Source organism: Neovison vison, chromosome 3 (genome assembly GCF_020171115.1).
Source record: "Neovison vison isolate M4711 chromosome 3, ASM_NN_V1, whole genome shotgun sequence".
Lineage (NCBI taxonomy): Eukaryota > Metazoa > Chordata > Mammalia > Carnivora > Mustelidae > Neogale > Neogale vison.
In genome coordinates, this window is record NC_058093.1 from 227467640 (window position 1) to 227539728 (window position 72089).

A 72089-nucleotide genomic window follows, 5' to 3' on the forward strand; every position below is an offset into this window, starting at 1 on the left:
AAAACATACCACATATAACATATAGCATAATTAGTTCTCAACATATAGCAAATGTCAAATCACTATGTTGTACATATGAAACTGATAAAACATGGTATGTCAATTATACCTCAAAAAAATGCCTTTTTAGATGTCAAATTACACGGTCATCTTAGGTAGGATCAGACCACCTGGGTTAAATTCCAGTATTTCCATTAAGAGTTTTGCAGTACATGGCTCAGTTTCATCACATAAAATGAGATTCAGAATAGAAGTATTTCTCACTATCTAAATTATTTTAATCCAAATTCAAAAACATACCACATAGTAAAATATATCAGGAGGAATTCATAGGATTGTGTGAGGGGATGGGGAGACATAGATATTTAAGGTCCATATATAAGCTAAGTAGACTAACGACCTGAAGCAAGTGTTCTATAATGTGGTAGCTTCTTACCTCTGTTTTTCCATCTGTAAAATGGCAACGGCATCCTACATTTTAAGCACCTATCTGGGGTTCAGCAAATGGTTAGGGCTATTATCTTAATCTTAGGATACAGCTCCTTCTGGGATGGAAGGCATAAAGTGGTCTAGAGATACATAGTATCATCGAGGGTTCGCTTAACAGGTCTCTTCCATCCTGTCCTCTTCCTTTGGAAGGAAACATCAATTCTGACACATGACATCTGTCCCATGTGAGCAATGCAGAGCCAGAAGAACGTGAGATGACTCAAGGCCCACCTGCCACGGGTTGATGGATGGCAAACCAGTGAACTGCTGAGACTGGCTCAGACACCCATCTGCCGCATGCCGGGAAAGAAGCTGGGGCTTCTAGCGCAGCCATTGATGTCTGTCCGGGCATCTGATATCTCAGCTAAATTTAGACTGGCAATCAATAGAGACCTCTCTGAAGGCCTCATTTTCACAGGTTCTTACTTAACTCACCAGCATGTCACTTTGCAGTGGTGAAACCTACATTCAGGGCTGCTGTCCCTGTTCCTAAGCAATTGCCTGAAGTTCCCCAGTTCTACCTTTACTGCCCCTTCCCCAGTCTTTAATCACCTATAGTGAGGAAACCATTTTATTGATGGCCACTTTCCCCAAGGTGGGGTCACAGATACCAAATCACACAAAGATGGAAAATCTCCATAGAACCAGATCGCTTTAAAAGTCTGATGCAGTGGGTGCCTAGTTGGCTCAGTGGGTTAGCGCCTGCCTTCAGCTCAGGTCATGATCCCAGAGTCCTGGGACTGAGCCCCATGTGGGGCTCCCTGCTCAGTGCAGAGTCTACTTCTCTCTCTCTTTTCACCATTTCCCCCCTAGTGTCCTCTCTCAAATAAATAAAATTAAAAAAAAAAACTATAAAAGTCCGATGCACTCAATTTACAGATCAAGAAATTGAGATTCAGTAAGAGAAGAGACTTGCCCAATGTAATATGCAAAGTATTCTAGCATTAAAATGGGTTGGGGGCAGGATGCTAGAGTCCGATTACCTGGCTTCAGCTGTTACTTCCACCACATTCAAGTTACTTTGACTCTCTGTACCTCAGTTTTCTGAGCTATAAAATGGGACTGATCACAGCACCTACCTCCTTTACTGGGGTGAGTATTAAATGAGACAGTGCACATAAATCCACTAGCACAGTTTCCTAGGGTTTAGAATTCACATTAGATATGGTTGCTTTTTATTATTTTTAATGTTGATGGAGCTGGTATAGAATTCCACATCTCTTAGTAAAAAAACAAAACAAGAACAACAACAAAAAAAACTGAACTTGTTAGAATCTGGGTGCATCCTCATAAAAAAGGAACTTTGAAGGTTTTAGATTTTTTAGTGTTTCTCCTTTATAGCACTTAATGTTCTCAAGGTTAATAAACTTGACCGGTATTTCTTTTTTCTAAGATTTATTTATTTATTTTAGAGACAGCGCATGTAAGCAGGGGAAGGGGCAGATGGAGAGGGAGAAACAGACTCCCCGCTAAGCTGGATTGGAGGCTCCATCCCAGGACCCCATGATCATGACCTGTGCTGAAACCAAGAATGGGATGCTTAACCAACTGAGCCACCTAGGCGCCCCTTAACCAGTATTTCTTAAACTGTATTCCTCAAAAGAGTGGTTTTCTTCAAAGCTAGGAGTTCCTCAAAATTCCTAGTTTGGTGGTCATATAAGTTTAAGAAATACTGGACCTTCAGTTTCCTCCTCCCCTGGAGATTCATAATGCATATGAACATATGAAAGATCTAAGAAGTCCTGCAGGAAAGAAGTTCAAATGATGTTATTTAAACTATTATTTCCCAAATGTACTTGATCATAAAATCCTTCTGAATATCCCCACTAACACTTGCTATCCCACAAATTCTTCAGGAATTGCAAAATTCTGAATTAGATCAAAGCTTCTTGGGGTTCCTGGGTGGCTCAGGTCATGATCTCAGGGTCCTGGGATCGAGCCCCACATCGGGCTCTCTGCTCAGCGGGGAGCCTCCTTCCCCCTCTCTCTGTCTGTGCCTGCCTCTCTGCCTACTTGTGATCTCTGTCAAATAAATAAATAAAATCTTTTAAAAAAATAAGGAAGAAAATAAAAACTTTTTTTAAAGTTTCTTTTTTTATAAGATTTTTTTTAATTTGACAGACAGAGATACCAAGTAGGCAGAGAGGCAGGCAGAGAGAGAGAGAGGGAAGCAGGCTCTCCGCTGAGCAGAGAGCCAGATGCGGGACTCGATCTTAGGACCCTGAGATCATCACCTGAGTTGAAGGCAGAGGCTTAACCCACTGAGCCACCCAGGCGCCCTCCACTCCCAAAAGTTTCTTAAAGTCTCCCACTCAAAATCAGAAGCCCAAACCATAACACCTGACATTCCATAGCTTCCTAGCTCAAAACAAAACCAAAATTAAACCAAAAAAAAAAAAAAAAAGAAGAAGAAGAAGAAAAACCAACTTTCTAGCAAACAACCTATACTAGACAATTTCTCGTAAGCCTAAGACTCCCTCAGGGCACTGAGTCTTGACGATGATGTTTATAGAACCTTGCTAAGCCATCCTTTAGCCACAGCTGATTGGACCAGAGGTGGACACCTGACTGAGGAGGAACCAATCAGATCCTCTCCAGAGAGAGTCTCATGTCAGGAAAGTTAAAGACCCCCAACTCCTACTGCTAGAGAACCAGCAGCTATTCTAATAGCTTCTTTCCCCACTCACCCCTTAGAGTCGTAAGTATGATGACCAGCGTCTCCAGCCTGCATTCTACTCCTCTCTTCCCACAATTAATTTGAGTCTTGTTGGCCCTGATTGGCCCCATGTAGGCCACTACACTTCTGGAGCCAAGACTAACAAAACCCATCTGAATTTCACAGGACCTAGAATAAAGAAGGAGGAGTTTCCCACAGGTTCTGCAACCAGAAGACAAGGGGAATAAGTGATGAGCAGACAATTAAAAAAAAAAAAGAGGTTCCCCATACACAGGGCTACATTATGACTTTTAAATGTCTTAGGCACTTTTGTGTTCATGAATTCCTTCCTCCAAAAAATATATAGATTTGAAACCATATTTTATGACTGTGTTGGCATAAAGACAGATATAACCCTGGCTGTATGATACTTGTGTTTTTCGTCTGACTTTAAAATAAATTAAAACATTTTTGTGGGTGCTCAGTACTGCACCTACTGTGTCAATGGATGAATCAGCCCTGACCACACCTGCTCTCAGAAGAAACCAGTTTCAGCAGAAATTGTGCCCATGGATGAGCAAGCATTCATCCTGTGTCTGCCTTTCATACCATCCTCCAAGCTCAACCTGAGCTCATGAGGAGAGGCAGTAAAATTTTACTGAAAAACCAACCTGGAGAAAAGGGGAGCCAAGGAAATGATGGGCTTCCTCATCAGTATAATCTTCCTGCTAAAAGGTTTATCTGCCACAGTGCCTTAATCTGCTTCCAAAGTTCACATTCATTAACTGCCAGGTCTCAGAAAGGGGCGGACAGCTCCCTTCACAAATCTCTCACTTGCCATAACTGACATTGTTATACTCATGGCTATTACTTTTAGGATTACATGAAGTCAGTGACCTTTTACTTTCTTCCCCCAAAGTTTGAAGAGAGATGAACCAAGAGGATATTTTCATGGAAAGGAAACCAAAGAATGGAACAAGGTGGAGAAACCCTAAGTGATCTGGAATCAGAAGTCCTGAAAGGGATTTTCTGAGGTTGCTGGAATATCTCTGTCCCTAATTAATTTACCCTAAAGTATTCTGAGCAGCATGATGTGGTGCATGCATTCCTCTCTGATATCCACTTGCTTAATGCTCATGGGTTTTGCCATATTTGTGTATCAACTGTAATATGGTCAAGCTTTTCTTTAAACCAACTCAGTTTTCCCCACATAACTTCATTGTGAACAATACCATATAAGAGACCAAAAGTTTGATGAACCAGTTATATTGCTCCTGATATATTTCATTAAATAATGACTAGTCAAATAAAAAATACTTGTAGATGTACCTTCTAAGACCTTCATAAGTACCCCCAATGACATGTATATGCCTGGTAGGATACCTGTCCTTAATTAGCCTTTAACAAGTCACTTACCAGGGCACCTGGTGCTTCAGTCAGTTAAGTGTCTGCCCTCCGCCTGGGGTGTGATGTTGGAGTTCCAGGATTGAGCCCCACGTCGGGCTCCCTGCTCAGCAGGGAGTCTGCTTCTCCTTCTCCCGTTGCTTGTGCTCTTGCTCACTCATTCTCTCAAATAAATAAATAAAATCTTAAAAGGAAAGAAAAAAGAAAAAAACCCATAAATCACTTACCCACTCTGACCTTCAGTTTCCAGGCCCAGCTGACCTCTAGAGGTCTATGACTCTGCAGTTCCAGAGAGGGGTTTAGGAAGCTGAATTTTGCGTGATTGTGTTCCATCCCCCCCACCCCCACCTTTACTAGCTTTTATTTTTTTTTGACTATTAATCTTAAAATGAGGAAAAACCTATATAATCTTAGAAAATAAAACATATCTCACTTAGGAGAGTGGAGCAAGATGGTGGAGCAGTAGGAGACCTAAATACCACCGGGTCCCTGGAGTTCAGCTACAGAGTCATCAAAGCATTCTGAACACCTACAAACTGAACAGGAGATCAAAGAGAAGAAAAGCAGCAATTCTAGGAGCAGAAAAGTCTGCTCCTAGACCCACAGAACATTTGGAGAAGTGAATCCGAGTTGACGGGAAGGGAGACCCCAGGGGGAGGGGCTGGCTCCTAGAAAGTGCAAGAGCAGCAGAGAACAAAATCAGAACTTTTAGAGGTCTCCTCCACTGAGGGACGTCACTCCAGAGGCTAAGTTGTAGGGGGGCAGTGGAGACCTTGCAGGGACAGTGTGGTCTCAAGACCCACGGGACTCAGAAAGACCGGGGGTGCCTGAGTGTGGCAGAGGCCCCAGGTATTGGAGCGGGGAAGCCAGCTACAGAGATGGAGCTGAGGACCGGGCTCTCAGTTCGGGGTTACCGTAAACCGTGACCTAAGTCACAGTTGGGCCACTGATCTTCGAGCAGGGACCCCCATAAGTGGCAGATCTGGGGAAGCCCCCTCCTTCCTCCTCCAGGAGGAGCAGCACAGGAGCATGCTGCAGGAATCTGCTGGGTTTGGAGACTCCAAACAGGGCCGTGTGCCAGAGACAGAAATGCTCGGTCACAGGCCGGGTGAGCTCGGGGTGCAGCTGGAGACCAGGGAGATCAGAGGGACTGACTGCTTTCCTCTGAGGGTGCACTGCAGAGTGGGCCCCAATCTCTCAGCTCCTATGGGGCCTGAGAGGTCACCATTTTCATTCTCCACTAAAGCTCTACGGAAAGCTTTCAGGGAACAAAAGCTCCCGAGAACCTGAGTAGATTACTTAGCCTGGCCCCTGACAAGGGCAGTGTAATTCCAAATTCCACCTCCAGCAAAGACAATTAAGAATCATTGACAACAGGCTCCTCCCGCAGATCAGCAAGAACACCCAGCCAAGACCAAGTTCACTGATCAATGAGAACTGCAAAACTTCAGAGCTACAGGAATACAGCACATAGAATTTGTGGGGTTTTGCCCATGATTCTTCAGTCTTTCAAAGTTAAATTTTTTATTTTTTTCTTACTCTATTTTTAAATTTTTCCTCTTTCCTATTTTAAAGTTTATTACCTATTTTATCAATAACTTTTTATTTTTTTATAGACTTTATTTATTTATTTGACAGAGAGAGATGACAAGCAGGCAGAGAGGCAGGCAGAAAGAGAGGAGGAAGCAGGCTCCCTGCTGAGCAGAGAGCCCAATGCAGGGCTCGATCCCAGGATCCTGAGATCACGACCTGAGCCGAAGGCAGTGGCTTAACCCACTGAGCCACCCAGGTACCCCTTATCAATAACTTTTTAAAAAATAATTTTAAATTTTCACTGTTATAATCATATTCTATCCCTTCCTTCTATTTAACCTTATTTTTTGTATACATATAGGTTTTTATTTTTTTTTAATTTTGGGATACAGTTTCCTCTAATAGACCAGAATATACCTTAAATCCAGTACATGGCTTTGTTCTAGTCTCCAGCCTGATCACATTCTTTCCTCCTTTTTTTTCTTTTTTCAACCAACTTCTTATCAATTCCTTTTTAATTTTCATATTTACAGTCATATTCCATCTTTTCATTGTGTTTACCCTTATTTTTGTATATATATGTATATATATGTTTTCTTTCTTTAAAATAGTGGGAAGCAGTTTCTTCTAACAGACCAAAATACACCCAAAATCAAGTGTGTGGTTCTGTTCTATTCACCAGGCCAATATATATATATACATATATATATATAAATATTATATATAATACATAACCATAAAATCATATAATTAATTATATACCATAATATAATAATATAATTATATGATTATATGATATATATTATACATAAATAACATAATATATAATATACTTATAATAATTATATATATATCTAGATATATATCTTATTTCTATATATAGAAACAAAAAAGGTCTCAAGTACACAACCTAACCTTACACCTAAAGGAGCCAGAGAAAGAATAGCAAAGAAAGCCTAAACTCAGTAGGAGAAGAGAAATAATGAGGATCAGAGCAGAAATCAATGAAATAGAAACCAAAAGAACAGTAGAACAGATCAACAAAACTAGGAGCTAATTCCTTGAGAGATTTAATAAGACTGATAAACCCCTGGCCAGACTTATCAAAAAGAAAAGAGAAAGGACCCAAATTAATAAAATCATGAATGAAAGAGATCAGATTACAACCAACATCAAAGAAATATAAACAATTATAAGAACATATTATGAGCAACTCTACGCCAACAAATTTGACAATCTGGAAGAAATGGATGCATTTCTAGAGACATATAAACTACCACAACTGAACCAGGAAGAAATAGAAAACCTGAACAGACCCATAATCAGTAAGGAGATTGAAGCAGTCATCAAAAATTCCCAACAAACAAGAGCCCAGGGCCAGACGGCTTCCTGGGGGAATTCTACCAAACATTTAAAGAAGAATTAATACCTATTCCCGTGAAACAGTTCCAAAAAATAGAAATTGAAGGAAAACTTCCAAACTCATTTTATGAGGCCAGCATTACCTTGATCCCAAAACCAGACAAAGACCCGATCAAAAAGGAGAATTACAGACCAATATCCCTGATGAACATGGATGCAAAAATTCTCACCAAAATACTAGCCAATAGGATCCAACAGTACATTAAAAAGATTATTCACCACGACCAAGTGGGATTTATTCCTGGGCTACAAGAATGGTTCAACATCCACAAATCAATCAATGTGATACATTAATAAAAGAAAGAACAAGAACTATACAATCCTCTCAGTAGACTAAGAAAAAGCATTTGACAAAGTACAGCACCCTTTCTTGATCAAAACTCTTCACAGCATAGGGATGGAGGGTATATACCTCAAAATCATCAAAGTCATCTATGAAAAACTCACAGTGAATATCATTTTCAAAGGGGAAAAACTGAGAGTTTGTCCCCTAAGTTCAGGAACACAGCAGGGCTGTCCACTATCACCACTGCTATTCAACATAGTACTAGAAGTCCTAGCCTCAGCAATCAGGCAACAAAAAGAAATAAAAGGCATCTGAATCAGCAAAGAAGAACCCAAACTCTCAGTCTCTACATTTGATAGGATACTTTAAGTAGAAAACCCAAAAGACTCCACTCCAAAACTGCTACAGCTCATACAGGAATTCAGTAAATGGTCAGGATATAAAAATCAATGCACAGAAATCAGTTGCATTTCTATACACCAATAGAAAGATAGAAGGAAGAAAAATTAAGGAGTCAATCCCATTTATGATTGCACCCAAAGCCGTAAGATACCTAGGAATAAACCTAACCAAAGACACAAAGAATCTGTACTCAGAAAACTATAAAGTACTCATGAAAGAAACTGAGGAAGACACAAAGAAATGGAAAAACGTTCCATGCTCGTGGATTGGCAGAACAAATATTGTAAAAATGTTTATGCTACCTAAAGCAATCTATACATTTAATGCAATCCCTACAAAAATACCATCAACTTTTTTCAAAGAAATGGAACAAATAATCCTAAAATTTATATGGAACCAGAAAAGACCCCAAATAGCCAGAGGAATGTTGAAAAAGAAAACCAAAGTTGGCGGCATCACAATTCCAGAATTCAAGCTCCATTACAAACCTGTAATTATGAAGACATTATGGTACTGGCACAAAAACAGACACATAGATCAATGGCACAGAATAGGGAGCCCAGAAATGGACCCTCAACTCTGCAGTCAACTAGTTTTGGACAAATCAGGAAAGAATGTCCAGTGGAAAAAAAGACAGTCTCTTCAACAAATGGTGTTGCGAAAATTGGACAGCCACATGCACAAGAATGAAACTGGACCATTTCCTTACACCACACACAAAAATAGACTCAAAATGGGTGAAAGACCTCAGTGTGAGACAGGAATCCATCAAAATCCTTGAGGAGTACATAGGTAGCAACCTCTTCGACCTCAGTCGCAGCAACTTCTTCTTAGAAATATTTACCAAAGGCAAGGGAAGCAAGGGCAAAAATGAACTATTAGGACTTCATCAAGATCAAAAGCTTTTGCACAGCAAAGGAAACGGTCAACGAAACCAAGACAACTGACAGAATGGGAGAAGATATTTACAAATGACATATCAGATAAAGCACTAGTATACCAAATCTATAAAGAACTTATCAAACTCAACACCCAAAGAACAAAGAATCCAATCAAGAAATGGGCAGAAGACATGAACAGACATTTCTGCAAAGAAGACATCCAAATGGCCAATAGACACATGAAAAAGTCTTCAACATCACTTGGCACTAGGGAAATACAAATCAAAACCACAGTGAGATACCACCTCACACCACTCAGAATGGCTAAAATTAACCAGTCAGGAAATGACAGATGTTGGCAAGGATGAAAAGAAAGGGGAACCTTCCTACACTGTTGGTGGGAATGCAAGCTGGTGCAGCCACTCTGGAAAAGAGTATGGTAGGTCCTCAAAAAGTTGAAAATAGAGCTACCCTGTGACCCGGCAATGGCACTACTGGGTATTTACCCTAAAGATACAAATGTAGTGATCCAAAGGGGCACATGCACCCCAATGTTTATAGCAGCACTGTCCACAATAGCCAAACTATGGAAAGAGCCTAGAAATCCAACAACAAATGAATGGATAAAGAAGATTTGAAACATATAATATATACATATACCTACACACAACGGAATACTATGCAGCCATTAAAAAAGTGAAATCCTGCCATTTGCAATGAAATGCAAGGGTCATACAGGGTGTTATGCTTAGTGAAATTAGCCAACCAAAGAAAGACAACTATCATATGATCTCTCTGATATGAGGCATTTGAGAGGCTGGGCAGAGAGTTGTGGGGGTTGGGGAGGGAAAAAAATGAAACAAGATGGGACCGAGGAGGGAGACAAACCATAAGAGCCTCTTAATCTCAGGAAACAAACTAGGGTTGCTGGGGGATGGAGGGCAAGGGAGGGATAGGGTGACTGGGCTATGGACATTGGGTGGGGTATGTGGTATGGTGTGGTGAGTGCTGGGAATTGTGTAAGTCTGATGATTCACAGACCTGTACCCCTGAAGCAAATAATACTTTATGTGTTATTAAAAACATATATCTATTACTTATGAAAATAAAATATATTCCCAATCCATTTGATATTTGTTTCTTCAAATTTCTGTCCATCAAGTGCTTTCAGAACTTCAGAGGTTTTGTACATGCTGTTCTCTCTGGAAACAATGCTCTTCCTACAAGAGTTCATATCTACTCATGGTTCATATCTCAGCTCAAATGCACCTTGCTCAAGGAAGCCTTTCCAACCTATTACCACCATTCCCACTGTAAATTACACCCTCCAATCAAATGCTTTCATATTATTCTGTTTCTCCAGATGTAATCTTATTTAAATTTGGAGGATCATTTCATTAATGCCTGACCTCTTCCCTAGACTATACGTTTCATAAAACAGGATTTGATTTCCTTGCCACTGTTCCCAGAAATCTCTGTAGTGCCTGGCACAAGGTAGGCACCTGGTTTATTGAATGAACAACACTTCTGGGAGGGGATTGATTTTTAAATTTCATAGAAACTAACATCTCTTTTGGTAACTTGTTCTAGGGTGTCTCAACCTTTTCAGTTCCAAAATCATCCCTAATGTCTAGCCTTAAATTCCTCCTCCCTTGGCAGAGAAAACATTTTACAATAAGAGTTATACCTGAAAGCTGTAGTCTTTGTGGGGGCCAAGGAGAAATTACAAGCTTCCTCTCTGATGGAGCCCTGGGAATTTCCTCCCACTCCCCACCAAGGCGAAATCCAAACGTTCTTGATGCGTGTTAATTGCGAATGAAGCCTACCGTTACCTGGTTCAACGCAATTATCTACAAAGCTGGTCAAAAAGGCTCAGATGGAGGTGGTTTAAGCACAAAAAGGAAGGGAGAACATTATTTGAGTAGCAAGTAGGCAAGCAAAATCCATCATGGTTAATTATTTGCTCTTAATTGTCAGGAAATGAAGGACGGATGGAAGAGGGTTTAAATGGAATAATACTAAAAGTGTTCTTCTACCCAAATGCTGTAGCCAAATTTGCAAGTGAGACTTTTCATAATCCACGGGTTGTTAATTATCTAAACACGGGTCCCTTGGAGCTGCCTGAGTGAAGATTAATTAGTTTTTGAAATAATAGCTAAATTGATGCGGGGAAGGAGTTCAGACTCCAAAATAATGGCTGAAAATTAGCCATCCTATTTCTTCATTTCTCTTTGCCGGGTTCCTAGAGGACATTTATCTCTGCTGCTTCTGCAGAGAGGGCTCATTAATCACACAGGCAGATGGGCCTTCCCCAATTTGTGACGTGGAATGAAAAAGCAGCCCCACAAAGTGTACAGGAGAAGAAAAGCCGATGATTTTCTGCATGAACTTCTTTCCAAACTCAGTCATGGCCAGACACCTCCTCGTCAATAGGAGCAAGACAAGGCATAAACTCCAAAACCCGATTCTCCTCCCCTGGACTGGGAAAGGGTCTGTGGGCAGGTTTTCATGGGCCCACATGTCCAGTCCAAAGACTGGACTTCTGACTCAGAGAAGGACTTAGATAAACAGTTTTCTTCCTTTTTTTCCTATGTAAATAAGATTAAGGGTTTGGTTTTTTTTTTTTTTTTTTTTTTCTGTTTACTTACCACATTCTACCACAAAAAAGGAAGCAGGGTAAGTTTTCACTAAATTTGGAAGGTACATTTAGGGTTGATCCACTAAAAAATAGAGATGAGGGGCACCTGGATGGCTGAGTTGGTTAAGCGTCTGACTTTAGCTAAGGTCATGATCTTGGGGTCCTGGGATCGAGCTCTGCCTCAGGATCCCCGCTTAACGGGGTGTCTGCTTGTCCCTCTCCTCTGCCCTTCTCCAGTTCATGCTCTCTCTCTTGCTCTCTCTCAAATAAGTAAATAAAATCTTTAAAAGAAGAAAAAAAGAAGTCTTATGAGAAATCATGTGAAACACACCTGTAAATGGTCTCATTGGAGGATGAGGAGGCTGGGCCATTTATTCAACGATTTTCCTGCCTCGGTAGGTGAGGGTTTCGCCGAGGCTGTTAGATCTGACACTGTTCTCCCTGGTAGCAGAGGAAGCCCTGGGGCAAAAAAGGGAGATGCAGGTGGAAACTGTGGCCAGCTGAAGGTGAGTCCAGGCGGACCAAGGGGGATACACAGTGGGCCATTAAGAGTTGCCGCAGTAGCCTTGTCCCAGAGTAGGCGACACTGGGGTCCAAGAAGTTGGTGACTCTCCAGATATGCTAGATTACAAAGCTGTGGACAGAGAAAACACACAGTGGATTCAAAGACAAGCCCGTAAATGAGAGTTATAAGGGTAGACACTACAAAATAAAGCATGATAGCTTCCCACAGGAGCAACTCTACATACTTTAGAGAAAACGCGGAGAGATTTATTTAAGTATGAAAGGTTAGAGATTCCAACAACCAAGTCTAGGGGAAAACAGTTGATACAGGGTTTGTGTTACTGTCCAAAGAAATACCCCTTGTCCTGAATCATTATCTTCCAAAGCTGCTGGGCTTTCTTGTCTTTTCCCTTCTACCCTGGAACTTAGACCAAGGCAACTTTGTTACTCAGTTTATTAGCAAGATCTAGTATTGTCTTGGGTTTGGTTTTCCTAGGAAAAAAGGCAGAAAGGCAATGATTCAAGGAGTCTGAGGGGTAATCCCAGGAAAGTAGGCATCACTGGCTGAGTTCCCCAGAAAGTGGACTCTGAGATGGAGTTAGCAGGCAGGGTGTTTATTAGAGAATGCCCTTGGAATCTACACCTATAACAGGAAGGGGAAGGAAGCAGGGACGGGAAGCAGGAAGAGACGAGCCAGTAGGCAGGCCCAGCAACACCTGAGCCAACCCTACAGAGAGCTCTGAGGCTCAAATGATCCTTATGAGTGGTCCAAAACTTGGCTAGGATGACTAAGCCTTTATAACCTCAAACGAATCAGTCATTGATTGCGGGCTTTCCCAGAACCAGGTGTGTCCCTACACAAGGCAGCTGTCTGCAGCCAAATGATCTCTAAAGGGACCGACAGTTGAAGGTCATCTGCCAACAGCACTTCTGGCAGCTGGGGCAACAAGTCCTTCAATGAAGGGACATGTGCATGTTGTATCACAGCGTCCAATACAGGAGGGGGAGTGGAGTAAATGAGATAATGAAAGGAAAGAAGTCAATAAACAGTACTATTATTGAAGAGGTTACCACTGTGGGCAATCAGATCATTCCACCCAGGACAGCAAGAGAGCTGGGGTATTTCTCTACCAGCTCCCATCAGTCACTGGTTGAGAGCTAAGACTATGGAGCCTGGACACAAGCTCATGGGGCGCCAGCTACCAGAGAAAGCCAATATGCAGAGTCATTGTGCTGCCCTTTGGGAACCTTGGGCAGAGTAAGCATAAAACGGTATCACTAGCATACGGAGGGGCACCCAGAGTATCTGCTAAAGCACCAAACTGTTACCCAAGAATGATCCGAAAAGGGTTTTTCTACCATACAAGACAGCTCTGACCCCTCTTCTCAACCACCCAACTGTCACAGAACCATCCTTTTGCCAAACTCCAATTAGAGTGATCTCCCTAAAGTAAAAAATTAAACATGTCACTCCCTCTGCTTGAAAGCCCATCCTACTTCCCTCTCTGTTATAAGAAAAAGTCCAAATTTCTCCCTCTGGCTTAAAATGGCCCACCTCTAAAGCATGACCTTGCCTCACTCTACCTTCAACACCTACCCAGTTAGACTGCACTCATATCTGTCCCTCAAATTCATCACGTCCTCTTCCTTTCAGGTCTTTGCACATAGTGTTTCCCTTCCTTAAAATATTCTTCTTCACTTTTCCCCACTCCCATAGCTTCCTCAGGTCTCAGTCTAGTGATGCTTCTTCCAGGAAGCCTTCCTTCTACCACAGGCTGGGGAGATGCCTCCTCCTTACAGTCCCCTCCTTGCAATCCCAGCATGCTGAACTCCTCCATTGGTAGTATTTAGACACTGCATTGTATTTTGGGGTTGACATATCTGTCTTCCTCACTGGACAGAGCTTTGCAAGGGCAGAGACTATGACTTGCTCACCAGTATGTTATCAGTGCGCAGCACAAATGCTTGCCACAAGGTTGTTACTCAATAAACTGTGGGGGAATACTTGTGGAGCCGAATTTGCCACAAACCCACAATGCATGATGCCCTGTATTCTTCCCAGTTTGGTCCCATTCCAACAATCACTTTCTTGTTTTTTTGTTTGTTTGTTTATTTTTGAGAGAGGGAAAGAGAGCATGAGCAGGGGAGGGGCAGAGGAAGGGGGAGAGAGAGAGACCATCTTAAGCAGGCTCTGTGCTCAACACGGAGCACAACACAGGGCTCGATCTCACAACCCTGAGATTATGAGCTGAACCACAATTAAGAGTTGAATGCTTAGCCAACTGAGCCACCAAGGTGTCCCCCACGACCCCGGTAATCACTTTGAAGCAATATAAACAAACTCTTCACCAGGGAAGTCTTTGCTGTCTGATCTACCCTTCTGCCAATGGGATCATTATTTTTCATGCCTGGGTATTATGAGAAAACTGACATTTGGCCTCAGAAGAGGGAGGACACAGTGATTCAAGTAAGGAGAGGCTTTTACAACTTCCAATTATGGAAGTGAGGTGTGTGAAGGAATAGAAGTTCCTACGGAAGAGAACGGTTTGGTTAATCAAGGAGAAGTGCAGATTTAATGAGGACTCTGCCGTGGCCGAGGTGCAGACCTCATCTTTTACAGCCACTTGCAGCAAGAAAAAAGAAGACAATGAATCAGAAAGCCAGGATCATTTCCAAGCTGTGAAGATCCAGTCTGCACACTAACTGACCTCCAGAAGTGACATTGGAGTTTTAGAATCTGAATGCATCTAGATGTCCAAGCAATCAATAATCCCCAGGGAAGCTAATCGAGTTAACTGGGACCCAGCAGACATGGCCTGAAATTGTACAGAGCCTAAAAAAAGTCCATCCACAGGCCAGACATGGAATGGAAACTAAAAAATAAGGGCTTGGAGTTGGTACTACAATTCTGACAGTGGATGCTTCTTTTCCCAATAGACAATAAACTCCATGAGGACAGGAATTCTGTCCCTCCCTTTAGAGATGTAGCCTGAGTCTACTAAAGCATCAGATATGTAGCAAATATTCATCAAATTGCTGAAAGTGTGACTGAATAAATACTGAACGCTCTAATCCTTTCTCTTAAAATCTTGCAACATCTTATTGCTGCCAATTTCTCCAGTTTTGTGTCTCTCCATTCTCCACAATGCAACTGAGCCTCTAGCCAAGGCAAAAATGTGGAGGAGCCGAAGCTCTCATCCACTGATGGTGGAAATGTAAATTTGTACAAGTATTCTGAAAACCTATCTGGTGGTGTCTACTAATATTAAATATATACATACACGACAACCTAGAAATCCCATTCCTACGTATGTGTTTGGGAGAACTACACTCATATATTCACTAAAAGACATGTATAGAAAGGTTCATCACATCACTATTCACAATGGCCCCAAACTGGAAACTACTGAGGTGCCCATCAATGCTAGAATGGATAGAATGGATAAATATGTTGGGGTATGATCATACAGTGGAGTGTGGTAATGAGAATAAAGAAACTACAGGCAGCAATGTGGACGAATATGACAAATGTTGAGTGAAATAACCCAGACACAACAAGACTAGCGTAGGATTCAATATACATAAAGTTCAAAAACAAGCAAAATAATCTATTTAGTTAGAAGACATGGAGTAGACAGATAACCTTGGGGATGGTAGTGACCAAAACGGGTGATGGCTAATATTGACAAACATTTGCAATGATCCATCTCTTCACCCGGGTCACATGGGTATGTTCCGATCACGAACTCATTATGCTGCATGTGCTTATGATTTGTGCTTTTTGCTACATTTAGGTTATACTTAATTAATAAATTTTAATTTAAAAAAATAATTTCAGCCAATGACTTGCAAACCCAAATTCCTGTGTATTTAATGTATGTGAGCGACATGGGACAGAGGGCCAGGTATGAGGACAACAAGAGGTAGGGACTGAATGAGGAGGTAGTCAAGCTCCTCTAAAGACATTTAAATACAGATTTTGAAAAATATGTGCTCACCCAACCAAACATGACTGGTGGACCAATTCGGCCCATGTGTGACCAATTATCGGTCTCTTCAGGTCTGCCCATGCTCAACCACCAGAGTCTCCAAACACACCTGACAACACCTCTTTAAGCCATTGCCCTCACCGTGTCTTCTGCCACCTTCTCCCATGGCAAGGCCTTCCTCATCCTCCAAGTTCTAGCTAAAATATTTACCAGGTGGAAAGGCTTGCTGTCCCCTCCTCTCTCAGACACTAATAATCACTTTCTCCTTTGTGCTGCCATAAGATTATGTCTCCCCCACAAAGTATAAAGCTCCAAGAGGCCAAAGATTTGTTTTCCCAGCTTCACTGCCAGAACCTAGGACAGCACCTTGACCACGGTAAATGCTTAATCTCTATGTTGAAATATAGCAAGAGAAAAATAACTACTATAGCACTATAATTTTGTTCTTTATCCAGAAGGATGTAGTTATAAAGTCCATTCTCTTACACCGTACACAAAGATAAACTCAAAATGGATAAAAGACCTCAACGTGAGACAGGAATCCATCAGCATCCTAGAGGAGAAAATAGGCAGTAATCTCTTCGATATCAGCCACAGCAACTTCTTTCAAGATATGTCTCCTAAGGCAAAGGAAACAAAAGCCAAAATAAACTTCTGGGACTTCATCAAAATCAAAAGCTTCTGCACAGCAAAGGAAACAGTCAAGAAAACAAAGAGGCAACCCACGGAATGGGAGAAGATATTTGCAAATGATAGTACAGACAAAAGGTTGATATCCAGGATCTATAATGAACTCCTCAAACTCAACACACACAAAACAGACAATCATATCAAAAAATGGGCAGAAGATATGAACAGACACTTCCCCAGTGAAGACATACAAATGACTATCAGGCACATGAAAAAATGTTCATCATCACTAGCCCTCAGGGAGATTCAAATTAAAACTACATTGAGATATCACCTTACACCAGTTAGAATGGCCAAAATTAGCAAGACAGGAAAAGGGGATGTGGAGAAAGGGGAACCCTCTTACACTGTTGGTGGGAATGCAAGTTGGTGCAGCCTCTTTGGAGAACAGTGTGGACATTCCTCAAGAAATTAAAAATAGAACTTCCCTATGACCCTGCAACTGCACTACTGGGTATTTACCCCAAAGATACAGATGTAGTGAAAAGAAGGGCCATCTGTACCCCAATGTTTACAGCAGCAATGGCCACAGTCACCAAACTGTGGAAAGAACCAAGATGCCCTTCAACGGACGAATGGATAAGGAAGATGTGGTCCATATACACTATGGAGTATTATGCCTTCATCAGAAAGGATGAATACCCAACTTTTGTAGCAACATGGACGGGACTGAAAGAGATTATGCTGAGTGAAATAAGTCAAGCAGAGAGAGTCAATTATCATATGATTTCACTTATTTGTGGAGCATAACAAATAGCATGGAGGACATGGGGAGTTAGGAGAAGGGAGTTGGGGGAAATTGGAAGGGGAGGTGAACCATGAGAGACTATGGGCTCTGAAAAACAATCTGAGGGGTTTGAAGTGGTGGGGGGGTGGGAGGTTGGGGGAACCAGGTGGTGTGTATTAGAGATGGTACGGATTGCATGGAGCACTGGGTGTGGTACAAAAACAATGAATACTGTTATGCTGAAAATAAATAAAAAAATAATAAATAATAATAAAGTAAGTATGCATAGCACATCAGTTCCCCCATACAAAATCCAAAAGATGATAATAGTACCTTATTGGGATTTGGATGGTATATTCTAATCCCTATAGACTCCAAAGACAATAAAGATTTTGAAATTGTTTCTTATTCTGTTATAACACTCTGCTAAAGCCTACAAGCTACTCCAGTTCGTCCAAAGATTTCCCACCCCTCCCAAGGAATGATACCCCATGAGGAATTACTAATTTGGAAGCCTCCTCCTCCTTGGACCCTCATTCTCTACTTCCCTTCCCTCCCAGACCCTTAGCTTATTCAAGCCATTGCTCAAACTTCTTATGCTTAGTTTCCAGGGCAATTTTTCAGCTATTTGCATTCTCCTTTTGTTCCTCTGCTGGGTTGGAGATTGTGGCAGTGAGGAAGGGGCACAGATCCTTTGGGTGTACTCAGCCTGGCCTCCCTCACAGTGGATTATCAAAAAGTAATCAGATCTACCACACTGTCAAGATTAACATTCTCCATTATCCCATCCTCTAGTTATTATTATGCTCAAAGATATCCGTCTCCTTGGTATATGCCACAGGAAGATGGGAGTGGAGGGAGAAAAAATATGTTCCCTGCAGTCCGTTGTCGTAATAATCATCACACCGTGTTTTGACTAGATGTATATAATCTGCTTCCTTTAGGAGACTAACCCCCTGAGGGCATGAACTAGGTTTTATTTTTCTATACATCTATGTGTCCTCAGGGCACTCACAGAGGGATGGAGTTGGGTGCCATATGGTGATACGCTCCACTGGGTAGCTGTTGAAAGAAAAGTTGCTGCCACTGGCGAAAAAGGAGCATTTTAAACCAAATTCATGTTTGCCTCCAACAGATTGCATCTGTCCAAAGTTCTGTGCTTAGGCTGCTGAAGACAAAGGCACCAAGTGGGAGTATGGGCAACTGAAGGCTTGGACCATTCAGAATGATAGGTCTCCATATAGCTCTCTCACCTGGAAGCTTCGGGTGCCTACCCTGCCTTCAGTGTTGAGAATGCTGCATGCAGAGTAGAGGATTTAAGATTCTATAAATACATTCTCTGGACGGTAAGAACATCCACAGGCACCACTAGGTGCCAGGACCATAACATGGTGGAGATGGGGCGGAGGGGGCGCTGTGCGGAGATGCTTATTTAATTAAAAATAACTTTTTTCTTAATGCAAACATCATCTACGTGAATTGTGGAAGATTTCAAAAATACAGAGAAGCATAATTTTTTAAATGCATGTGATACAAGGACCTAGGAGTAACACCATAACTCCTTCCAGGCTTTTATATACCAATCCTGGTACTGGTCACAGAGATTGCTTGGCTATATCGTTTTTTGTGAATTCAACTCTGTTACACATGGTTTCTGCCAGGTGTAATCCTCTCCTCAGGGCCTCTTCCATGCCCACTGACATGTCCATGTCCCTTCAACATAGTGACTCTCATCTCTGGTGGACAGTATGCATTTCTGGCAGCTCATTCTCCAGTCTATGTCACATGAGCAGTGATGGCATAAACTCTGTGCCCTGCTCCTCTCTTCCCTTTGGACTATCAAAAGCCTATTTCATAAATCAAAAAAAATGTGTTATGTTCCTGCTATAACCACCCTAATTCTTGCCAGGGTGAGATAGACGCCTCTGACTAATTAAAAAAGCATACATACTAGGAAAAAGAGAAAATACTAAACACACACACACATTTCTGCATTTCATCAAATCCAAGATGCTAGCCATTATAAGAAACCATATTTAAAAATTTAATGGAAGCATAGCATACAGAGTAAAGTGTTTAGACATAAATGCAGAGCTCAATGAATAATCACAAAGCAAGCACCTGTGTGACTGCCAGCTGGGTCAAGAAGTAGAATGACGCCAGCCTTTCAGAGAACCCGGCAGTCCCTCCCCTGTTATGTTCCCTCTATTTTCTCAAAGGTAACAACTGCCTTAACTTATAACCCTATATCTTGCTTTTTCCTGTTTTTTTTTAACTTTATGTAGGTAGTATCATACATTATATATTCTTTTGTTTATGACTTCTATCAGTCGGCATTATATTTGCGACACTCATCCTTGAATCACCACTATTTTATGTAGCCCTAAGAAAGAAAAAACACCACCAATTAAACTAGGGCGCAAAGCTTTCTTATCACTTATAATTTTTATTTCATACGTACTTAAAGAGCTATTTTAGATTTATTTATTCAGACTTTTATCACATGTTATTCTTATGCACTATAAAAAAGGGAAAATATAAGCAAAAGAAATTTTTTATAGGGCATTTCTTTTTTTAAAAGATTTTATTTATTTATTTGACAGAGAGACAGAGATCACAAGTAGGCAGAGAGGCAGGCAGAGAGAGAGAGAGGGAAGCAGGTTCCCCACTGAGCAGAAAGCCCAATGAGGGACTCGATCCCAAGACCCTGAGATCATGACCTGAGCTGAAGGCAGAGGCCTAACCCACTGAGCCACTCAGGCACCCCTGGTAGGGCATTTCTAAAACTCTTGTGTGTTCAGAATCCAATTCTTCTGGGGGGTTTTGGGTGGTTCAATTGGCTAAGTGTCCAACTCTTGGTTTTGGCTCTGATTATGATCTCACTCCTGGGATCAAGCCCCACATCCAGTACCATGTTGAGTTTAAGACTCAGTGGGGAGTCTGCTTGAGGATTCTCTCCCTCTGCCCCTGCCCCAGCGCTTGCTCTCTCTCTCTCAAATAAATAAATAAATCTTTAAAAAAAAAAAAAGGATCCAGTTCTTCCGAATCACTTTCAACTCACAAAGATGTCCATTTCTTTTTTCACACAATGACATTCATCATACCACTACATTGGTGATATGGTTTTTCTTTAGGGTATCCCACTATTGTCTCCAGAGTTTTCCTCCAAGCTGATGACCCCAGCCTGCAAAGTTGGATGTTAGAAGTGTTTTTTTTTTTAAATCAGAAATAGCAGAAGGTTTTTAGACAACAACCAGAATTTATAGTCCTTCCTTCAGTGGTCCTTAATGGTTGGATGACTAACGCATTCTGGAGCCAAGTGATCCATTCAGGCTAAGAGGAATAAGAACCAAGTGTGCAAATACTGAAGACAATGACAACCACATAAAAAATGTCTGTTGGCCGGCAGTGATTGTAAGATGCCCCTGATTCCCAGAAGCACCCCAACTTCTGAGATGACATAATGCTATTAATATTTATTTTAGAAACAATGAAATGCAATATTATTTTCATCTATTTATCTTGCTTTTGTATACAGTAAAAAAATGGTCATGTGGTAGGACTATACTTTCCCTATGACAGTGAGGGGAAAAGCACACAACCAGGGAGGAGTAATTCAGAATATCAAGAAAATATTTTGGCCAAAAAAAATTGAGCAGCTCATTCTAGTTTAAATATAAAATGAAGTATAAAATAAATTTGGCTGAATTTATTTAATTTTCTTTTTTTTAAAAAAATATTTTATTTATTTATTTGACAGAGAGAGAGAGTAAGTAGGCAGAGTAGCAGGCAGAGGGACATGGAGAAGCAGGCTCTCCACTGAGCTCGATCCCAGGACTCATGACCTGAGATGAAGGCAGCTGCTTAACCAACTGAGCCACCCAGGCACCACTTAATTTTCACTAAAGAAATTCTTTGATGCTATGTTCTATTTCTCTAATGATTGTTCATAGTAGCTGGGTTCACCATCACACAGAACACCACTACCATCTATCCACCCAACTTCCCAAGGCAGAAACTTAAGAGATATCTCCCTTGCTCATGACCCCCACATCCAAAGTGTGTCTAAGTGGCACCCCTCCACTCACTTGAAAATCTCCCTATGCTATGTAGAGCAGTCTACATATTTAATGCAATCCCTATCAAAATACCATCAACTTTTTTCAAAGAAATGGAACAAATAATCCTAAAATTTATATGGAACCAGAAAAGACCCCAAATAGCCAGAGGAATGTTGAAAAAGAAAATCAAAGTTGGTGGCATCACAATTCCAGAATTCAAGCTCCATTACAAACCTGTAATCATCAAGACATTATGGTACTGGCACAAAAACGGACACATACATCAATGGAACAGAATAGGGAGACCAGAAATGGACCCTCAACTCTGTGGTCAACTAGTTTTTAACAAAGCAGGAAAGAATGTCCAGTGGAAAAAAAGACAGTCTCTTCAACAAATGGTGTTGCAAAAATTGGACAGCCACATGCAGAAGAATGAAACTAGACCCTTTCCTTACACCACACACAAAAATAGACTCAAAATGGGTGAAAGACCTCAATGTTAGACAGGAATCCATCAAAATCCTTGAGGAGAACACAGGCAGCAACCTCTTCGACCTCAGCTGCAACAACTCCTTCCTAGAAACATGGCCAAAGGCAAGGGAAGCAAGGGCAAAAATGAACTATTAGGACTTCATCAAGATCAAAAGCTTTTGCACAGCAAAGGAAACGGTCAACAAAACCAAACAACAATGGACAGAATGGGAGAAGATATATGCAAATGACCTATCAGATAAAGGACTACTATCCCGTATCTATAAAGAATTTATCAAACTCAACACCCAAAGAACAAAGAATCCAATCAAGAAATGGAGAGAAGACATGAACAGACATTTCTGCAAAGAAGACATTCAAATGGCCAAGAGACACATGAAAAAGTCCTCAACATCACTTGGCACCAGGGAAATAGAAATCAAAACCACAGTGAGATACCACTTCACACCCATCAAAATGGCTAAAATGAACCAGTCAGGAAATGACAGATGTTGGTGAAGATGCAGAGAAAGGGGAACCCTTTTACACTGCTGGTGGGAATGCAAGCTGGTGCAGCCACTCTGGAAAAGAGTATGGTGGGTCCTCAAAAAGTTGAAAATAGAGCTACCCTGTGACCCGGCAATGGCACTACTGGATATTTACCCTAAAGATACAAATGTAGTGATCCAAAGGGGCACATGCACCCCAATGTTTATAGCATCAATGTCCATAATAGCCAAACTATGGAAAGAGCCTGGATGTCCATCAACAAATGAATGGATAAAGAAGATGTGGTATATACACACACAATGGAATACTATGCAGCTATCAAAAACTCCACAAAATCTTGCCATTTTTAATGACGTGCATGGAACTAGAGGGTATTATGCTAAGTGAAATAAGTCAATCAGAGAAAGATAATTATCATATGATCTCATTTATCAATTATCATAGGATCATAGGGGAAGGGAGGGAAAAATGAAACAAAATGAAACCAGAGAGGGAGACAAACCGTAAGAGACTCTTAATTTCAGGAAACAGACTGAGGGTTGCTGTAGGGGAAGGGGGTGAAAGGGATGGGACTGGATGATGGACATTGGGGAGGGTATGTGCTATGGTGTGCTGTGAATTGTGTAAGATTGATGAATCACAGACCTGTAACCCTGAAACAAATAATACATTATATGTTTATAAAAAGAAAAAATCTCTCTCATCTGCCTACCTCCCTCCCCTTCAACACAAATATTCCAGTTCAAACCACCATGACTGCTTACTTTGATGACTACAAATGTAGAGATACATTTGTGAGGTCTATCCTAGTCTCTTCTAGGCCCACTACCATCCACTTTCCACCTAGCAAAGGATCCTTCTCAAATGTAAATCTAGCCATGCCACCCTATGGCTCTAACAAATACTGTCCATACTCCTTACCAAGGCTCCAAATTTCCTGCATTTTCTGACTGGGAAATACCATGTATGGCCATCCTGAATGACTTCAGGGCACATGATTCCCTACTCCAATCTATTGCACTATGGAGCTGTCCCTATATAACCTATCTGACTGTACAAAGCAGCCCTCATCTTCTCAACTTCTCTAGCCTCATCTGTACCACTTTCCCTTTGCTCCTCACATTGGACCCACATGCACCTTCTCTTAGCACCCAAACACACCAAACTCCTTCCCAACTTTTTCTAAGCTGTTCTGACTTTTAGGCACACTAACCCTTAATTCTGCCTTCACTTAAGTAATAATACCTACTAATCCCCCATGTCTCAGTTGGAATGACACTTCCTCAAGAAAGCCTCCCCTGACTGTCCAGGCTTTCCCAGACTTGGTTAAAACTGTTAACAGATCATTACTCATGTGCTTTACGAGTTAAAAATTTATATTCTCATCTGGCGTGTCAGCTGCCCAAGAGAAGAAACTCTCAATCTCCTTGTTAATATGTTCCCAATGCCCCACATAATGCCAGGCATAGAGATAAATAAGTTCGATAAGTACAGAATGAATGAATGGGTAGAAGGATGGATATAGGAGGATGGAGAGACAACTAAATGAATAACTGAACGGATCCCTTTAAGACAAGCAGTGGCAGCATTAATCCATTGGTGGCTTAGTATCTATCTCCTCATTCTTCTCTCCCTCCACTTCCTAACCTGTCACCTACCTAATCTGGTCTGAGAATCAGGAGCCTCCAGTGGGTCCAAAATGGCCTTTAACCTACGGTAACCACATCTAATAAATGAAACACAAGATAGCCAGTTACATATGAAATTCAGATAAGCAATGAAATTTTTTAGTTTGTCAAAATGAACAAAAAAAAAATTTCATCTGGGCGTACTTCTTCTAAAAAAAAAAAATTTAAATCATTATTTATCTGAAATTCAAACTTACCTGGGAATCCTGTGTTTTATATGGCGACCATACTACAAAATCTTCAAACCTGGGGGCGCCTGGGTGGCTCAGTGGTTTAAGCTTCTGCCTTCAGCTCAGGTCATGGTCTCGGGGTCCTGGGATCAAGCCCCGCATCGGGCTCTCTGCTCAGCGGAGAGCCTGCTCCCCCCCCCCCGCCTACTTGTGATCTCTCTGTCTATCAAATAAATAAATAAAAATCTTTAAAAAAAAAAAATCTTTGGGCGCCTGGGTGGCTCAGTGGGTTAAGCCGCTGCCTTCGGCTCAGGTCATGATCTCAGGGTCCTGGGATCAAGTCCCACATCGGGCTCTCTGCTCAGCAGGGAGCCTGCTTCCCTCTCTCTCTCTCTGCCTGCCTCTCCATCTACTTGTGATTTCTCTCTGTCAAATAAATAAATAAAATCTTTAAAAAAAAAAAAAATCTTCAAACCTGGACCTATTTGTCCCAGGCCGTCCCCTGCCTTCTGCTCACCTCTCTATCCCTGGTGGCTGACATCTGTGGACTACATTTCCCATAACCCCTTGCTGGCTGGCATCCGGGGCTGGCCAGTGGAAAGCCCATGAAAGAGAGCACTGGGTAACAGAAAGAGAAAAGTTAAGTCTTTAAAAAAAAAAAACAAAAAAGTTAAGTCTTTCCCTCCTTTCTTCTCAGCTTCAGGCAGCATCTCTAGTAGCAGCCATGTCACTTCTCTAAGTCCAGCTCCGCTAGAAGGCTCTCTGTAGTTCCAACTTTCAAAGGGTGACCCCAACTCCCTTTCACACCATCCTGTCTGTGCCCCTCGGGCCTGGGACAGAAGCAGCGGCCTGCTATTGCCAACCTCTGCGTCGTTTTACCATTTCACTTCCTTAGGCGTCTCTGTTCTTTGCTCACCTGTGCAATCCATTCCCTGCATTAAATTCCTTTGGTATTAAAACCGCAGAAGGTTCTGTTCTCCTGATTTGAACTCTGACTCCTACACACCTCTGACTCCTTGTCTGCTGCCTGGATTGTTGGGCATAACTCTTCCTTCAAGAGTGTGAGCCATCTATAGGACCATCCCCACTTAGGATGCTTCCCCTGGTCACTGCTTGGGGAAATGGCTTCATCATTATTTTTACGAGTAGAACAATAGAGCTAACATTTATTGAGTAGTTACTATTTGCAAAGCTCAACACCCACTTCATTTCATTTACTTTCCAAAGCAACTTTACGACTTGGTACTATTATCCCCATAATAGGCTTAGAGACCAGGGTGATGCCTTTAGGACAAGTAAACACAAGCATGTGTGACTCCATGCTCTTAATCATCCCTCTGCCTAGGAGTCCAGTGCCACCCCCTTCTGTAGGTCCATACTCTTGGAGCCAACGACAGTTCTCTTGGGAGGTTTGGATGTCTTTAGAAGCTTGTGCATAGACTATCTCTGGAGGCGTCTTTTGAGTTTTTCAGCCAGTAGGCTGTACCTTGAGGATGCCTTGAATGAACTAGTCTCAGTGGTGTATGTATGTGTGGGAGTGGGCTTGTGGCTGGGGGGTACCAGAGGGAGTGACCTTGAAATTGGAAATGAAGTCACTCTGTGTCAGCTGTCATCGTGGTGAGAAGCCAGCCAGGCAGCTCCACAGGGGACACAGGGAGACATGAAAGGCATACAGAGTCAGGTTGAAGGAAATGTTATTAATCAGGTGGAGGGACTTCTGGCACCAAGGGAGTGTCTGCTCAACAAAATGTAAAGTGTCACCCGAGCAGCAGTGTAAGACGGCCTCCTGATGTACATTACCTGAGAAAGGCCCAATTTAGAGCAAAACTAAATAATGAAATGACGTTGACACCCATCCCTCCAACACCCTTTCATGTTTCCGGGGAAACTGCAGCTAATGGAGCACTGCAGGACTCTGTACTTCACAATCAGAAGCCCACAGAGGTGCCTCCACGGGGATTCAAGTCCCAAGGGGCACCTCAAATGCTACAGACCTCAGCCCTGCTAGCCCCCAGCTGCCAGCCTCATGCAGAGCCAGCTGTCTAACATTTACAAACCAGTATCTATTTTCAACACGGCACAGGTGTCAGGGATTGGGCAGAAAGCCAGGTAGGGATGAAGTCAGCACAATCTGATTTGACCAAGTTCTCTGATCTGGGGACTGGTGGAGTAGAAAAGGCAAGGAATGGTCAGGTCCGACTGGGAAGCAGACTATTTGTCTGGCAGTTTACTTCTGAAAACTCCCCACATGAAACACCCAGTGGTCTCCAAAATCATATTCATTCATTCAGTGTTGTTTTTTTTTCTTCATTCATTCTGTGTTTAACATGTGTTTACTGAGCATCAACTATGCCTTGGGCATTGTTCTGGGGGCCATCCCAGACTCCCCCCATTAGGGAGGACTTAACCCATCTTCTGCCTCATTACAGCAAGATCTTGCTTTTAGGTCCTTTGCTTCATTCAGTTCACAAAGTATTAATTGAGCACCTACTTGTGCCAGGCCCTATGGTTAAATATACAGCAGTGAGCAAGGCAGATCTAGTCAGTGATATATGGCAGCGAGAGTAACAGATTTGAAGGCAAAAGACTGACTTTGGGAAAAAAAAAAAAAAGATTGACTTTGGACAAGGTAGTTTACCCCTTAGAACTTCAGTCTCTTTGTTTTGGAGTGGGTACAAAGAAAGATATGATGAACCTCAGAAATAAAAGACGTAAAAATTACTAATTCCATCTACAAAGATCCTCTTTCTAAGTAAGGTCACTTTATGAGGCTCTGAGTAGATATAACTCTGGCGGGGAGGGGAACTAACCCACAATTATACTAGGTTATCAACTAGTCCATATTTTTTAAAGGATTGTCTCTATATTTATGTCTCTCTCTTTTTTTTAAAGATTTTATTTATTTATTTGACAAAGAGAGAGATCACAAGCAGGCAGAGAGGCAGGCAGAGAGAGAAGGGGAAGCAGGCTTCCTGCTGAGCAGAAAGCCCGACATGGGCTCGATCCCAGGACCCCGAGATCATGACCTGAGCCGAAGGAAGAGGCCCAACCCACTGAGCCACCCAGGCACCCCTACATTTATGCCTCTTAATATGCACTCCATACTCTCCTTGAGATCAGAAAACATGCATAATTATTTTTTTGGATCCCCATTTTCACTAACATCTAAGTATCTGCTGAAAGGACATATGGACTGAGGGATAGTAATAGGAGATTGAAAACTCAGGAGCCAGGCTGGTAACATGAATGAAGGAAGAGTGGGCCTACTAGGTGAACTGGAGGGCAGGTGTCCTGCATGAGGACACCATCACTCAACTCCCACCAACTCTTGCCGGAAGCATGCCCAGAGTTGTGTGACCTTCTGATTTTTTTCCACAGAAGCAGAAACTGGCTTTTTATGTGGAGCCTCCCCCAAGTTTTTTTTTTTTTTTTAAGATTTTTATTTATTTATTTGACAGACAGAGATCACAAGTAGGCAGAGAGGCAGACAGAGAGAGAGGAAGGGAAGCAGGCTCCCTGCTGAGCAGAGAGCCCGATACGGGGCTTGATCCCAGGACCTCAAGATCATGACTTGAGCCAAAGGCAGAGGCCTAACCCACTGAGCCACCCAGGCGCCCCTCTCCCCAAGTTTTAAATGTTGGTCATAAATTAAACTTTTAAAACACAGCACAGAATCAACAAAATACATTGATAAGCTGGATTTGGTACATGGACCACCAGCTTATCACTTCTACTCAAGACCCCAGGAATGGCTCTGATAGTATCATTTCAGGCAGGCCAGTAATACAGACATCTCTGGCCTTATAGAGTCTCTTCTCTGCCAAACTGTGGGGTGTTTATGGAAACCTGCAAAGATTTACAAGTAGAGAATTCACATCCTTATCAATTCATGCATTCAAGTATTTACTGAACCACCATTCAATGTGATGCTCTATGCTCATCTGGGCACACAGAGGCAAAAATCAAACATCACACCTGCCCTCAGGGAGCACGGAAAGGGAGAGAGAGATCAAATCGATCGTTATTCCAAATAATATTTAATTTCAGCTATGGTGAACTGAACACAAGACAGGAGCAAATTTTTCCTCACTCAGTTGTGTTGTGGTTTTTTTTGTATTTTTGTTTAGTTTATTTGAAGATGGAGTTGCGGAGGGGGAGGGGTCACTATTTGGGGGGCACCCAGTGCAGGGCCTGAGTATTCTTATCTGGACTGTGAGCTTAGGTGCGACTTGGTGAGGACTTTGTGTTCTCTTCCTTCACTTTCATTTTGGGGGCTTTTGAAGTACAGCATTACTAGAACATTTCATGCCAACTGCTCAGGCTGCAATCCTCTAGTCTGTGGTTGCTCTATGGGAGGAATAAAGCCTGCCCTTGGCTGGAAACTAGTACCCTGGCCAGAATGGTAGTAAGACCCTAGAGCACCTGGGTGGCTCAGTTGGTTGGGTGGGTGCCTGCCTTCAACTCAGGTCATGATCTCAGGGTCTTGACTGCATCAGGCTGCCTGTTCAGTGAGGAGTCTGCTTCTCCCTCTCCCTCTGCCTCTCTCCCCGTGCTCATGCCCTCGCTCAAATAAATAAATGAAGTCTTAAAAAAAAAAAAAAAGACCCAGAAACTTAAGGACTTCTTTGTTTCTGTCCTTATACAAAGTTGTCTGTCTGTCTTGGATATGGGAGAGCCACCTAAATGACTAGAACGGCTGCCTGTAGTAAGACTCCCCTGTAAGGTCTAATGTGATCCCCTCCACATCTCTGGTCTAGCCACTTCTGGCTGTGAGACCTCCGCTTGGAGCCAGCCGAAACCAGTACCCAGCTGCAAGAAAACCCAGGCAGGAACCCTTTCCTAGGGAAGTCAGCTGTAAAAGACTACCCGTGTTAGAATGTCACTTAGACTATGGTGGATTTCTAACTTAACTATTCTTTGTCAGTGTCCCGTGCTAACTACTTAAATTACAACATTGAGTAATTTCCCCCTGTAAAAGTTTTCTAGTGTTTTCCATGGGTTAAAAATGGCATGTTCGGCTTGACACAGTATTCTAATCCATTCACTGGCACCCACCTGTAGTCTAGAATGCAATGGGAGAGAGGTGGGGGGGGCAGGGGGAAGCGGTGGTTGGGGGGGCGAACATCTCTCCTACAGAGCAAGGCAGTGTTCAGAGTGATTCCATTTGAGGGATGTCTCCAGTCGTTTTGACACTAGTGACTTCTGACATATCCTGCAAGGGACACCACACCACCCAGGAGTTGGGGCAGGGGTGGTTCTTGGTAATGAAGCTTCTCTACTTCTCTAGGAGCATGGGATCTCCCTCTCTGGGTCCCCAAGGAAACTCCCTTGGGATGCCTTTTAACCCAATGGGAACAATTTGGATTGCAAGATCTAAGAAAAGACCGATCTTCTTCTGTAACACTGAATGGCCTCAGTACTCCTTAGAAGTCCAGTGAAAATAGCCCACTAATGGGACATGAAGCATCAGTATGATCTAAGAGTTAGATCTCTTCTGCAGGGCAAATGGATGGAGGTACCCTATGCTCTGGCCCTCATGACCCTAAATCAAGACCCTGACCTAAGGGCCTCTTACAGAATGGGTTTGGCCACTAACCAAGCAGGTAAGCCCTTTCTTGACATATTGGATGATAACTGTCTAAACAGGCCTCCTCCTAATAAACCCAGGTTGCTGGGTGAAACCCAGGCCCTCCCTGACCCAGGGGGACGCTGACTCTCTCTCACTGTTCCTCCTCTTAATAGACCCCGTTACCTCATGGTATGTGGGGGGGTTTCTCCTTCATTCATTTCCTGCGTTAACGGCTATGATAATTGGAGACAATTGTCTCTGGTTAGTCTACCCCAGGACAGGAATTTAAGGAATAGTCAGAACCAGCTGCCAAAACACCTTTTGTTTTGGGGAAGTTCCCAGTCTTCTCTGGCCCAACATGGACTGCCTATTTTCATTTGTTGGTGGAGGAAAAAAAAAAAAAAAAAAACCTGCATCTGTTCATCCCATCCAAGTTGATGGGCTTTAGAACGGGGAGTCCACTTCCTCTGCCCCCTGGGCTTTTATCCACCTCCAGCCCTGCTGGTGGCAACTCATGCCTCTTCTGCCTTCCCCCTCCCCGGTCCTGTTCCTGCACCATCCTGGCTGTGGCCTGCACAAATGGCTCTACCATCCCTGCTCATATCCTCACTATCAAGGAGCGAAGAGTCCAACCAGTAAAATAGAATTATTTGTAAAAGTGATTGGGAGGGGGGAGGTGATTGGAGGGGCACCAGGTAGCTCAGTCAGTGAAGATCTGAGATCTTAACTGAGATCTGAGATTTCATCTCAGGTCATGGTCTCAGGGTCCTGGGATTGAGCCTTGTGTCAGCCTCCCTGCTCTGACAGTGGGGAGTCTGTTTATCTCCCTGTCCCTCTGCCCCTCCCCCAGCTCATGCACTCTCTCTCTCACTCTCTCAGATAAAAATAAATCTTTTTAAAAAGGTGACTGGGTAAGTCAGTAACAGCTTCCATTGAATGAGCACCGCTATGTGCCCATCACTGTGCCAGATATGTTAAATGTGTTTTCTTCAACTTTCAAAACAAGCCTGCCGGGTAAATATTATTTCCATTTTTTTAAAGATTTTATTTATTTATTTGACAGACAGAGATCACAAGCAGGCGGAGAGAGAGAGGAGGAAGCAGGCTCCCTGCCGAGCAGAGAGCCCGATGCAGGGCTCAATCCCAGAACCTGGGATCATGACCCGAGCCGAAGGCAGAGGCTTTAACCCACTGAGCCACCCAGGTGCCCCTATTTCCATTTTCTAAAGGAAGAACACTAGGGTTGATGGAGACTTAGCTGCCCAAGATTAAACAGCTGGGTGAATGGCGACTTTGCCCCTTGTGTGTCTCATTCTACAGCTCACGGTCTTTCAAAGTTTTTTCCCAGCATACGCTACAAGCAAGCACCACCAACTACAAACTCCCTGTCCAGACTTCCAGCCACAACAGCAAACCACATCTGAAAGTTGTCTTAGCTTAAACATAACAGAAGTTTGTATTTTTCACTTGTGTGATATTCCAAAGCAGTTTTCCCAAATAGTAGGGTAGTTCTTCCCAAACAGTTAACTCAAAAACCCAAAATGTTCCATCTCCTGCTTTCACTGTCTTCAAAAACAAAATGGCCCCCAATGTTACCAAGGTGGGAAAAAAACAAGAAGGATTGTGGGTGGGAGGTATTTATGGGCTGCATAGGGTAAACATCATTTGTTTACATGCCATTGGCTACACTGCAGTCACATGTGATGCCTGGTGCAAGGGAGGCTGGGAAATGGGTCTATCTGTGCCTAGAAAGAAAGGAAATGAATTTGGTGATCAGCCAGTACTCCTGCCACACGGCTTCCAATAAATCCATTTATTCTGGTTGTATCTTTTGAGTACTTGCAAAAGTTCACTGAAGCTTACCTTCCCTTCTGGAGCACTCAAAGAGCTTTTATTCATGTGCCTTGCAGTTTTATATTTACATTGATAACTATTTAAAGTCTGTATAACCATTTGGCACTATCATTATCTTGCATGCTTCACAGAGGTTGGAGTCTCAGGGAGAGACCTGCTTTCTTTTCCATGGATTAGAAATGAATACAGCCCCCTATGCAATCTTGCAAAGGACTAAGAAAACGATATAAAGAATGAAAAGCTTTCAAAAGGAAGGTATTACTCATGTAGTCATCCAGGGCTAGGTCTGCAAAGAAGATATGAAAATACCATAAGCCAATTTCAAGCAAATGTCATCCAAAACTCTTAAGAGGTTCCCTCTTGTCAAGTCTCCCTTTATGACACATTGAAAATTTTAGGGTACATCAATAAATCATGATTTGCCATTTCCTTCCAAAGCCCTCCCTCTTGTGAAATTCCAAGTAGCTCATCCTTAGAACAGTATCTTTTAGAAGATTTTACTGGGTATGTCTGGGTTTATTTTATGTTGCCCTTTGCATAAGAAAGAACTCTTGCCCTATTCCCTACCAGCAGAGGATGCACAATGAAATGGAGTGGTCCGGGTTTTTTTGGTTTGGTTTTTGGGGTTTTTTTTTGTTTTTTGTTTTTTACTCATTTGGGGAATAAACTACACACAGCCTTAAATGTCTCTCCTACAAGGGGAATTACTCGAACTGTATTTCATAGAATACTCTTCCTATGAATGTTAAGGTATGTTCTGGAAGAAAACAGGAAGCGAAGAAAGGATTCTGGAGCTAAAACAGGGTGGGACAAACTGGGTTAAAGAAAGTAAAGAGGTCGGTGCCTAGGTGGCTCAGTGGGTTAAGTCTCTGCCTTCAGCTCAGGTCATGATCTCAGGAGCCTGGGAGGGAGTCCGGCATCAGGCTCTCTGCTCAGCAGGGAACCTACTTCCCCTTCTCTCTCTGCCTGCCTCTCTGCCTACCTGTGAACTCTCTCTCTGTCAAATAAATAAATAAAATCTTTTTTAAAAAAGAAAGTAAAGAGGTTTCTTTACTGTAGGACTTTCAGAACATTTTCTATGCTAATTGTGGACTGAAAAGAGGGTACAAGTTGATTCTGAAGATGGAAACAGCTGTTATCCTTTCAAATAGACAGAAGATACCTCTAAACGCTTTGCAGTTACCTATATATCATTCTTCTGAGTCTGAAAAACAAAGGCCTCAGCTCCACTCAAAATATTCCTAGATGAGATAAGGGATACATATCCTGATCACCCACTGTAAGTCAAGGATCTGACAAAGACTTAATTCTATTACGTGAAGAACAGGAACTTTGGGGTCAAAAGACCTAGGTTCAAATCTTTGTTCTTCCACTCTCCTGCTTTGCAACCTTGGGCAAATTAACTAGTCTCTCTGAGTATCACTTCTGCACGTTCCATTTCCTCACATGTGAAATGGGGATTATAATAGTACCTATTTTATTGGGACATTGAGAGAATTAAGTGAGACAAACTCTGGAAAATATTTAGTAGGGTTCCTAACACAGAAGGGTTATCTCCCCTCCCAAAATATGAGCCATGTATCATCACTACCATACCACAGTGCCTTCCCCAGATTTACATGGGACAGGATACTTTGAACACAGAATGTGCATTAGCATCTCAAAGAACTCTGCAGAAGCAAGTTTGGGAAATGCTAAGTCAGAGGGCATCCTATGAAGATAACATCCTATGATGATGATAGACCACAGGAGAGTTTGGGGACCCAGAGGGGGTGCACCCAAAAGCTTAACATCATGAACATAATCTCTCTAACCACCTTTCAAAATCCAAAACGGGACATCTAGAGATGGTGCCAACTTCCCAGGTCCACCTGCAAAGTCCTGGTGTTGGGGGCCTTCTGCTCACCAAGTTCCAATCCCATCAAGGATTTACAGAGTTTGGGGCTGACCTTCCTTTGTTCAAAATGGGGGTCTTCTAGCTGAACACCATCTGGGACTCTCAGGACCACTGTTACATCCACCCCTGAAGTCAATGCTTCCCTGTCTCCTCCTGGAACTTATTCTGCTCCTGGGGTAGAGGCCCCTCTTCCTTTTTGAGTCTGCTCCAGGTTCTATGAGAGACGAACTGCCACAAAATGCAATTATAGCAATTTGAGTTTCGATGCATGTCCATAGTAAAATCATTATAGTTACCTCTGTCCTGAACACTTCTGACATGCCAAGGGGTGTACGAAGCACCAGAAATGCGCCATCTCATTTAATTATTACAATTACATCTCATTTAATTATTACTCTATAAGGTAGGGTTTCTTATTGTGCTCATGTCACGGATAGAGAGAGAGAGAGGTTCCAAGAGAAAAAAATGACAAGTTCTCAAGGTAAGTTATGATCTGAACCTGGATTAGGTCTCCTGAATTATGTTCATCAACTTCACACCGTCTCCTTTTTTCTCCTAGTTTCCCTCTCTCTCCTGCCTGTTCTCTGCAGTGATCTCCAAGAAAGAACTGGATGGATTCAGGCAAGCAGGGGGAATGCCAATTGGACATCTTGGTTTTCAGAAAAATAGCTTTCTGCTCACTGATGTTCAACAAACTGGCTTGCTTCCAGTATCAGAAATGGTACTTGGTGGGTTATTCAAGAAAGCCAAAGTGACGAATCATAAAACATAATGCATTCATACCTTAGTTTAACCTCAAACAAAGCAATGTCATTGGCTCACCAGTCTTTGGAGGTAGAAGAGGTCTTATCTTGGAGCACAGGAGTCTTAATGGAATTCCTTTCTCTTTTTGGGGCATAAATCACAACCATAATCTTTTACTTTTGATTCCCAATTCCAATCTCTTTGGAGCGGTGGACTTTAAAGAATGCATACATGGAGTAAACTGAGTGCTGCATGCTTCCAGATTTTCATGATTTTCCTTTTTTTTTTTTTTTTTTTTGGCTAATCTCTTAGTTTTCATCCCCTGGTTTGACAGCATTTCTTTGCAACTCAACTTTTCAAGCCTTTCCAAAGCATTTAACATAGTGCTCATGGAAACGACTCTTCTCTTTTAACTCTGTGTTCATTCGTGATTTGTTATATTTAATTAAACTATAGAATTAGAGTAAAACACAGGAGCTGAGATCTTCCCCCAGATATCTGTCCTGCTTAGTCCCTTACCTCCTTCAGATCCTCGCTCAAATGTTATTTTCTCAGTACAGTAAAACTGTAATGCTCCCTTCCTTGCTTAATTTTCCCTCCAGCACTGATAATATGCAAGATACAGAATATCTTATTCTTTGCGTTTATTGTTGTCTGACCTCATTAAAATCTAAGTGCCACGAAGACAAAGATTGAGTCTGTTTTCTTTGCTGATGTATGTCTAGAGCCTCACACATAGTAGGTCCTACATAAATATACACTGAATGAATGAACAAATGCTTCAAAATAGTGACTGGGATTACAGCTGATACCAAAGACATCTTGAGAACCTCCATGTTTTAAAATGAGGCACTGAACTCTGAGGTCAGACACCCACCTCAGAGGCTCGCTGAGAGAAGTACATCCTGACCCCACAATCCCCAACTCTCCCAGTTTATAAAAGAAGACACCACAGCATAATAGTAAGCAAGGAAAGGCGACTCCCAACCCTCCCTATGGTGTGAGGTGATGAAGGGATTTTTCTGCCCACCCTGAGGTCAAAGGAGAGGGACAGATTTTTTTTCTCTATACTTTGGTTTCCTATAAATTTTCTAGAACGTGCCTTGATATTGGGTTTTTTTTATATTTATCCTGCTTAGGGTATGTAGGGCATCTTATAATGGCTTGATACCTTTCATCAGTTTGGGGGAACATCTTAGTCACTATCTCTACAAATATCTCCTTCTGCCACATTCTCTTTCTCTGTCATTGGGACCCAAGTTAGATCTTCTCACCTGCCTTCTCTTCTGAACTCACCTTTTGTCTTTATTCTTTTTTTTTTTAAGATTTTATTTATTTATTTATTTGTTTGTTTGTTTATTTGACAGACAGAGATCACAAGTAGGCAGAGAGACAGGTGGAAAGAGAGGAAGGGAAGCAGGCTCCCAGCCGAGTGAAGAGCCCAATGCAGGGCTCGATCCCAGGACCCCGAGATCATAACCCAAGCCGAAGGCAGAGGCTTTAACCCACTAGCCACCCAGGTGCCCCTTGTCTCTATTCTTGATTTGCAGTATTTTCTTCCAGCTCATCACATGCATAGTAAGCAGAGCTATTCTTAAATCTGTCCAGTAACTTCACTACTTGGAGGTATGGGGGTCTGTTCTATTTGCTGTTTCTGCTAGTTGTTACTTATTTTGCTCATCTCCTCATGTGCCAGATTATGCTTTTATTGCAATGCAGACATTGCATTTGTAAACTTCTTGGTGGAAATAAACTGAGGCTTTAGGATGATGTTATTTTCCTCCAGGGATAATGTGTATTTGCTTCTTCTGGGTCCCCATAGGAACTAGCAGTCTGGGGTCACCTCGATACAAACACAGGGATTGAGATGAGCAAATGCTGAACTATAGTCCCTCCAAGAGCCTGTCTACTTCCATTTCACCTTTAGCCCCAGGGTGCAGCCCTTTGGGATTCTGACCAAAAGTCAGGACTGTTCACCAAGGCCTCCTTCCCTGGATAAGTACAGAATTCCAATCCCTGTGCTCTGACCCGAAGACACCGCTGAAATTCCCACTTAGCCTCCTTACCACTCCTCACACCTGGAACGGCCAGATACTGGTCATCTCCCCAGACTTCTAGCCTCCCCAGATTCTGTTCTATTTTTATGACCTCTTAGCTCAGCAATGCCTTGAAGCAGTGTGTGTATGTGTGCGTGTGTGTTCATACATGGGTATATGTGTGTGCATGTATATATATTATACATATATAAGTTATATATATTTGTCTAGTGTGGGGACTGGTCCAAACTACCTTGCCTGCCATTATCAGATGCAGAAATGTCCTCATTAACCTGTGTCCGGGCCTGGCTAGGGTGAGGCAAGTGAGGCGCTACAGTGTGACCTTTGAGGATACGTTCACTCTTGGGTTTGTGCAAACACAAGCCTGGGGCCTGACAGTGAGCACATCCTTCCTCTGCATGCCCCAACACCTGGCTTGCCTCACCTTTATCGCAGTCCTCCTGATCTACCTATGCTTGCAGAGGTTTAAATACCTGGGCAGTAATTGCACTACTGGGTATTTACCCCAAAGATACAGATGTCATGAAAAGAAGGGTCATCTGTACCCCAATGTTCATAGCAGCAATGGCCACAGTCACCAAACTGTGGAAAGAACCAAGATGCCCTTCAGCGTATGAATGGATAAAGAAGATACGGTCCATATATACAATGGAATATTCCTCCTTCATCAGAAAGGATGAATACCAACTTCTGTATCAACATGGACAGGACTGGAGGAGATTATGCTGAGTGAAATCAGTCAAGCAGGGAGAGTCAATTATCATATGGTTTCACTTACTTGTGGAGCATAAGGAATAACACGGAGAACATTAGGAGAAGGAAAGGAAAAGTGATTTGGAGGAAATCAGAGGAGGAGATGAACCATGAGAGACTGTGGACTCTGAGAAACAAATGGAGGGTTTTGACGGGGAGGGGCATGGGGGGGTCACGTGAAGCTGGTGGTGGGTATCAAGGCAGGCACGGATTGCACGGAGCACTGGGTGTGGTGCATAAACAATGAATTCTGGAACACCGAAAAGAAATCAAATGAAATGAAATGAAACAAATAAATACATAAAATAAAAATAAATAAATAAATACCTGGGCAGATAGTGCTAAGTGAATTTACATCTGGAAAGTGGGCTAGGAGATACAGACTTGACTTGTTCTTTATTCACTTCTTGTTACAAAACCCAACATTATGGTTTACTATACTAAGTGCCTGACATGCATCGTCTCATGCAACCTTCATTGAAACCCTGAGTAGGTGCCATTTGTATCCCCAGTTTGCCTACGAGGAAACAAAAGCACACAGAGACTAAGTGACTTGTCCATGTTCCCCAAACTGAGAGAGGATGGAGCCAAGTTAGAACCCAGCCAGGTTCCTAAGCCTCCGTGTCTAACTGCTGTACACACAGCCACCCATTATAGATCCTATTAAAAGCGCTGAATTACTTTTGCAATTTAAAAAATATGGTGCAATCTATAATCTAAAATAATAGTTTATGCGTATTGGAAAATCTGAATTTTAAAAATAGATACAACAGTTTAGGAACCAACCCTTTTAACACAGGCAAGTGCTCCTAATTTGCACTGAATTACAAAATAGTTAACTTGATTAAAAATGTAACATTTATGATATTCTTTTATCAAAAGTACAACATCCTGTGAAAAGTTTAAAAAAGTAAATAAAATAATATTTTAATTACTAGTGTATAAATATATTTTATAACCAAAATACATATATTAAAAGGCATTCTCATGTCCCAAAACATAGGGTTTCTAGGCCATCCTGCAGCAAGGAAAAGCAGGGGGTCACAGCCCCTCCACACTTCCCCTCCCTGGCCTTTTCACGCTCCCCAGCACAGAGGAAAAATGGCCCAGGGCCTGTTCTCAGACGTGTCCAGGGCCCAGACTACTGCCCAGGCCACATCGGTCTGCCTGTTGTTACCATGTCAACTCAGGCCTTTGTCCACGACACGGTGCCCAACTCCCATTACTCACGCTGTCCTTTCCTGTCCAGCTGTGCCAATAAAATGATTTATCAGCAGGAGCTCAGGACAGGCTGCCAGGTTCTGGGCAGAGAAAGGAGGCATGGGAACTGCTCTATGAAACAAAGGACTAGTTTCAAAAGACACACTTCACAATCTCAAATGCCTTTCCCACAAGTTCTGGAAGTTGCAATCATTCATTCATTCATTCATTCACTTGTTCATTCAAGAAGTATTTACCGAGGACCTAGAGCTGAGCTAGGGCTGAGGAATAGGGCGGTCAACAAAGGAGGAGAGCTCTCTGCCCTCTTGGGAGTTCACAGACCTTTGGGAAGGCAGGCAAAGAACAAGTTATACTAAGGCAAAATTATAAAAAATTATAATTCAGGAAATATATATAAATATATATAAATATAATATATAATATATAAATACATAAATAAAATAAATATAATTATGAAAAATATTTTAAAAGTTACACTAAGGCAAAAAGCAGGGCTTCAACTACCCCAGGGGTAGAGCAGTCTCTCTGAAAAGGTGGTCACTCTTGAGCTGTGATCTGAAGGCAGAACAGAGGTCAGCTCCACCAAGATGGAGGGAAAAGCGTGCCAGGTGCAGAACACAGCACAAACAAAGTTTGGAAGGAGCCTGGTCCTCACGAATGAGAGTCTGTAAAAGGAAGCATGGCCAAGAAGCAGAGAAGAGTGTGGAAGCAGAGAGGAGGTGGCTGTGGAGGCAAGCAGGGACCCAACGATCCACAGTCTCACAGGCTTTGTAAAGAAGTCGGTCTTGATGCAGAAGAGTTTGCAAAAATCCCTGGAAGATTATAGACAAAGGCTTGTCAGGATCCCGCTTGCATTCTAGGAAGAACACCGAGGAAAAGAGGCTAGGAGGGGACAACCTACGTGGGATGAGAAAAGCCATTTAGGAACTCCGAACAGTATTTTGTAGATGATCTTCAGGGAACAACCACTTTCCCCCCAACCCATCATAAACCTGTGCTTTTGTAAAATACAACACAAATTTCCTTGGACGTCACAGCAATATCAAATTGCTATAAAAGGGAGGTTGGGGTACCAGGTGGTGGGTATTACAGACGGCACGGACTGCATGGAGCACTGGGTGTGGTGAAAAAAATAATGAATACTGTTGTGCTGAAAATAAATAAAAAATAAATTAAAAAAAAAGTTACAAACCACTCCCAATTTCTTGACTTACGCATTATGAACCCATAACAGTTTGCGGACTATCACTAGTACCCAGCTGACAGTTTTGAGTGGTACTGGTGTCGCATGAATGAGGTCCCCAAAACAGGTTCAGTTGTTCAAGGAGAGAACAACTTCATTTTCTAGAACCTGGCTGGGTTGGACACCTGGCCTCTGGTCAGCCTCATGTAGGAAACAGTCTCAGGCCTTCAGAGTAAACTTGCAGGTTACTACCGGTTTATATTTGAGTGTTTACTCTCCTCCGTCCCTCCTCGCCCCCCTCCTCCCTGCCACATGCCAGGGGGCTCATGCACACTGCAGCCCGGGTGGTCTCTGTGGGGAGGAGGCTGCTCCACATGATCTGTGTTTGCCTCTGCCCAGTGCTCGTTTCCATCCTGGATGTAGTTTGCCACTTCCGGTCCTCGACTTGTCTTTGGTCCTGCGCTGATCTTTGGTCCTGCAGCCTCTTCTGGTCCTCAGCGGTTCAGCTCATCAGTACATCCTCTGCTATACAAGTCACATCATCCTGGGCCCAGCTCGCCCTCTCTCTGTCCCTCCCTCCCTCCCTCCCCAAGGCTGACTCCCTTCCCATCCCCCTTTCCCAGGGCCACACCCATCCCCCCTGCTTTCAGCCAGCTTCCCTTCATCCAGCACTCCTCCCAGACTCCCCTGACCTTTAGCTCTCGAGAACAAAGCTGCTGATCACCAGTGAATCAGCAGGTGCACACAAGACACCGGTGTCCCTTGACCCTTAGATCCCTGTATTTAGAGTGTTGTCCCAAGGACTCAACCCAAGGAGGTGGAGTGAGCACCCTTATGTAAAATTCTCTCTCTTCTTCCTCTTCCAACTCAGCCCAAGGTGGCAGGTGGAGAAGTGGATCCAGCTGACGTTGATTTCCTGAATCTGTCTCACAGCTGGATCCAAATTCAGACTCAGGAGGTGATACATCATCTCCCTTATCATCAACTCTGATTCCACCACTCCTTGGGGCGAGCACAGGGGTGTTGCTTATGGGTACTTCCAGTTCCTCTTCTTCCATCGTTCCTCTGCTGCTGTGAATTCAATGTGATCCTACAAGTGCCTGTGGCGGGTAAAACGGGAGCAGAAGTGACAGCCAGCACTCCTGGAGCAAGCATGTGGGAGCCGCAGAGCAACTCTCCTCCTGCAGCAATCACAGAAGGGCACCTGTTTGGGTTGATATGGAAGATTCCTAAGCTCACCGCTGCTGGGACTACAGCAGCCCCAGAGCATCACCAAGACTGCAGCCAAGTTTGCATAAGTGGAGAGTAGGTTTCCATTCTGAACTTACTGGTTTTCTGTTATAGCAGCAACGCATTGCCTAACCTGACTGACACACCACAGCTCTGGCCCAAACAGAGGATGGCAAAGGCAAACGAACAAACAAAACAAAACAAAACAGTCCTTAGCTAATATCTCAGCAGGTCACCTATCCAGGGGCAGTTGTGGTGGCCATTCGCCAGACTACAAATAAAAGTGGTAGCAGTAAAGATGGCAGAAGTGGCTACAGTGAACAAATCTTGATGACAGATCAGACTGAGGGCAGTGAGAAGAAGGATATGTCAGGTCATGGTCCTGGGTTCTGGCTTGGGAAATTGGGGGAAGTGGCAGAGCCATTAAGGGACATATGAAACACTGAAGAATGAGCTGACCACAGGTCCCCGTCCCAGAGGTCAGAACACGGCAGGTCACAACAGTTGGGACGAACCATCTTTATTGCAGTTTATTGCAAACTGATCCCAGCTTGCAAGCTCGAGGATGAGCTTTCTCAGCTATGTGGCAGACAGATGCTCAGTGGAACAGCCAACAGAAAGGACTCTGCCGTAATGAGTCCCATTTATAATCATCAGGAAAATAGCAAAGTACAAGGAAGAATGCTGTACTCCAGAAACCACTGGCATTTGAGCGTCTGACAGAGCTGCCATTGCTGAGGGTTTGACGAATGAAGAAGACCGAGAAGAATGTCTGATTTAATTGTTTATTGTATCAATTAATTACATGGTATTCATTCATCAGCACAGGATGGTGAGAGGGTCCCCTAAGCTTGAGACCCAGACATGGGTCTTGGTTCCAACTTGGTTCCCAGACATGGGAACTTGGTTCCAAGTTCCCAGGCAAGGCACTTCCCCCACTCCAGCCCCCAGGTCTCCCTAGCCCTATAATGCCAAGATCCTTCACAGGGGTCCTATGTACACCTTAGAGATTCATGAATGGGACAGAGGGAGCCCTGGAAAATATAGTCAGAATGTGCAGATCTCTACATACTGGAGAAGTGGGTCTGTGACCTTCACCAGATCCTCAAAGAATTCCATGGCTTGCAAAAAAATTAAAAACCACTGGAAGTGGAAATGGACACACCAGAGGATTGTGAGGAATGAGGCAGAAGTTGGCAGGAGTAGATTCGCTTCAAGTTCTCTTTCCCAGGTGTCTCCAGGCCAGCCAAAACACCAAATACCAAAATACTCAGGAAGAGAGTAAGGAGAGGAAACTGAATCATCTATGCACTCTTAATCCAATAGGTATTTATTTGTTGAACACCTACTATGTGCCGGGGCCAGAAACGAGGGGTGTTCCAATAAAGAAACAATGAATGGGAGAGAGGCAGAGGGGTGTGTGTATGTCTGCGTGTGTGTGCCTACATGTATATATGTGTGTCTGTATGTCTGTGAAAGTTTGCCTGCGTATGTGTGTGTGTTCATGTCTGTGTGCATCTTCGTGTCTTATGTCTCTGTGTATGTCTGTGGCTTGTCTATGAATGTATGTGCCTGTGTGTTTATGTGTGTCTTTGTGTGTCTCTGAATGTCTGTATGAGTGTGCCTGTGTGTGTCCGTGTCTGTGTATGTCCTTATATGTGTGTCTCTGTGTATATCTGTGTGTATATCTCGATGTGTGTCCATGAATGTATGTCTCTGTGTGTGTCTGAATATGTCTGTGTGTGTGTCCATGTCTATGTCTGTGTGTGTCTGTGTGTGTCTGTGCCTGTGTGTTTGGGTCTGTGTGCGTGTCTGTGTCTGTGTGTGTGTCTGTATGTGTGCCTGTGTGTGTGTGTCTGCGTCTGCGTGTCTGTGTGTGTATGGGTCTGTGTATGTGTGTCTGTGTGTGTGCCTGTGTATATGGGTCTGGGTCTGTGTGTGTCTGTGCGTGTGTCAGTCTGTGTGTGTGTGTGTGTCAGCCCTCGGAGCAGCTGTTAGCTGGGAGCCCAATTGCGTGCTCTTCTCCACAAGAGCCCGACTCTGAAAAGCTTGGGGGCACAGCGCACATCACAGTTAGGCACAAGTGACACTGGGGCTGCAGGGCAAAGAAGGAGATGCCAGAGAGGGAAGGTCAGGAACGAGAAAAGTCCCCATGGTCCTAGGATGCAAAGCTGGCTTACTGGGGCCGGGTGGTCCCACCCCGTCCTGGGGAGGCTCCTCTCTCCCGCACTGCCGGGAGCCGGCGCTGCATTACCAGGACCTGGACGTCTGCCGGAAGTAGAATCCCAACATTTCCCCACACCTGCCTGGGACCCCTACATTATCACCTCAAGTCAGACCCGCAGAAATCCAGAATGATGGTTACATCTGTTTACTGCAAACTGAAAAGACTTTGAATACAGATCTTCCTGGACGTACGATGGGATTACACCCTGATGAAGCCATCGTAAGCTAAAAATATTTTAAGTCAGAAATGCCTTTAATACACCTAACCTACTGAACATCACAGCTTAGCCTCGCCTACCTCCCACCTGCCCGGAACCCTGACATTAGCTTACAGGTGTGCAAAACCATCCCACACAAACCCTGTTTTATACTAAAGTGTTGACTAGCTCGTGTAATTTACTGAATGCTGTACTGACAGTGAGAGACAGAATGGTTCCTACTGCCATCAGCCGTTTCCCCTGGTGACTGCGGGGCTGCCAGGGCCGTGACTGGCTGGCCCAGCCCGGCAGCAGATGGCGGAGAGCACCGCGTATCACCAGCCCGGGAAAAGAGCCAAATCCCAAATTCAAAGTAATCTGAATGTGCATCACTTTTGCACCATCTCAAAACTGAAAAGTCCTAAGTCGAACCATGGAAAGTCAGGGGCTGTCTGATTTGGGGCTTTCCCCAGTAAAAACCCCAGGGACACTGCATCTACTTGAGCCTTGCAAGGCTGGGTGGCACCGCACAGAGAGGCAGGGCTCCGACGTCAGAATGGACAGGTCTGAACCAGTGACCAGTGTGTGCCTCAGTCCCCTCCTCTGGCAAATGGGATTAAGGAGAGTACCCACCTCCTAGGGTTGTGTAAGAATCAAATGAGGGAAAACGTATAAGGGCTTGCAGTAGTGATGGGCACATAGAGAGAACTAAATAAATACCTATTATTATTAATGAAAAATGGTTACCTCACAGTCAATGGAAACTGTGCACTGTTGGAAGAGAGAGAGAGAGAAAGAAGGCAAGAAAATAAGATGTTCCGTATCTACCCATTAATGATAGCAGGCAAGAGAAAGGTGAATCAATTTTTATGACACATTAATATAAATATTTTATCATATTAAAACTAGCTTGGACTTTCTCTAAACTCTAAGGCATTTCTTTCTCTCTTCTAAATTAACTATGCCATGTTTCACTTGGAAGGAAGAAAGAAAGGAAGTAAAGAAGGAAGGAAGAAAGAGAGGAAGAAAAGAGGGAGGGAGGGAGGGTGGGAACGGGGGGAGGAGATGGAAGGAAGAACTTTGCAGAAATCTGCTCCCCCCCATAGTGACTGCTGTGTCTGCGTGTCACCTGTGTTGTGTCTTATGGGGTCCTGAGCATCTGCAGCTACCGGTTTCCACCAGCTGCCTCCGAACAACCCTGTTGAGGCCTGCATTCTCAGCTCCATTTTCCAGATGAGGAGACTGAGGCTTAGACCGGCTGAGTGACTAGCCCACAGTTACCCTTCCCCCACCCAACCCTCCCCCAACCCCAGCTCTGCTGATCCCCTGCCCAGGAGCACCGGACCCTCCTCCCACCACCTCTAGAAATTCTTTACTTATTCATTCAACAAACAGTCCTCAGAGTCCTGCGCCATGCCTGGCCTCGCAGTTACCAAAAAGAATGGAGGCAGTGCGTCCTCCTGTCACAGGAGGCATTTCAAAGGGCTTCCTCCCAGAGTGACCTTCTGGGACATGAGGAATCCCAAAGCCACAGGGTCGTGCACTCCTGTGGTCAAGTCCTATCTCCTCCACATCCCATGGTATGATTTTAGGCACCCAAATGACCTCTCTGGCAACCACTTTCCCCAGATGTCAAATGATGAGAGTACCTGCTTCACAGTGCTGTGGGGAGCCTCCCACAAAGCAATTCCTGCAGAAACACTCAGCCTGATCCAGGAGGGACTGCTTCTGAGAGGCAAACTGGAGAGATCTCCTCCCTGATGGGTCTGATTATCTTGAAAGGAGATACAGACGACCCCAAAGAGTTGGGGGTTGAGTGTGGGGCGGGCACACAGACAACACAGCCAAGAGGAAAACGAGGCAATTGTTAACCTGAACGAGAAGAAAAGGTGTTGCAGAAGGGGAAAGCAATCTGAGGGGGCTGCGGCGTCGGCGGCGCACCCCATTTACAGTTAGGGTAATGCAAACACTGAATATTGATCCAACAGAAATTACAAAGGATCTGGGGGAGGGGGAGGGTGTCACGTTTAAAGGCAGATGCAGGTGGGGGCGCGGGAAGGAAAGAAAGCTAAGTCCTCACTTTCTGTGGACAGAAGCCAAGGGATAGAGTCTGGAATGGAGTCAGCAAAAAGGTACAGCGCCAGCAGGCTATTTAGAGACCTATAGGTAAACAAAATACCCCACCCAAAGGGCAAAGGTGGTGGCTTCTGGGGAGGCAGAGGGGAGAAAGGGGCAGAGGGACTGCTGTTTTGTACAACGTGCTTTGCAGAACTATTTGAATCTGAACCAGGTTTTCTCAACCTCAGCACCGCTGACATTTGGGACTAGATAATGCTTTGTGTTGGGAGCAACCCTGGCCCCAACCGACCAGGTACTATTTACCACCCCCACTACCAACACTGGTGGTGACAACCAAAAAGGTCTCCAGACACTCCCAGATGTTTGCTTGGGGCAAACTCACCCCCTCCTCTCTCCCACTGAGACACACTGATCTAAATTAAGTATGCATATAATTTTAATTTTTAAAAATTCTTTTATAAAATGCTTACATAGTGACAAATGCATGGTTAGCACATTATATATGGTATCAAGGATTATGATATCCCTGACCTTGCCAGGGCTGCTTTCTAAAGCCACCCCCAGATATTTCCTGCCATGCCCCAGTGAGCTCCTAGTCCTTCATATTTGAAGACAATAGCACTGCTGCTAATCATATTAATATTGATAGCAATAGCAGCACACCGCGGCTGGGGCTGGCGGAGTAGGGATCCCAGAAGAGAGGAAGTGCACTCACATTTAGTCGTACCTTGTTGCCAGGCTACTGTACACAATCAGTGTTAACTGTGTCCTTACAAAAACCCAGAGAGGGAGGACAGAGGATTCTTCTTCTCATGTTACAATGAAGAAACTGGGGATCAGGGAAGTCAAGTAACTCGCCTAAGGTCACACAGCTAGGAAGTGGGAAGGCCTTAGTTCCAAACTTGATTCTGTCCAATTCTGAAGCAAGCCAGCCCCACCACACTTGGGAGTCCCAACTCTTGCTATGCATCAGAATCAACTGAGAGATTTTAAAAAAAAAAAAAATGATGCCATGGAACACCTGGGTGGTACAGTCGGTTAAGCATCCAACTCCTGGTTTTGGCTCAGGTCACGATCAAGAGGTCATGGGACTGACACCCATGCTAGGCTCCACGCTCAGCATGGAGTCTGCTTCAGATTCTCTCTCCCTCCCTCTCTGTTTCTTCCCCCGCTCATGCTCTCTCTTCTCTCAGATAAATAAAATCCTTAAAAATATACAAAAAATAAAATAAAATAAATGATGCCCAAAGGGGATTAAGAGGTACCAACTTCCAGGTACAAAATAAATAAGTCATGGAAATGAAAAGTATAGCACAGGGAATATAGTCAGTAAGATTGTAATAACATTATTTGGTGACAGATGGTACCTACACTTACCGTGATGAACAGCGAGTAATGTATAGAATTGCTGAATCATTATATTGTACACCTGAAACTAATAGAACACTGTACGTTAATTATATTTCAATAAAAGAAAAAATAAGAAGACTCAGATTCTTCCCACTGAGATGATACAACAATTAATATTTTGCCATATGGAAAATATATGTAAGTTTTTGTACCATTTGATAGAAAGTGGCAGAATGACTACCTTATTTTTTCAAATAACATGTTTTTCTGACCATATAAGCCTCAGTACATAACTCTTATAAAATGTAGAAAAATAAAAAGAAAATAACATGGTCCCTCCCCAAAATAAGAAAGATAAAGAAAAGAAAGTTCACCCCCTAACCCCCTCCCCAGCCAAAAAGTGATACCCAGACTTTAGCCCAAACCAATGGATCAAAATATGAGGGGAGGGATGGGGCACCTGGGTGGCTCAGTGGGTTAAAGCCTCTGCCTTCAGCTCAGGTCATGATCTCAGGGTCCTGGGACTGATCTCAGGGTCCTGGGATCGAGCCCCACATCGGGCTCTCTGCTCAGCAGGGAGCCTGCCTCCACGCCTCTCTGCCTACTTGTGATCTCTGTCTGTCAAATAAATAAAATCTTAAAAAAAAAAACTTGGGGGAGGGGCCCACACAACTCAATTTTTTTAAAGCTCCCCCCCGGGCAATGCTGATGCACAGGGCTCGTGGAGAAGAACCGCTCTGCATCCAGATGCACACGTAAGTTGCACACGGACCTTTCAGGCATCTTGTTAAAATGCAGGTTCCTATTCACCAGGGATGGGGAGGACCTGGGACTGTATCTCTCTCTTTCTTTTCTTTTCTTTCTTTCTTTTCTTTTTTTTTTTTTTTAAGATATTACTTGTTTATTTGAGCGAGAGAGACAGAGAGAGCAGGAGCCCCGAGGAGAGGGAGAAGCAGGCTCCCGGCCAAGCAGGGAACCCTATGCTGGGCTCAATCCCGAGACACTGGGATCACCACCTGAGCGGAAGGCAGACGCTTAACGACTGAGCCCCCCAGGTGCCCTGGGACTGCATTTCTAAGAAGCTCCCAGTAATGCTGCTGCTGGTACACAGACCACCCTTTGAGCACCAAGAAATGAACGTGGGGCATGTCCTGTCTTGGTAACCCTGCCTCCCAAATTTACCTTGGGCATTTCCTAGGCTAAGAGGGAAACTGGGATTTTTTTTTCTCCAGGGAAGAGCAACAGTAAAGACCCCACTTACTAAATAGCTACTATGTGCCAAGGTCTGAACATGCTTTCAATATGAATATGATCTTTTAAACTTCCCAACGACCCTGTGTTGTAGCAACTCCTGTTACGCTCCTGTCACAGGTGATGCAAGAGGTGCCAAAAAATTAAGCCGCTTTTTCCAGAGCATCACAGTTAGCAAAGTAGTCAGAATTCATACCTGAGTCTCTCTCAGGCTTCTTGATCCCTGCTGATCCTGCCTACCTTAATTCAAACCCATTCTCCACCTATGCTGTACAACTTGAGGTAAGTCACTCGACCTCTCTGAGCTTCAAATTTCCCAACTGAAATCTGAGCATAAAGATCATCCCTGGATACCTCACATCAGAAGAATGCATCCTGACATCAAGTAGACCACATCCCTGGCACACAGCACATTACAAATGCCTAGTCAGAGAGTTGGGGGCCCTGTTTTGTTTTTAATCTTGAGCAGGTGGGTGGAATCTTGGCCCCTGGGGAACACAACTATGGGAGGGGCTGGGAAGCAGGCAGGCACATCTGCAGAAGGAGATAAGGTCTGCGTGGTCACCAATGACTAGAAGCCTATTATGGAGACATGATTAGAGAGATGCTATCTCCCCACCTGAAGTATCGGCCAGTTTATCTCTGGCAGTAACTCAGCGTGGGCAGGGGGGCAAAGGCGACAGGGCAATCACTTACAATGCACCCTGCCCATGTCTGGCAAGGCTGAGGGTCTGATCAGGTATGGATGAGCAGGGCAGGCCATCAGAGAAATGAGAGGAGTTGCAGGTTCAAAGTCTTTCTCAGGGTACAAGCTGCATCCGATATGGAAGCTGATAGAGGCAATGACGGAAAATGATGGAGGGCTTCATCTAGCACCTTCTGGCTGTGGGAGCCTGGGCAGGTCACTGTACCCGTCAGAGCCTCAGCATCTGCCTCCGTAAAAAGGAGGCAGTCTCAGCTGATCTGCCTTCCTCCTAGGGTTGTTTGAAGGTTTTCCAAAAGGCAGTATGCATTTTGCACACACCTGTTGGTATCAGGATGGTACATGGTATCTGGATGGTACATGAATAGGGACATTTTTATTCTAATAGTTGTGTACTGATTTTATGTGCTTCAGGGAAAAAAAAATATATATATATATATATAATTTTCTTGATCCCTATCACCTTCTTCTGCCTTATTTTACCTCAAATATTATGACCACCTGACATTGTATAAATTAATCCATTGATTGTGTATCTCCTGCCACTATGAGATCAGGGGTTTTCTCCTTCAGTGTACCAATGTACTCCCAGTGCCCAAAACAGTGCCTAGTACATGTAGCAGGTGTTTGACAAAATGTTTTTGACTGAATATCTAACCATGAGTTTACTGATACTGTTGCTTCAGGTTGAGTCAATGTTTTATGTTTTCAGCTTTGATTTTTAAGTGAGTAGATTTGAAGAATGCAAAAGCCTGAAGTCTGGGGGACCAGCAGGTAATAGATATGGAAATGCTTAACCACTGGCTAGCCCCGCTAGAGTATCTGAAGTCACTGACATTACTGGCAGCAGTGGGCCTGGGGGACAGACAGTGACTCAGAGTGAGTACCAGGGTTCCAGGTCACTCACCTGCAAAGTAAAGGAATCCCTCTTTGTCCCGTCCCCCAGGTCCTCTCTCTGAGAACCACATGAATTAACCAAGCAGAACTGTTTTATACATGTCCAAGAGTTACAGACATGGTGGGGGTATTCTGTTATTATATAAACACTCTGGGTGCCCCCCAACCTGGTCAGAGCAATGTCATTCCCACAGCAGATGCTTCCCAGAGGAGTCTGTAAGGGCTGTGGAGCAGAGTCAGACCTGGGCTCAAGTCCCAGGGCTCCTACGTGGTACCTGTGTGATCGGAGCAGCCTCTGGACCTTATTTTCTGCACCCAATGAAAGTTTTCACTCCATGTCTATAAAACAGGGATAGCACAGCTTCCCTGAAAATGGCAAAAGAGCTGTTCCGTAAGTGACAGCAGTTAGGTCCCAGTGACAACCTATGATCCCCATGGTCCAATAGGGAAACTGAGGCATGGGGAGGTAGGGATCATTAGGATCACACAGCTTGTAAGAGGTGAAGCCTTGCCTCAAACTCAGGAAGTCTGGCCACCAAGCTCCAAGGCTGTCCACACTAAGCTACACCGCCTCCCTTTAAAAGAGGATCTGGGCATCTACAGCTGATGCCTTCATTCCTTCATGGAACAAATGTTGTGCATGGGGTTCTAGGATGGAGGGAGAGGTGACATGCAGGCGCCAGGCTTGTCAACAACCTGGACACGTTCCCTGCCCTCATGGAGAGGGATTCACGAGCAGAAAACACTACCAAGAACAAATGGATATGGGAGATCTCGCTGACAGTCAGGGACGCCCTCTCGGAAGAGGAGCCGTGAATGAGAATGGATCAATCTCAGGGGAAGGCTTCAGAGAGGAAATTCCAGGAAGAAGGAACAGCGAATGCCAAGAACCATGCAGGGAACGGATTTGGCCTATTCAAGGGACAGAGAAAAGGCCAGGGTGACTGAAGCTCGGGGAAAGGAAGAGTGGTTCCAGAAAAATCAGGGATGGCAGATAGGAGACAGATCACATAGTGTTTTCATAGGCCAGAACAAAGAGTCTGGGGTTTGTTCTAAGTGCCCTGGAACCCTTTGGAGACTTAAGGAGTCAAGTCACACAATCTTATTTACTATCACTCTGACTGCTCTACAGAGTGTAGATTAAACAGGGGAAAGAGTGGAAGCTGGATTATTAGTAGTGAGACTCCTGCAGTTGTTAATTCAAGAAATGATGGTAGACATAGGGGCTCATGTCCACCAAAAGATGTGTACAGGAATGCCCATAGCAGCATTATCCATACTAGCCACAAACTGGAAAGACGCCACATGCCCATCCACAGAACATATGAATAAATGCAGGACGGTTCTAAGGTGGAGTACTACACAGTGATGAAAAAGGAAGACCTCCCAAACATAACGTTGGAAAGCCAGAGAGAACCAAACATTGTTTGATTTCATTTGCAGAAGTCAGTAAGGGCAGAATTAACCAGTAGTGAAGGCGGCTGGGGAGCAGTCACCCCTCGGTTATAATGACTGGCAAGGAGCATGAGAGAACCAGTGGGGGTGGGCAAAATGCTGTCTATCCTGATCTACGGGGTGGTTAAATGAACGTGTTGCGATGTGAAATCCATCGAGCTGTGCACTTCCGATCTATGCTCCCTACTGCGTATGTGTTAGACCTCAATTTTAAAAGAAGACAGTTAGGGGCAGCACCTGGGTGGCACAGCCAGTTAAGTGTCTGACTCTTGGTTTTGGCTCAGGTCGTGATCTTGGGGTCGTGAGATTGAGCCCTGCATCACACTCAGGGAGGCGTCTGCTTGGGACTCTCTCTTCCCCTCCCTCTGTCCCTCCCCTCTGCCGTGCTCTCTCTCATTCTCACTCTCTAAAATGCATAAATAAGGTCCTAAAGAAAAGGACATTTAAAAGGAAAATAAAAATATTCCTCAACTAAAACAGAGCATAATCCATAAGTCTCCTGACTCCCAGTTCTATTTTCTCCAAGCCACAACTCCACATGAAATATTTCAGTAACGCCCCCAAATTTAGCTCTAATAAATATATAAATCACACGTACACAATTAAAAAGAAGAAACTGATAGAGCGGCTCAGGCTGGCAGCAGAGAATGAACTCAACAGGTGTTCTAGAAGTGAAACTGGCCTCCTGGGGCCCCGTGACAGCTCTGTCGCATGACTTGTGAGCAGCCCTCTCCCAGAGCGGAGGCCGCCAGCCAAGTCACAATGCCAAGTGACTCCTTGGCTCCCGTGGCCCCAAGGGACAGGATTCCCCAAGAGTTCTGGAAATGTCTGGCCAAGAGGTCTAGAATGGTGAGCTCCAGCTCCCCCACCCCTGCCAGCTGAACCAGGAAGTCTCAAGCTGCTGGCAGGAGGACAGGGGTGGAGGGGGGTGTGTGGGGGGAACCCTGCCTGGCTTTAAGCAACACTTGATCTCTGTCGACCACAGAGCTGCCTTGGAACTGTTAGCGCTGGAGCAGCAGAGGCAGACTCCTCCACTCCTCCCAGCTATTTTTAGACCCAGCAGCCTGCACTGTGTTCCCTCCGTGTCCCAGCCAGAGGACTGTAGGTTGGACTCCTACTGCTTGGGGAAGCCTCCAGAAAGGGTTCCCACGAGCCGGGGGATGATGGGCAGGGAGGTACTTTGCTTTCTTGTAGTTACATATGTGTCTTCGATGTCTCTTTTAAAATTTTAGGAAACTTTAAAAAAGCAACAAGAAAAAAATTATATACCTATATAGATTTTTATACACAGACGTGCGTGCACACACACACACACACACACACAAATGGAGTCTTTTCTCAGCTGCCTTTTTTCACTTAATAACTGATCTTAACTATCCTCCAGTGTCATTTAATAGACTTCAAGCACATCTGTTTTATTAGCTCCATAGTAACATAATAATCGATAATGCCAGAATTCATTGGCTGCACACCGTTCTAAGTGCGTCTCATTTTGAGCCTTTCATCCTAATCTTAGAAGTAAGTTCTATTATCATCATCCCCATTTTACACGCAAGGAATCTGAAGCTTTGCCCGAGTTCAGGATACAGCCCTGGCTTCCAGGCGGGTGTGCCTGACATCCAGACCTGTCTCTTAACCAGCACGTCTGCCCGCCTCGGGATCCCGCCTGACAAAGGCGCTGGAGTATCTTGAGTCAAGGGGCCCCTCATCGAAAATCCAGATTGAGTCTGAGTTTTGCAACTTGTTCTGCAGCTGGGCTGAAGAACATCCTTGTGCGTAGCTGGCTAACAGGGGGGTCACTGTGACCATTTCCTTAGGAAGAATGCTTAGTTGTGAGACAGCTGGGTGGACAGGGATGCCCCTTACCAAATTAACTGCTCTCTGGAAAGACTGCGGCTTTTACTATCCTACCAGGAGTATGGGAACTATCTGCTTTGAACAACTCCTCCTGCTTTTAAAAGCTCAGCGAGGATTGACTCTCTACCACCTTCTCTCTACTCTTCCCTAAACACGGGGATGCCCCACAGAGGGGTGCCTGGGAGAGTGGGTGTGTGTGTGTGCTTTATCCTCACTGCCCAAGCAGAAGCTCCTGGAAAGCACAGACCACAACTTACTCATCTTTAGGGCTCTCCGAGCCCCAGGGGCAGCCATCTGCACTGGGAAGAGGTCAAGTTCCTGAAGTAAAGGACAGAGTCTCATCTCCCGGCCTTTGCATGTGCTGCTTCCTCTGCCCGGATCACTCCCACTCCACTCCCCTAGATATCGTCACTGGCTCGGCACTGGCCTTCTAATCACCACCTCCAGGAGGCCCTCCCTGTTCCACCAGCTGGGCCCAGGTTCACCTCCACGGCTGCACATTTACCCCCAACATAATACTGACCGCGCTACATTATACCAAATTTCTTCTGATCTCAGCCACCCCTAGGTTGTGTGCAATCCTCCGAAAGACTCTGGCACAACGCTTTTCCCGTTTTAAAATTAACAGCTTTGCTAAGATGGCATTCCCATACCACACAAGCTGCCCACTGAAAGAATGCGATTCGATGCACTTTCACACACTCACAGACTTGTGCAGCCATCCACAGTCCATTTTAGATGGTTTTCATCACCTCTGAAGGAAACCCTGCACCCATTAGCTAGCACCCCATTGCCCCTACCCCTTCACCCCTACCCAGCCATAAGCAAACACTCATCTACTTTCTGTCTCCACAGACTTCCCTATTCTGGATTTTTTTTTTTTTTTTTTTTTGGTAAGAGAGAAATCGTATAATATGTGAACGTATGTGTCTGGCTTCTTAGCATAACATTTTTTTTAAAGATTTTATTTATTTATTTGAGAGAGAGACAGTGAGAGAGAGCATGAGCGAGGAGAAGGTCAGAGGGAGAAGCAGACTCCCCATGAAGCTGGGAGCCCAATGCGGGACTCGATCCCGGGACTCCGGGATCATGACCTGAGCTGAAGGCGGTCGTCCAACCAACTGAGCCACCCAGGCGTCCCTTTGCATAACATTTTTGAGGGTCACCCCATCGTCCTATATATCAGTACTTTATTCCTTCTTATGGGTGAAATAATATTCCACTGTAGGGAGAGAGCACATTTTATTCATCCATTCATCAGTGGACGGACACTCAGGTTGTCTCCGTCTTTTGGCAATTGAGAAGCATTTGTGTACACGTGTCTACGCAGGCGTAGTTTTCATTTCTGTTGAGTATATGCCCAAGAGTCAGTGCTTTCTTATCACCGAGAATGTTTGTTTCTACTTATTTAAAAAGTGCTTTTAGACTTATGTAGACATCCATGTTTTACCACGTATCATACTGACACATACTTTTAAAACCTAGACACAAAATACATTGGCTAAGATACTCCAAAAGAAGGTCTTCATCACAAAGTCCAGCCCTCTAATTCATTTTTTTAAATCATGGGTGCCAGTGCCCAGGTTTTCGTACAACCTGTCATCCTCTGTGCCATGGAGAGCATCAGAGATATAAGACTTCTTAAAAGATGTATCCCCACTCCAGGCAAGGCTCACCTCCCTCCCACTGCTGCTGGTCAATGGTGGTTTTACACCGTTGATGATTAAGATCCATCTCAGAGAAGGTTAATATGGGAAGAAATGTGCGTCTTAGAATTCACGAAATAAAGTCATTTCCTGCCTGCTTGCCTGTATCCCACACTAAAGACTGTAAGTATCTTGAGGACAGGAACCAATCTTATCCACCGTTGTACTCATTCATGCTCGTAAGTCAACAGAAATAGATGAAGCGCCTAGCCCACGTACCAGGCAGGAACAAATGAACTTTGGTAAATAAAACTTACTCCCCTCCTACTTGGGGACCACCATCAATTTGTTCCTCTCCCTGGGCTGTTTCCTGATCTGTGAGATGAAGGTAGGGGAGTGCGGAGACTGAGAACAAGCACCTAGGAGAGTTCCTGCACAAGGTGGGCTACTTAGTATTTATGGAATGAAAGGATAAGTGAATGATTAAATTGCTATCATTGTAGCTAAAACTGACTGCGCATTTGTCTATGGGCCAAACCTTGTTCTATGTGCTTTATGTGTGATAACTCTTTTTGCTCATCCTTCATTTAATCCTTACAAGGACCCCACAAGGTAAGAAAGAACATTATCCCCAAATGACAAATGAGGCACAGAGGGGTGAATGAATGAATGAATACAGGAATGAATGAATTACTGCTGACCTATGTTAAAAATCCTACACTTGGGGCACCTGGGTGGCTCAGTGAGTTAAAGTCTCAGCCTTCGGCCGAGCCCCACATCAGGCTCTCTGCTCAGGAGGGAGCCTGCTTCCCCTTCTCTCTCTGCCTGCCTCTCTGCCTACTTGTGACCTCTCTCACTGTGTCAAATAAAGTCTTAAAAAAAAATCCCAGACCTTCACTTTCTAGAAGGTAAGCCTCGTCAGTCTGCTCCCCATCTGTAAAATGGGGAAGTAAATCATTCGTGGCTCACAGTGGGTGCAGCGGAGGACGTGCTTCGCTATGTGGTAAGCCCCTGACTCTGGTGCATATAGGCAAAATGGAGGCTGGCCCATCTGCTATGAAAAGCACTTCGCGGGGCGCCTGGGTGGCTCAGTGGGTTAAAGCCTCTACCTTCGGCTCAGGTCATGATCCTAGGGTCCTGGGATCGAGCCCCGAATCGGGCTCTCTGCTCAGCAGGGAGCCTGCTTCCTCCTCTCTCTCTGCCTGCCTCTCTGCCTACTTGTAATCTCTGTCAAATAAATAAATAAACAAAATGTAAAAAAAAAAAAGAAAAGAAAAGCACTTCACTGCTTGGCCAGGTGACCTTGGGCAAGTCATGTTAACTTCTCTGACCTCATTTCCTCATCTGTAAAGCACCCCGCATCCCCAAGGAGGCAGCAAGGGTGCTTGAAATTAGCCCCGCAAAGCCCCTAGCTCAGCCGGCAACTGCCTTAGAGGAAGCTTCGCACTGACAAGTGGTCCTTACTCAGCCAGGTCTGCTTTCCAGGAAAGCTAAACAGCTCCTCTCTCTCTCTCTCAAGCCGAATCCAACGTGTGCCGGCAGTGCCAACCCTTCGAGCTGTCAGACAGGCTGGGCAGAACCCAGTGGGTGCACTCTGCTTCCCCCAAATGAATAAATCATTACAGGAGAGCGCTATGCATCCCACCAGCATCCATAAGGACCTGAATTATATATAACGAAGCCGCAAAAGCAATTTATCCCAGGCACGTGCAAGTCATAAAATGGGAGTTCTCGGGTGCTGGAGACAATTTTCAGATATTGAGGTTTTTATCAAAGCAATAAGGCCCACCCAAGGAGCACCCTGCCCCACGTGTGTGGGGATGCCTTAATCAGGTTTATTTATTATCAGAGGAGAGAAATCTAACTCTCTCGGCTCTGCTACCTCCCCCACTCACCACCCTGGCGTGGCTGCTTCCCAGCTCAGGGGTTCTGGGATCTGGGGATGAGCTGCAAAGAACAACCACCCTTCTAGTAGGAACCATCTGCTGAGAAGCTGGAGGTGGGACCAGGTGTGCTCCAAATCCCTGGAGGAAGAGAGGAGAGGGAAGAAGGGACTACAAGAAGAGAAAATGGTATGGTAACAAAAGCTCTGAACCAGAGCTCAAAGGGTCCCACCTTTGCCACTGGTTATAGGCAGGGAAACTGAGGCACTGAAAGGTCAAGTAACTACGTGTCCAAGATCACACATAGAGACAGGAGAGGAGCTGGCATGACAAGCCAGTTGGGTTCGAGAGACATCCAGTGGCTACTGTGTGCTGGCAGCATGGATTCACAATAGAGCTGTCCCTGAACACAGGACTGCTGACTGCCTCTCTGTCTGCATTTCCAGTGGCCATCCTGATCCCTGGGCTTCAGCCCATGAGCCTGCCTTGCCGATGATGCTCAAATGTGCCAAGCACATCCCTATCTCAGGGCTTTTGGACTTCCTATTCCTTCTACCTGGAACACTGTTTTTCCAGATCTTTCCACAGCAGACCCCTCTCCTCCTGGCCTCTGCTTAAAGGTCACCTTCTCGGACAGCACTTCCCCAACCACCTTATCCAAATCCACCAGCCCCTCTGGGCCACGATGCTCCATCACCTTGTCGCATGTTGGATTTTCCTAAAGCAAACACTGAGGTGGAGCGCGGCGTGTAGAGGGGAAAGCAAGTGTGGACAAAAAACAGAAGATAAACTATGACATCTGTTCAACATAGCTTCCTCCACCCTGGCAGCAAGCTCTGCAAGCAGGCATCGCCCACCAGCATTCTGGAGGCGGGCTGAAATAGCCAGGCTCTGGTGTCTACCCTCATATAGCCACTGGATGCAGGCTGCCCCGGGAAAGGTGTGAGCTTGGGCAAGGGGGCTCTCGGCAGCTCAAGCAAACCCTGAGCAGGAACAGGTAGGGGCTGTCTGATGACCACGCACCCCACAGCTGGACAGCAAGCCCTTCCTCCACGAGGGGATGTGGATGGCACATCTCCGTATCTACAACACCCCTTATCCTGTTTTATATATTTTTCCAGCGCTTACCAGCACCCAACACTGTATATAAAGAGAAGAAATGCAGGACACTCGTTTGTGGTTTTTCATGCAACTTTCCATGAGGTTTTCAAGGATACAGGCAATGGCTGTCTTGTTTTCCTTTCCTGGAATATTAGTTGGCACACAGAAGATACCAAGTAAATATTTGCTCAATTAATTAATAAATGAATGAATGCCCTCCACCACTCCCAATTTAATAGGAGAGATGGATAAGTGAACAATCACATTTCAGTGGTGAGCATGACTGGTATTCCAGAGCAGTGGGTGGTCTCTAACCCAGCCTGGGGTGGGCAGTGTCCAGGGGGGCTGTCTGCCTCCAACTCCACTGCAATTCCCACTACACCAGGACAGGACGTACAAGACAGATTCAGCCCTTACTGCACTCGGGGCTACCCCCTCATCTTGATATGCTGCTCCTGGTTTCTTAGCCATTTCGTGTTTTTATATATTGCCTCTCCAACCACATTAGAACTTCTCTGAGCCTCTGGAGCATGTCCTGCATTTCTTCCCTTTATCCCACGCAATGCAACAGAGCTGGTTTGGGCATTACTGTCAGTCCCTGAGCCATTACTGGGTCTATGGAAAGGGCCTTTAAGGATGCAGACAGCATGGGTGTGGGTGGGCAGGTTTTCTAACCTCCAGTTTGGACATAAGGTCTGCAGCGCTATTGCTCAGTGAGTACCACATCCAGCCAGATACTGTGCCAAGCGCTCTGCCTCCATCACACCCGTCAATTCTTATGACGGCCTTGCAAGGTAAAGGCCTGAATATTGTCTCCATTTTATAGATGAAGAAACTGAGGCTCAAAGAGGGGAAAGCATCTGTCCAAGGTCACCTGGTCTGTATGTGGTAGAGCCACCAGACACACTGGAGCTGATGATGCTCTTAAACATTACACTGACCTTTTGAGGTTAATAAGACAGACTGGTTTAACTCATGACAGAATCCTAAAACCTGGATGGTGAGCTCAACATCTCCATCAGCCTTAAGTCACCAGGGTTTCTGTATTCCTGTAGGGAGCAGAACAAATGGCCACTCAGCTGTATTCAGTATCATCTCTATAGTAATTCCAGATGTCTTTGCTCAACCATCTGTTGTGTCTCCACCAGAAGAGAGAACCAGCAAGCTGGGTCCCAAAGAGATTCATATGACAGCATGAAGGATAAGTGACTACACTTACAAATAATGGAAACCTGGCTCTCTCAACACACTGAGAGCGGTATCATCCCTCAGGGTTAGACTCACATTAGACAGACTTTGAGACTGATGTATAAACCAGATGACAATATATTTATTTGCAAAGAGAGATTTCTACTATGGAGATTGGTTCAGAAAGTCTATACAACCAGTACTTACTCTCCTGGTAAGAAGACCAGCCTGGGGAAATGAATAATAATATGGTTTCTTGATGTATAAAATTGGGACAAGGAGAGAGGGATGCATTCATTTCATGTTAGTGACAATAGACTGTAACGGCTGGGAACAAGCATTTTTTTTTTTTTCCAGATAGAATCATAACTATCACAAGTGAACTGGAAAAAATATCTGCATCCATCTTGTGGTAGAGATTTTTGGTTGCTGTCAAAAGGCCACTGTTAACCTTTCTCATGGTTGCTTCACAGTATAGACATTAGATAAGCATACATTCACTTTCCTTGGAACTAAGGGTAGTCATCTCTGGCCAATGACACCTAATGGCAAGTCATCTGAAGCGCTTCTGGGATAGTATCTGGCTTCTTGGTGAAAGGTATACAGGCAAGAGAACTCGGAGGTACTAACTCTTTCCCCTTCTTTTTCTTTAAACGTGGATGTGATACTTGGAGCTGCAGCAGCCATCTTGCAATCATGAGGAGATGAAAGCCAATTTGCTAAGGAGTATGAAACAGAAAGGAAGAAGGAACATGGGATCACTGATAACACTGTTGACCTACTACTCCATAACTGAAACTTCCTACATCCAGAATTTTCCATTAGAGAAGTCCATTAAATGCTTTTATTGCTTAAGCCATTAGGGTTTCAGTTATCTGCTGCACTATACCAAATTACGGCAAAACGTAGTGGCTTAAAACAATCACGATTTATCACCTCTCATGATTCTGAGAGTTAACCATACTCAGTGGGGTGGTTATTCTTCCCCAGATGGGGTTGCCTGAAACTGCAATCATCTGGAGGCTTAAGTGGGAAGAAACCTCAAAGCAGCTCATTTGCATGACTGGTAGCTGGCTAACAGCTCAACCTTTTTCCATAGGCTTGAGTTTCTAACAGCATGGAAGCGGAGTTCCAAAAGCGAATCTTCCAGGTGTGCAAGCATAGAAGTGTCAGATCTTCCACAGCGAGCCTTGGAAATGACACAGTCCCACTTCTACTTCATTCTCTCTCTTTTTTTTCTGTTTTTAGTTAAGTCATGGGGTAAGCCGGGATTCAGGGGGAAGGGAAGGAGACCCTGCCTCTTGATGGAAGGATGACAAGAAAGTCTCAGCCACTTCTAAAGCACTGCAGTTATCAATCTGCTTTTCCATGGCGGTTTTTTTTTTTTTGGTTGTATTTTTTTTTTTTTTGAAAGCAGTTCTCTACATCAAGCCTTGTCGCTGGAATAAGAAATAGTCAGAGATCAAGACTCCTTCCTCACTGAAACAAGCTGTAGTGACTCAGTCAAGGTTGGCATTTGCAACTCTCTGTCCTCCAGGCTTCTGTGGCAGATCATGATGGATACAGCCTTTCTTTAAATATGTTAATAAGTTCAATCACATGACAGACAAGTCTTGCAGGCCTCCCCATCCAGTCTCTTTAAGATGACTTTGCATTGCTCTGCTTTGATCTATAATGTATTGACTTCATGGTGTAACTCTCAGAAGGCAATCTTCACTCCCTAGGCTTTCCAAGTGCTTGAGAAAACACTGCTGCAGCCCCCTAGACCTGGCAGCAACCTTCATCAAGACGTTGCCCTATGCATCACAGCATTGTTCAAAGAATCTGATGAGATGAGAGCTGGAAAAGCACATCAAAATGGTTAAGAGGGATTATTGTTATCCTAATCAAATAAGCATGTTGAGTCAGTTATGGCTTTTTTTTGTAACAAGTAACATAAAACCCAATTTGAATTAGCTTAGCAAAGCCTGAGGGAGTCGTGCCAGTTTCAGGCATGGCAGGATCCAGCAACTTAAACATGGTCAGCAGGACCTATTTTCTCTCCACCTCTTGGTCCTAATCTTCTGTGAATTGCTTCAGGGGTCGCAGTGGTTGCAAGCAGCTACAGGTGTACATCCTGCTGGGTTCACTTTCCCTAATTCTTGAAACAAGGGTCCTTCTCCTGACTCCTGGCCCGAGTTGAGCGATATGTCCAATCCTTTAACCATTCCTTATGGCCAAGGGCACATAATGAGCTGACTGGCCGGGCCTGGATCACATGACTCTGGATCTGATAGGATCGGTTCCATCCACATTGTATGGATTGAGAGAATCTGGGGCACTGTCACCCAGAGAAGGATGAATATCTGCCCACTATAGATGACACGGTAGAAGAGCACTGGGTAAGGTCTCTGGAGCCTGAGTTATCACCTTGGTCCCACTGGATTACTCCCTCTTGCTCCCGAAGGTTGCGTATGACCCATCACGACCTTGGGAACTCTATGCTGTGTCGATTAACTATCAGGTCATCATGGTATCCTACTAAATCTGACCGTATTCCTTGGAGATTCCTGAGAGGGAATGTGATTAGTGCAGCTCATGTCCCTTTTATAAAGTCTTGGCCAGCCTATGGCATAGCTGCCCCTATGTCATGGGCTACCACTGGTCTAGTAACCTATGACTGGGGAGGAAAGACATGTCTCAGCAGGGAACACAGATGTGACAACAAGCAGGGAAATGGAGCTGTCATGGCAAGAAGTAGAAGGGAAGATTCTGCAGCTCCATGAGAAAAGGCAGGAGGGACTCCTCCACCCCCGTCTCCCCAACAGGAAAATCAATCCCAGTAGAAGACATTTAGAATGACTCACTTAATACTGAGCCCAAATTTTCATAGCAAATCACAGGGGGGAGAAGAGGGGTTTGATTTAGAACTTTATCTTGAAAAAACGAAACTGAGCTTATCATCATAATAAACGGCAGGTTCCCGTTTCAACTATGCATGAATTCTTATGAAGAACGAAAAATGAATTAAGTACTGAATTTTTTTTTTTTTTGGTATAATTTTTGTGACAAAATCCTTCACTTCAGGTTTGCTTTTCACAGCATGATAGCAAAGAGGTCATTTAAAAAATATTCAAGGGCTTCACCAATTTTTCCTAAGGCCCACTAGAATCTTTTGATATTTAAATCTTTCTCTTTTGAAGTGCTCACCGTGTCACTTCCCTTGTCATTTTTTTTTCTTCAACCGTTAACTCTTTTTGCATTGATAGGATATTCAAAATATTGAGTAACCAGCATGATAAAGGACCAATGGGCCACAGCAGTGACCACAACAGTCAGTGTGGCTGACCCTGTGAGGTCCGGCTGAATATTGTCCTAAGGCCTCTTGTTCTCTTAGATTGTCTGTGATTTTTCTGTTCTTTAAGCAGGTTTCAACACCACTTTCACAGCTCCCTGGAATCCTGCGTCTTGGGCAAGACTTTCAATCGACCAGTTGCCATCGGATCACACTGCAAATGCACCAGGGTCAGACCGTGGGTGAAAGACTGATTCTCTTTGACAGGATTTGTTGGTTGTAAGAACCAGGAATCCATTCTAGGACATGTGGTGGGCATTCACAATTCAAGATGTCTTTCAGAAAGACTAAACCACAAAGAAACAGACACAGCAGGAAAGGACTCAAGCTAGGGCACATAATGGAATCAGTAAAAGCTTAAAAACTTAAGTTGTGTAATGAATGAAAAACCTTATATTTTATTTTTTTTTAAAGATCTTATGTATTTATTTGACAGACAGAGATCACAGGTAGGCAGAGAAGCAGGCAGAGAGAGAGGAGGAAGCAGGCTCCCTGCTGAGCAAGAGCCCAATGCAGGGCTCGATCCCAGCACCCAAGGATCATGACCTAAGTCGAAGGCAGAGGCTTAACCCACTGAGCCACCCAGGTGCCCTGAAAAACCTTTTAATGACAAACTTTTGCTTTTCTACATAACTTCATCACATCATAGACTCAGATGATGATTACTCAGCAACAAAACCCCCCAGATTCTGTTTGTGAACTGGCTTGCATGGACTGCCCTTTCTTGCAACTACGAAGTCCTAACAAAGATTTACAAGTGGGGTCTACCAGATGGTTTCCACAGAAATAGCAGAACCACCTGGAAAAAAACATGACGACCACGTATCCGTAGGACATCCTCTGAATTTGTTTCCTAATAAAACATTCAAACATCAGCCCGTATTTCAAACTAGAATCCTAATTTATAAAATTCAGGACAGATCTCTTACTTAGCTGTGGACTTCACGCCCCCATTCAGACAGGGACAGCGCTGCCTAGCTAATCATGGAACAGAAAGCGCTGTAAACACACAGGAGTGGAAGGAGCGGACGAACTGAGGACTTTCTCCATTGCGTCTTCTTGCTGAGGCTCTGGCATTTCCATCCTTAGCCTCAGGAGTCAGGGCTGGGGGTGGGTACAGGCCACTGGGTATTTTCCTGCCCCCAATTTTTTTTTTTTAAAGATTTTATTTATTTATTTGACAGAGAGAGATTACAAGCAGGCAGAGAGGCAGGCAGAGAGAGAGGAAGGGAAGCAGGCCCCCTGCTGAGCAGAGAGCCCGATGCGGGACTCGATCCCAGGATCCTGAGATCATGACCTGAGCTGAAGGCAGCGGCTCAACCCACTGAGCCACCCAGGCGCCCCACCTGCCCCCAATTTTGAGGAACAACAGCAATTACTTCATGTTCTGCAATGTTAATTAACTTGAATGGGTCAAAGTCTCACCCAGATCAGAAATAGTTCTGAAAATGGACTCATGAGTTCTGCAGACTGTGAATTTTCCTTAATTAACATATTAACACACTTCCATCTCCTGCCTTAAGTCAGAGCTTTTCAATCTTGGCCTAGAAAAGCAGGAGAATCTAGCTGTCACAGGCTTTCCAAAGGGCACAGTGATAAAAAGCTGGTTTTCTGCCACCAGACCCCTGTGGCTATCAATCTTGATTCTGTGACTTACTGACTGCATGCTCTTGGGTAAATCACTCACTCTGTGTTGGCCTCAGTTTTCTCATCTGTAAAATGAGGAAAATAATAGTACCCACCTCATGGGGTTGTGCTGTTAAGTGTTTTGATAAGGTGCTTCTAAGGCATCACAAATGTCCAAAATTATGAATCTGACCGAGTGTTAGACCATCTTTTTTTCTCCTACCAAGTGTCCATTATTCTTTCCTACTTTAACAGTTCCTTGGGTGCCCTTTGAGCAACCACTTCTCCTCTCTAGAGTGATTCAAGGGATATGGAATAAATTCACCCTGATTCCAAGGATGAGCCTGTGTATTATTTTGCTAATACATTATTTTGCTGCATCAACTGGGTGGCTTGAATAACAGAAATTGTCTCACAGTTCTGCAGGTCTGAGGTCAAGGCATCAGCAGGGCTCATTTCTTCTGAGGCCATTTCTCCCTGACTTACAGATTTCCTTCCTCTCCCTGTGTCCTCACATGGTCTTCCCTCTGTGTGTGTCTATGTCCTGATCTCCTGTTCTTATGAGGACTCCAACCATCCCACCCGTATGACCTCATTTAACCTTAATTATCTCCATAAACACTCTATCTCGAAATACACTCACATGAGGTCCTCAGGGGTAGGATTTCCACATATGGATTTGGGTGGGGGGAGTCGCCAGTTTGGCCCATTACAGCCAGACCTAGATCCAGCCAAAACATTCCCCTCCCCCTATCAGAGCGACTGATTCCATCCTAAACACTGTTTTAAACAAGTACAGGGAATTTCTTCATCTGCGAGATGAGCGCTGCAAAGATAATGTGGAATGGAGCTGCAGTCGTCACCATGTGGAAAAGGGCAATACAGAAGAAAATACAAAAGAGGAATGAAAAGAAAAGACTGAGTCCTGAAATCATCATGTGACCCCTAGATCTTGCTGAGCCTGAAGCTCCCCTTGACAGTTCACTCACAGAATCCATTACAATCCCCTTTGGTGGCTTAAGCCAGTTGGAGTTTCTGTCACTTGCAACCAAAGAAATCTTGACAGGGATAGAACCTACTTAATTATTAAGGAGGTTGGGGATGCCTGGGTGGCTCAGTTGGTTGGGCAGCTGCCTTCAGCTCGGGTCATGATCCCAGCGTCCTAGGATCGAGTCCCATATCGGGCTCCTTGCTTGGTGGGGAGCCTGCTTCTCCCTCTGCCTCTGCCTGCCACTCTGTCTGCTTGTGCTCACTCTCGCTCCTCTCTCTCTGACAAATAAATAAATAAATAAAATCTTAAAAAAAAAAATTATTAAGGAGCTTGTAGATCCCAGGGAATAGAAAGGGAGAGGATCAAGGAACAGAGCTGGAACGTGGAAGGAATATTTACAGAACAAATGAGGCGGGTAGCCATAATCATATAATGCAGGAAGCAGGGTAGATTTAATAACAGATGTGCATTCCCTTAACTAATCTAACGTAAGATGGTTTGACTCCGCACAATAGTGAAGATAAGGAGTTCTTCACTAAGCCATAGACTTCTCAAAGGCAACAATATTGTTTTGTTCAGATGCAATGTAGCCCTAGTCCCCAGCCTGAAATGGACTCTCAAAAAATATTTCTGGTTGTGGTATATATACACAATGGAATACTATGCAGCCATCAAAAGAAATGAAATCTTGCCATTTGTGATGACGTGGATGAAACTAGAGGGTATCATGCTTAGCGAAATAAGTCAATCGGAGAAAGACAACTATCATATGATCTCCCTGATATGAGGAAGTGGAGATGCAACATGGGGGGTTAGGAGAAGAAAGAATGAAACAAGATGGGATTGGGAGGGAGACAAACCACAAGTGACTCTTAATCTCACAAAACAAACTAAGGGTTGCTGGGGGGAGGGGGTTTGGGAGAGGGGGTTTATGGACACTGGGGAGGGTATGTGCTATGGTGAGTGCTGTGAAGTGTGTAAACCTGGTGATTCACAGTCCTGTACCCCTGGGGATAAAAATACATTATATGTTTTAATTAACTAATTAATTAATTAATTAAATTTTTTTTTAAACTTCCACAAAAAAAAAAAAAATATATATATATATATATATATATATACTTCTGGAGTTTTAAAAAAACTTCCACACCACACACAAAAAAAATATATATATATATACTTCTGGAGTTGGATGGGCTTACTAAGCAATCTTTCGCATTTTGTGGTTCAATATAGATATCCTTAAAATAACGGATTCGCCGTAGTATTATGTTTGCACTCACTGTTGAAGAGTTACACTGATAACCACATAGCTGCCAAGTATTAATTTTAACAATGTCTAGTTGTTAACTCAAAAAAGTTAAGTTGTGAGTTAAACTTAACTCAAAAGTTAAGTTTTGAGTTGTTAACTCAAAAAAAAAACTTTCAAGTGTGTCCCCTCACCAATGGTGGACCTATAACTGGCCATTCCTTTACCCAGCATTATAATTCTCTGTTGCAAGGGACTGCTCTGCTTGGTACCCATTACAGCCCCTTGTAAAAGGGGTTTAGATGGAAAAAGAGAAGAACGTGTATTTATGCCACTGGATAAACAGCACAGAGTGAACAGAGTGTGACCTTGCTCGATGTTGATTATTATGTGGATTATGGCCCCACTGGAAAAGAACCCTGGACTTGGGAGACTCTGAGGTTCTACTAGGCTGCTGGTAACCTGCCTGCCTCCCCTCTGGAGAGAAAAACTCCGTACCCTGGAAAGGAAGCCCATGTCTCTGGGACATGGGGTCACCTCCAGGTTTACTGCCTCCGAATATGAGCCAATATCCAACAGGAAGAGAACTTCATCATCCTGGAATGTCTCCAGGGAGAGAGAGGCTCTCTACCTTTGCTTTGCTCTTCAATATACCCTAAACTAAGACCATACAAGAACCCAAGAAATCTAGGGAGAATGGTCTCCCAACAAACTTATGTTGAGAAGACAAATGGAAGGAACCTGGATTCCTGAGTCACCAGATGGAGGAAAGCCTTTGCCAACCTGCATGACCAAGAAATATACTTTTGGGATATTCAGCCACTGAGATTTCAGGTCTCATCTACCAGGGTAGCTAGCATTAACTATCCTAATAAAAATGACTATAATGTGCACCAGGCAAATCATACTTGCATGAGAAATAAGAAAGCTAGACACCATGTCGTGAGTTCTGAATAATAAGAAGGGATGAGATTTGGGAGCAGACAGAAGATTATGAAGAAGTCATCACCTTACCAGTGACAGGGTGAAAGGAAGCAGAATTTGAGAGACAAGCCACAGCTGTCCAGGGACACAACCCCCAAGCTCAGCCCAACCAAGTATCATCAGTCCCTCCATACCCACTCTCGTTCATGAACGTTACACTGAGCCAAAGCTGTGAATGACTTTCACACAGTTTAGAGATTTTCAGATCATCTTAAGCTCAATTACAGCTAAACCAATAATATATCCCAAACATCATTATTGGAAAATCACCAACCAGGCCCACTAATTGTATTTGCAGCTTCTTCATGATATTAGTGAAGTCATAAGTGCAGCAAGCTCTTCCCAGGGGACAGCCATTCACAAGGCCAATTTCCTTAGGATGAGACTTTCATATCACATCAGTTTGAACTAATGCGTCTCGGGAAATAAACTGTCAGATCAATACCATTTGCAACCAGAAAATATTTGGAGCAAATAGCAGAGTACAGCCTGCAGTTGAGGCTAATGTGGTCCTTACCTGACACTTGGAAGCTTTCATGAGTGAGAACCTTTGGGGCTTTCCAAGGAGTCAATTTGGAGATACTGTGGAGACACAAGGAAGCTTCATTATAATACTTTGTGACCTTTTCCTAGGAAGTTCACCAGAGCATCACCAATCTGGAAAAAGCAAACAACATTTATTAAGCTCCTTCTATATTCCAGGGCTTGATGCCTTGATCAGTGTATGCAATGATAAGCAACCTTTATAGAAGTCCACAGAGGAGTTCAAATTCTGGATCTAAAACTAAGGTGGGGCACCTGGGTGGCTCAGTTAGTTAAGCGTCTGCCGTCAGTTCAGGATGTGATCCCAGGGTCCAGGGATCAAGCCCCACATCAGGCTCCCTACTCGGCAGAGAGCCTGCTTCCCCCTCTCCCTCTGCCTGCTGCTCTGCCTACTTGTGTTCTCTCTCTCTCTCAGATAAATAAATAAATCTTCAAATAAATAAATAAATAAATAAACAAAACTTTCTAAGGCAAGTTTCTTCACTTGTCTGTGTCTCAGTTTCCAAATCTGTACAATGAAAATAATAATGAATACTTTCCAGGGGAATTTTGGTAACTGAAGAGAATGGATTATGCCTACTTTAGTGTACGTCACACAGTTGGTGCTCAATAAATAATAGTTATTGCTACAACTGTAGGTACCCCTTTGTAATTGAAGTTAAATTAATATTTCCTCCTCAACTAGGCTGTTTAAGAGAAATAAGTCTACAGGCCAATCTGGATTGACCCACATAATCTTTCCATGGAAGCAGAAAAGGCATGACATTCTATTTTTGAAGTAACAGAAAGAAGTTTTCAGCCTCTCTTCTTTAGTTTTTCCTATATTTTCAGGAAAAGCCCTTGATGTAACCTAGCATTCTAGGAGTTATCAGATAAAGACTGAAAAGCCAGTAAAGAAATATAAAAAGCATAGGGGCGCCTGGGTGGCTCAGTAGGTTAGGCATCTGCCTTCGGCTCAGGTCATGATCTCGGGGTCCTGAGATAGAGCCCCTCATCGTGCTCTCTGCTCAGTGGGGAGCCTGCTTCCCTTCCTCTCTCTCTGCCTATTTGTGATCTTGTCAAATAAATAAATAAAATCTTAAAAAAAAAAAAAGAAATAGAAAAAGCATGGAAGGCTGAGAAGTATTTAACAATCTAGTGCTGGGCTTCCTTTTGAACCAGTGAGGCCTGGGACTGAATTCTAGATTGGGCACTTAGTGAAGGTGTGACTTCAGAAAAATAACGGGATTTCTCTGAGCCTCGGTTTACTCTACCCAAAAGAGCAAACACTGCCTGCCTCCAGGGGGTAAGGTCAAAACTAAAGAAGATGGGGGGGTGCCTGGGTGGCTCAGCCGGTTAAGCACTGCCTTCAGCTCAGGTCATGATCCCAAGGTCCCGGGACTGAATCCCGCATCGGGCTCCCTGCTCAGTGGGGAGCCTGTTTCTCCCTCTACCTCTGCCTGCTATTCCCCCTGCCTGTGCTTGCTCTCTCTCTCTCTGACAAATAAATAAATAAAATCTTCTTTAAAGAAAATCTGAGTAAGATGATAAATAGCAAAACTGTAACGAATGTTAGTTCTCCCCACCTCGTTCTCATCTCCAATCATTACAAGCCTGAAATTAATTCAATAACTGTGTGCTGGGCCCAGTGGTAGACACTGGTGATGTTGTGTAAATGAGACTGACAAGGTCACTGTCTTCATGGCGCACACCACATTCTGGAGGGGAAAAGATAAACTACTCAGCCAATTTCACAAATCAGTGGAAAATTACATTTGTGGAAAGAGCTAGAAAGAAATGATATAGGGCGTTAATGAGAGCTCGCTAAGACCGCCTGGCTGAGGCCTTCAGAAAGGCCTCTCCCTGAAGACGATCCATCTTTCTTACCCATTCTAGGTGGAAGCGTCGTGCCTGATGGGGAGAGGACAGGAAGTGGCACCGAGAGAGAGTGAGCGAGGGCCCAGATCATGCTGAGCTTTAGAGGGTGAACTTTGGGGCCACCATGAGGCACAACCATGGGAGCCACCAATTACAATGAACACACAGCCCGTGGGGCAGGACCAGCAGCCCTAGGAGGCGACACGCAGAAAACAGAAACCGCAAGGGACCAGAAGAATAAACAAAATGCAAAAGTGCGCCAGGAAAAGCATTCAGAAGAAGAAACAAATCACAGAACGTCCAAGTCCAACTGTGACGGAGTCATTGTGGCAGGCCAGCGCTCCCACCACGTGTAACTAGAGAAGCCGGATGGGGCACAAACACACACAGATTGTATTTGAAAGCCCCAGGGTGCCTCCAGGCTTTGCCATACAAAAATCCTGGAAAGAAGGGAAATTTAGTGAGATGAGCCTGACATTGTGCCCATCACTTCTTCCCTTGGGACACTGATGACTCTTCAGCACCATTGGATGAGAAGCTTAGAGGCAGAGCAGAGGTCAGCTGCTAAGTGGGACAGAAGCCAGGGCACCTGGCTGGCTCTCTCGGCTAGGCATCCGACTCTTGATTTCAGCTCAGGTCATGCTCTCACAGCTGTGAGATCCAGCCCTGCAGTGGGCTCTGTGCGGGGCACGGAGTCTGCTTAATGCTGGGCATGGAGTCTGCTTAAGATTCTCCCTCTCCCTCTCCCTCTGCCCCCCCAACCCCACCCCAGCTCATGCATACTCACTCTCTTTGTCTCTCTAAAAAAAAAAAAAAAATTTTTAAAGAAAAGGCAGAGAAGCCATCAGAGTGGTTAGGAAGTTTCATGAGGGCAGGAGACAAAAGTTAATATTTGGGGATGTCAAAACAGGTAGGAGTCAAAGGTCCAAACTAGTCATCCCAAGGAAAGAAGGTAATGAGAAGTGATCCAAAAACTGTACCTATTCCCCCCACCAACCCCGTTTGTGCTGTATGAGGCAAGAAGTTTAGGATCAAAGGAACTGCATGAGAGCTGACTTCTCCACGGCAGAAAGGCAATGCAAGGAGGTAATGTCCAACTTAGAGTTCTACACATACTGAAATTAACCTTCAAGGATGAAAGTAAAATATTTTCAAACCAATTAAAACTGAGAGAATTTGGGACGCCTGGGTGGCCCGGTTGGTTAGGCCACCGCCTTGGCTCAGGTCATGGTCCCAGGGTCCTGGAATCGAGTCCCGCATTGGGCTCCTTGCTCAGCAGGGAGCCTGCTTCTCTCTCCACCTCTGCCTGCCACTCTGCCTGCTTGTGCACTCTCTCTCTCTCTGACAAATAAAAAAAAATCAATAAAATCTTAAAAAAAAAGAGAGAGAGAGAATTTGTCACCAGCAGATCTAACTAAAATAAATACCAAAGGTGGTTCTATAGGCAAATAGAAATGCAGGAAAGATTGAAGAGCAACAGGAAAAAAATAAATGTATGAGTAAATCTAAATGAATATTGAAAACATTAGCCACAATTTCCTATGGGGTTTTAAACACATGTACATTTAAGTGAATACAATTAAAAACACAAAGGCATAAGGAAGATAAATTAGACTGTAATAGGCCCCAGAACTGTCTGGAAAGTGGTGAAAATACTGATTTATACTAGACTCCAATAAACAAAGGAGAAATGCCTTAATTTCCAGGGTAACTACTAAAAGAAGGCACAAGTAACAAGTTAATAAAAGAAAAACTGGTTTAATTTAAAAGTTTTGTTGAATGGTCTAAATTAAGGCAGGAAAGGAGGAAGGAGGGAAGTAGAACAAAGAATAATAATATTGTGGATATAAAACTGAACGTATCAGTACTTATATCACATGGAAGCAGACCAAATACTCAAATGAACATACCTAGTTTATCAGACCATATCAGAAAGAAACAGTTATATACTCCTAGGAGATATACCCTAAACGTAAGAACACAAAAAGGTTGAAAGTAAAAGGAAGGAAAAAAAATAATAAAACACTAACCAAAAGAAAGGCAATCCAGTGATATTAGTATCACACCAAGTAAACTTGAAGGCAAGACACGTAACTAGATATAAAGAGGAAAATTCCAATAAAAAGGTTAATCCACCAGGAAGATACAATAATTTTATATGCATAGGCACGTCGTAGTATCATACTTGCGAAATATACAGATCAAAAATCGAAAAGGAAAAGCAGACAAATCCGTAAGAGTAGTGGAATGTTTTAACAACCTCTCTCAGGAGCTAATAAAACAAGGAGACAAAAAAGTGGTAGGAGTATAAAGATCTAAGCAACATGATTAATGAATTTGACTTGTCTGACATTGGGCTCTTTAGCAAGAGATTGGACATAGCTTAAAAAAAAAAAAGATTAATGAAACCAGGGATAAGTCAGTGGAAAACATCCACTGCACCCAATGATAACAGAATACACATCCTTTCAAGTGCACAGGAACACTGACCCAAAATGATTGGAACACTGGGTCATATAACAAATGTAAACAAACTGTAAAGATGAATATTATCCAGGATATATGTTCTTTAACTACAGGGCAATTATGGCAGGAATCAATCATGATAACTTAAAAAAATTCTTAAAACCTGCTTGGAGGGGC